Source organism: Lolium perenne, chromosome 1, assembly GCF_019359855.2.
Source record: "Lolium perenne isolate Kyuss_39 chromosome 1, Kyuss_2.0, whole genome shotgun sequence".
NCBI lineage: Eukaryota > Viridiplantae > Streptophyta > Magnoliopsida > Poales > Poaceae > Lolium > Lolium perenne.
The window spans coordinates 104,444,590-104,516,678 of record NC_067244.2 but is presented as its reverse complement, the minus strand read 5'-3'; the positions used below and the strand labels follow the sequence as shown (position 1 = coordinate 104,516,678).

The following is a 72,089-nucleotide window of genomic DNA, read 5'->3' as shown; positions in this document are numbered from 1 at the left end:
GATTGGAGGAAAACGGATGGGAAAAAGTCAGTCAGCCGACCGAATCCAATTCTAGAGGAGAAGAAAAGAAATCAGCGCGCTCGTAAAGTAATCTGCTGAAACCATCAATCGGATGGGTGACACTTGTGTGATGTGTCATGGTTGAGCTAGTTCCTAGCAATGGAAGCAGCTGCGTTGGGCCAAACGAGCAGGCCTGCCGTCTGATCGCACCCCGCGCCGCACTCTCGCAGGCCGCAGCTTCTCCACGTCCTCTCAATCAATCAAAGGATTTAAGAAAGATGTGACTCGTAAGGATCCCGATGATCAATCTCGTACGGCCGGCCGGACGCAGACGTGTTGTTTGGTTCTCCAATCAAAATCATTGAATCAGGCGTCGTCAGCTGTGCCCTCACATGGCTATTGGAGAGATGGTTTGATTTTAGTCCGTGACCTTGGATGTCTGGCCACTGCCGATGTCCAAATTGCCAATCAATTGAGCGCGGTGATGCACACAGGCAAAGCGAACATGGCCGGCCGGCCGCTATTCGCAACGGGAGAATCTAAGATGACGGCTCATCAGTATATCCACAAGTCGTCGGGTTACATGGACAAAGAAAAAATACTTCGGTTTCATCGTGGCCGCTACGGCGGAACAAGTTTTACCTATTTCGTCCCGTCTATTAATCCTGGCCAGGCGCGGGGCGACTACTTCGGATCCACCTCATCGACTGCTACCCTACATGGATCAAGCCATCCGAGCTCATCAGCAACGGGCGTCCGATACAAAAATATCAGGTGCTATCCTTTCAATTAGTTACTACAACAAAATTTAATTTCGCCAAATATTCTTTGGCTCGTACTATTATTTGTCCACAGTTTTTTGCGCTGTAATATGACTGCAGATCGGAACAAGCTTCAACTGCTTCACCGTGCACAGTCGCCACGCTTGGGGCTCGCTCGTTGCATCACGGACCCGATATATTCGGGAGCTCGCCCGTCGACTGCTCTGCTCGGCTGACCGCGCCCGCCATCGCGCACTCTTCTTACTCGGGGGCTCGCCTGCCACGGACCCGATATTACGGACCCGATATATTCGGATGCTCACCCACAGCGGATCGGCTATGTCAACCGCGTCCTCTTCATCGGCCACGTCAGCTAGGCGCCGCGTGGACTATCTCTGTCCGCGGAATTATTTCGGCTGCGCCTGCCGCATGGACTATCTCTGGCTGCGGAATTATTTCGGCTGCGCCTGCCGCGTGGACTATCTCTGTCCGCAGAATTATTTCGGCTGCGCCTGCCGCATGGACTATCTCTGGCTGCGGAATTATTTCGGCTGCGCTTGCCGCATGGACTGTCTCTGTCCGCGGAATTGCTTCGGTTGCGTCTGCCGCATGGACTATCTCTGGCTGCGGAATTATTTCGGCTGCGCGCGCCGCACAGACTATCTTTGGCCGTGCAACTATTTCGACTGCGCCCGCGGAACTAAGTGTTCCTCTTTCTTTCGCCACACCCGATGATTGGGGAGGCGCCATTACATCGTTACCTCCAGTACTCTCGATTACTCGGTGGATTTATTTTCCCCGAATCAGTGGATTTATTTTCTCCATCATCTATGATTACTCGATGGACTTATCTTCTTCGGCTCTGGATATATCTCCTCCTGATGCACTCTCGGGTTGGTGGATTCATCATCTGGAATATTCAATGGATATCATCTTATTTAATGTTGACCCGATGCGATCCCATCGGGAGCACTGAAATTACTCGGGGGCTCCTGGAATATCTTCGAGCTATTGCGGTTACTCCCATCGGGAGCGCCGGTGTGCTGGAATTATTACTCCCATCGGGAGCATCGATGTATTGGAATTCGAGAAGATATGAAGACTATTACTTCCATCGGGAGCGTCGGTTCGCTAGAACCCAAGAAGATTTGAAGACTATTACTCCCATCGGGAGTGCCGGTTCGCTGGAACCCAAGAAGACATGAAGATTCAAGTTTTGAAGAATTGCAGTAATTTGGGACACCCGAACTGCATCCTCGGGAACCTTGTTCGTATATTTCAACGAACATCGGTGCGATGGAAAATACGCCCAGAGATTGCACTCTAAAAAAGCCTCTGAAACTACGAGTGCTATGATGCAAAATCAATGGGGACCTTGCTCTTTTGCTATAGATGCCTCAAAGAGTGCCGCAAATAGCAAGGATCATGAAGCAACGGGGACCTTGCTCTTTTCCTTCGCTATAGATGCCTCAAAGAGTGCCGCAAATAGCAAGGATCATGAAACAAACAAGGACGCCGACCTTTCCCTCTGCTACAGATGCCTCTACGAGCGCCGTAAATAGCAAGAGTCTGGAAATACATATAAAACAACCCACGTTCGATATTTTACTTATGGAAATATCAAAGAACAACGGGCTCATCGGCAGAATCATTGCACCCGAAATATTCGGGAGTGACTGTCGAAACTTACAATCGGTTGAAAGCAAAGTTGCGCATACAACAGGTTTAGCAAAACCTGCAACACGAGCTGATCACTCATAATGATTTGCTGACCAACTAGTATACATACATCTAACGGGCAATTAAGATTTGCTCCTTCAAAATTTGCCAACGGCATTGACACGGTAAAAGTGCATATATATGTACCTACCGAAAAACTTACAAACAATGGCATCAACGATGCTCAAGGTGCGTTTTGCCCCTTGAAATAAACAAACAATGTGTCAACGGCACCTGAAGAAAACTGTAAACATCGGGTTGCTCGACTTGAGTCTACTCATGGTTACAAGCATCAGTGCCCAGACTCGGGGGCTACTTCCATCGGGAGCGCTGGACGCGCACCCAATAAAAATCATCGGCTCCTCCCGGGTATCATCCGAATTATCGGCTCCTCCTGGGCCATCATCCCAATCATCGGCTCCTCTGGGCCATCATCCAAACCATCGATTCCTCTGGGCCATCATCCCAATCATCGGCTCCTATGGGCCATCATCCCAATCATCGGCTCTTATGGGCCATCATCCCGATCATCGGCTCCTCTGGGCTATCATCCAAATCGTCAACTCCTCTATCGATGACATCATCAGACTCATCAGCATCATGTTCTCAGAACTTGAGGACGTGTACGGTATTTGACTTAGCATTTTTTACACCCTATACATAACTATTTCATATTTATCTACAGCCTCGGGGGCTACTCCCATCGGGAGCGCTAGTCGCGCACCCGATAAAAAATATGGCAACCTCGCCAACGAAGAAAAAGACGTCGGCATCAACAATCAAGATCTTCGAGTAGTACAACTTGAGTCTATGCGTGGCTGCAAGCACCCGCCCGTAGACTCGGGGGCTACTCCCATCGGGAGCGCTTCGCGCACCCGACAGAAAGCAACTTCGACTCTACATCAAGCACAAGATTCGACAGATGATCAAGACATTTGACGAAGACAACTTGAGTCCCTGCCCGAAGCTTCACTTCGGCCAGACACTCGGGGGCTACTGACGTGGGCATAACCCTTCGGGTACTCGACATTGCCATACCCGGTGCAAACTATGAAGCTGGACCAACAAGAGGACTCGACAAGCTGGACTTGCACGCGCCTCAACTTGGACTACAAGGAAAGAAGACTCCAATACGAATCCTACTAGGACTCTTGTAAACCCTATCTTGGCTGATATATAAAGCCAGGCAGGGGCACCCCTTAGGACACACAACAAAAAACATAATCATAGAGGCGACACGCCTAGAAACCGCAACCCGCGGATTAGAACTAGACTAGATACAACTACTCCGCCTATGGCGGCCCCCTGTACACATGTTTACATATACTGGATTGCTAGCAGGACGTAGCGATCCTCCACCGCGGGGACGTGAACCTGGGTACGTCGTGTACCGCCTCGCTCCCGGAACTTCCGTCGTCGCCTTTCTCTAAAACCCAAGCCCCTCATGGTGGGCATTGCCGAGGAACCGTCTCGTCATCTGCTATTTTTTCTTACTGGATCTAGACCGGTACCAGGCCGGTACCGGTTCGGTACTGCCGTAACATATACGGTACCAGCCCTGTACCCAGCCGGTAGTACCGGCCCAGCCCAGCTTGTTTTCCTTTTTTTCTGCCTCCACCATCCTCTTTCGCTCTTGGGCCGCACCTACCGCCTGGCCCATCTTGCCTCCCACCGCGGCCCAGCAAGCCACCGCCCAGCTCCCGCGCATGGGCCGCCGCCCATCACCCACGCCTGGGCCCAGCTCGCCCCGCTGGCCACGCTGTCACTCGCTCTCCACGCGAGCGCGGGAGAGCAGCGCTCGATCCCGCGCGACCGCCAGCACGCTCGCCTCGTTGCCACCCTCGTTTCACGCGCTGGCCCCGCACGGTCCAAGGGGCGTTGACCCAGACCCGATCGGGAGAATCTCTAGATCCCGCGCCTCTTCGCTGTTGTGCCCCGCGCGCGTGCTGCACTGCCGCGCCTGCTGCCTGGCCCCACGCGCCCGCCTGCTCCATACCGCATGCGCATGCTGCCGCCTCTGCTGATTCTCTCTCTCTTCTTCTTTTTCTTCAGATCTGTACACAAGCGGTAGTACCGGTTTGGGGCATTTTCTGACCGTTTTCTGCACAGTTCGCGCGCGAGCGGTGGTATCGCTTTGACAAGCGGTAGTACCGCTCGGGTGCGAATATGACCGTTTTTCTGCCCCAACGAACATATTTTGGAGCCCTCTATTTATACCCTTCTTCCACCTCCGGCCCAACCACTTCTTCCCCTCCATTCTCTCTCCTCCATTGTTGACCTTGAAGTGTTTCTTCCTCCTCTTGACCCCCCCCCCCACTATTTCTTCCATATTTTTGGGGGAAAGGAGAGAGGAGATCTAGATATAGAGCTTCACCAATTGAATCCCTCTCCAAGTGAGGGGATCTTGCTAGATCTAGATCTTGGAGTAATTTGGTGTTCCTCCTCTATTTTGTTCTTCCTCCCTTATTCCCCCAATAGCTTTTGTAGCTTTCTTGGAATTTGGGAGAGAAGAACTTGGGCATCTTAGTGGTGTTTTTAGCCATTGCATTAGGTGCATCGGTTTGGGTTCTCTCCGGGGTTTCGGTCTCGTAGAGGGCGTGTTGACCTTAGTGGTGTTCTTGCCTTCGTGGCCTTGTAGACTTTGTTGCCTTGTCGTCTTTGTGGCATTATTGCCTTTGTGGAGTGTGTTAAACTTTGTGGTTTTGGAGCTGGTTGTGGCGCGTTGGTGTCTCAGTGGATTTGTTGCCGGTGTGGCGTGTTGTAGCCACTTGTGGTCTTGTACTTGAGAGCCTCCGTGTTGTGGAGTTGCCTCAAGCTTGATACTTGGGAGTTTTCCCAAGCTTGTATGGGTTCGGTGACCACCCTCAAGGGTCCCTTAGTGGATCGAGGCTTTCCCCCTTGGAGGAAAGGCTCGAGGAGAATACGGTGGCCCTAGTGGCTCATTGGAGTGCCTCGTGTCTCCACACCGCTCCAACGGAGACGTAGCACCCTTGGGTGTGAACTTCGGGATACATTGATGTAGCCCCGGTCACCGACGTCGCTACACCATGGCCAAAGAGTCCCCCAAGTGGACCTTCAACCCTAACCCACGCTACACGCGACAAGGTGAACTCCTTCCTCTCGATACTCGACCTCGTCAATACCTTGGATGGAATGCTACCTCATGTCGGTATGTTATATGTCATTAGGTACGAGAGTCATCGAGGACCGGAGAGGAGGAACATCCATGGTGCAAGGAAGCAAGGGGAGGGAAGAGGAGCCATTCATCATGGTGCAAGGAAGAAGGAAGAAGAAGAAGAAGGAAGGAAGAAGGAAGGAAGAGGAAGAAGAGGTGAGAGGAGGAAGGCCGGCCGGTCCCAGGACCGGTCAACCGGGCCACAGGCCGGCCCACCCGGCCCCAGGGCCGGTCTGACCGGGCCCCTGACCGGCCTGGCCGGTTTCGACCGGAATCTCCGCTTGTGCCATCCGGACGCAGTCCCGGGGCTTCGGAAGCCTCGCCCGGTCACCGGCCGGCCCAGAATCTGGTTTGGACCGGATGGTCCGGTCCCAGACCCGGTCGGACCGGCCCCTGGACCGGATTTCACGGGTTTGAACCACCAACTTGTACCCGTTCGACCCGAGCTGCCTTGTATGCCTATATAAGCACCCCGGTCGTCCCCTTACCTCTTTAGACAAGATTTAGGCTTAGACATGAAGTTGAGCTTTGTCTCCCTAGGGTTTCATCCCCTTTGTATCAAGGCTACCCATGTTGGATGATTGGATTTGGTGTGTGAGATTCTAGTGTTACCCACTCTCTCTCCCACTCCTAGATTCATCTCCCTCACCAATCTCTCCGCTCGGAATTCTACCGCGAGTCTCTTCCAGGTTGATTCTATTGGCGTGGTCCATCGAGCCACGGGGTAAGTATCGATTGTATCGGGTTGGTGTGCGTGCGTGAGCTCATCGTGTTCATCGTGTTCTTCGTGTTCTTCGCGCTCTCCCTCTCTCCCTCCTTTGGATTTCGGGTCAACCGCGAGATCGGGCCACACACGGGGTCTTAGACCTCATCATATGGTATCAGCAGTCTTTGGTTTCCGCGGATTTGACCCTCCACCCACCGGATTTGTCCTCTAATTTTTTTCCAAAAAATCCCCAAAAAATAGCCCTAATTTGCCTTTGGACCGATCTGTGATTTGGTTGCGTTTTGAGTGGTTTTGGTCCATGGATTTGGTGTTGGAGTGCTTGATCTACTATCTCCCCAACTTTTAGCCCCCAATTCCATCGTTTCCCCTCCGTTTTGGTCAATTTGGTCGATTTTCGTGAAGAACAGGAGAGAGAAACTGCGTCCCGGTTGAGAAATCCGGTCAACCGGGCTGCAGACCGGCCGGGCCAGCCCAGAACCCGGTCGACCGGCCGTGTGACCGGCCAGGCCGGCCCCAGGTCCGGCCCAACCGGCCCCTGGACCGGGCGCCACCCATCCACCGCCACCGCCGACCACCGCCACTCCTCTCCTCCGCCGGCAAGCACCGCCATCATCCCCAACCACCGGCAAACAACACCGCGGCCCCAACAAACACCGCCGCATCCGCAAGAGCATCGACACCACCACCACCGGCATACCACCGCCACCACCGCCAAGCTATATTGACCCGACTTCTTCCGCTAACTTGTGTTTGCTTGTGCCGGTTTGAGTGCCTTGTTTGTGAAACTAACCCGCAGCTCCGAAGCAAGCGACGACATCCTCGGCACCCCGGACTTGCAAACGTACTCTTGACACCACCACCATCATCGCAAGTTGTGTGTTCATCACCGCCTAACATCTAGGTATAACTTGCATTCCCCTTGTAACCCTCTTCTTTTGCGATCTATCCTATCGAGCATTGCTTATCAAGTGTTGCGAGACATTGCACGTGGCCCCGATTGTGAGGTGTGTGTGTGTAGTGTGGAGTCAAGCTTCTAAGCAAAACTCGTGTGGCAAGATAGCAAGAGCGAGCTAACGCTAACATAGAGCGTGAAAAAGATAGAAAAGCACAAAAAGAGTGCAAGTGCCATCATACATACAAAAGTGTACAAAGTGCCACCATAGATACAAAAGAGTGTCAAGTGCCACCAAATACAAAAGAGAAAAAGCTTTTAAGCAAAAGAGAGATAAGAGAAGAGAGGCCACGTGTGAATCTTGTTGTCTCTTCCTTTGCAACCAAAGCTTTGATCTCTTCTTGTGTTAGTGTGACACCGAGCACCCTTGCTTAAGGGCTTCTTACACTTTTCCGCTCATTCCTTGGTCGCACTAACCCCGTTCATCTCGTGTGTGCGTTCTACATCTTTTCCGTGTTTATAGTGATCATCGCTTTGACATTTGAATTTTTGGATTTCACCCACTCTTGACAACATACTTGATTTCAGATTTCGTCTTTTGGCTTTCCACCACACTCACCTAACACCATATTTGCTAGCTTTTGCGTGTGTTTTTGCGTGAGTGCCCGATACAATTGACTTTGACCTCGGCTTGTTGGATCGCCCCGATCTTATCATACCACGGTAAGATTGCGAGGTAGTGTTCTTCCACTAACATACACCATATACATACCATCGTGCTAACATGGATAGCGAAGATGAGGATACGGAGGAGTACACGGAGCACTTCGAGGAGGATACCTCTTCAAGCACCGCGGATGTGGAGGAACATGTGGAGCTCGACACCGACTATGGCTCCGCGAGCATCACCGACATGACCGACATCGAGGAGCTCTACATGAACAATGGCTCCTCAAGCATGGACGACATGGTGGAGCACCACCTTGAGGACGACATCGACGAGCTCTACATCGACAATGGCTCGTCAAGCATCGACGACATGGTGGAGCACCACCTTGAGGACGACATCGACGAGCTCTACATCGACAATGGCTCGTCAAGCATCGACGACATGGTGGAGCAATGCCACGCCTACGACATCGACACCATGGCGGAACCTCACCTCGACTCCACCTTGAGCAACGCCTATTTGGCCAATGGAGCTACATATGAGGATAGAGGACCTCCACGATGGCACCATCATATGGATCATCAAGAGCGTCCTCATCATGATCGTCATCGACACTCGTCTACGAGCTCCACAAGGCGCCACCATGAGAGTGCTTATGCACAAGATCGTCGACTTCAAGTACACCATATGGAGCATCAAGAGTGTCCCCATCATGAGCGTCATCGACACTCCTCTCCAAGCTCCACAAGGCGCCACAAGCAACATGCCAAGTCGCATGAGCCATCATCTAGGCATGGCAAGGACCGTCATCGACCAATATCTTCCACGAGTCTTCGATGACACCACTCAAGCCATGATGATGATGCACGAAGACGAGAGCCTCGACATGAAGGCGACAAACACCTTGATAGGGTGCCTACCACTCCAAGGATAGCAAGTGCACATCGAGCATACCTTCCTCATAAGGCGACTTCCACCTCTTGTGCCACCACCACAATGGCCTCTACCTCGTCACGTGCCTATGGACTCCGATGCTACAAGTGCAAGCAACAAGGCCACCCTCCACGGGAATGTCCCAATCTCCTATGTGAGGTGTGCAAGGCCAAGGGTCACGTGGCATGGCAATGCACAACGCCAAGTGCCAAGACGCTCTACTTCGACAAGCTACAAGCACAAGTCCCCAAGATGCCTATTGCGCCCACACTTCAAGACGAAGAACTCCAAGGCCATCGCAAGGATGATGTGGATCCGAGCCTAGCTCTCCTCGTCACTACGGCGCCACCGCTTGAGGATGACTTGGGAGGCGATGGAGTTGAGCATGGTGACCATGGGATTCTCCCTTCACCTATGGAGGCGCATGGAGTTGAGATGGTTGAGCATGGGAATTTCCCTTCAACCAAGGAGGCGCATGGAGATGCGAAAGTCAAGCCTACTCCTATATGCTTGATTGATGAGTTGGTACCAATCCCATGTGAGGATGAGAGCCACTTAGCCCACTTGAGTGAGAGTGATAGTGAGTTGAGTGACTTCCACCCCATATGCGAGTTTGAGTGCTTCCGTTTGGAGGACATGAGTGATACACAAAGTGAGTTGAGAGAGGTAGATGATAGGTCCATGGAGGACATCGCATTAGCTAACACATTAACCTCTCCCTCGTTTGTGTCTTCTTATGTTGCACTAGGTTCCACGGAGGACGAGTTCCCGCTCATGGAGACGATGTACATGGTGCATGAAGATGATGATATCTCACCATGCTTGCTCCAAGATGGACATGTCGACCACATGGATCCTCCTACTTCCACAACACCTACCTCAAATGAGTCGGCCTACAAAGGTAACAACATAGGTGTTGATGATGCCATGATCCCACTAGTGGACATGATGACTTATGAGTGCATGCATGATCTCGATGATCCATTTGCTACTTCACATGCTACTTTCACTTTCCCATGTGATGCTTTGCTTGATAACATTGTTGATCATGTGAAATTGATTGCTTGTGATACCATGACCATGCCATGCTATGAGAGCTTCACATTTTCCCCGCTTGCTTGCAATGATAATGATTATGATCATGCTTGTGTTGTGACACCCTTGATGAACACTTGCTCTCTACATAGGGTTGTCGACAACAAGGATAACATGTTGAACATGCTTTGCCCAAAATGTTTGCACTACTCCATGATCCTTGCATCCAAGATTGTGAACAATTGCTCTTTCTTATGCTTGGTATGCAAGAATGCTTATTTCATTGTCCATGAGATGGCCCCCATAGCCTTCTCTATTTTTGATGATCATGAGTTACCACATGCCATGAATGCACCTTCTTGCCATATGCACCATCGCCATGCATTTCATACTATCTTGATTGACACTAATGGTGATGTGCACAAGACATGGAACATCATGATGGATGATGTGTTCCTCTACCATGCACACACACTTTTTGTTTTCTCTTTTGTGTGTATAGGTACCCGAATGACAACTTCCACCGCTACGGAGCATGAGCTCACGAAACGCGCAATTGAGAGCTACCCGAACACGGACGAGATACATGATCCAACCCATGGGATTCACGCCAAAGGGTATGTTCCCAACCGCCTTCGCCCTCGTGTGTTTCCGGCTTGTCTTGTCGAGCTTCCGGTTTGGACCAATGCCTCGTCACCTCTTTTGCCTCTTATGCAACATATCTTGACACATCTTGTTGGCAGAATGGTTGTTGTATGTCTTGATGTTATCATCATACACTCCGAGAATCTCAAGGACCATGTCATACATGTGAGAGACACCTTATGCATCTTGTGCCACATGTCACTCATAAAGTTGTCTTCTTTGGATTTCTTATTTCACCTTTGGCAATTGAAATGGATTATTCGACACTTGAGGATACCCATACTTGGCTCACGCCAACCATACTTTCCCAAGCTAGAAGTTTCCATCTCTTTGCCATTGCACATAACAATTTTGCCCAAAATTTTGCCACCGATACTTGCCTTTTGATTGTTCCATTTGTGTGGGACAATGCTACACATCACATTTTTGACACATTACAACTCTTACATGCACAAATTTTTTCCCTTCCAAATTTTGGATACATCGACACACTTTTGTTTCCCATTTTTGCCAAATGCCTCTTGGAGAAACGACTTGATGCTTCGTATTTGATTGAGAGCCTCTTGTTCGCCGATCACAAAATTGGCATCCACAAGCTTTCCATTTGCAAGTTGTTTTTCCCCAAGCTCTTCTTCGACCGCGACTTTATCCATCTCCCACAACATGGGACAACCGTCATGGACTACACCGTCGGTGAGGAGGAACAAGAGTCGAGGGCGACTCTTTCCCAAGGGGGGGGAGATGATGTAGCCCCGGTCACCGACGTCGCTACACCATGGCCAAAGAGTCCCCCAAGTGGACCTTCAACCCTAACCCACGCTACACGCGACAAGGTGAACTCCTTCCTCTCGATACTCGACCTCGTCAATACCTTGGATGGAATGCTACCTCATGTCGGTATGTTATATGTCATTAGGTACGAGAGTCATCGAGGACCGGAGAGGAGGAACATCCATGGTGCAAGGAAGCAAGGGGAGGGAAGAGGAGCCATTCATCATGGTGCAAGGAAGAAGGAAGAAGAAGAAGAAGGAAGGAAGAAGGAAGGAAGAGGAAGAAGAGGCGAGAGGAGGAAGGCCGGCCGGTCCCAGGACCGGTCAACCGGGCCACAGGCCGGCCCACCCGGCCCCAGGGCCGGTCTGACCAGGCCCCTGACCGGCCTGGCCGGTTTCGACCGGAATCTCCGCTTGTGCCATCCGGACGCAGTCCCGGGGCTTCGGAAGCCTCGCCCGGTCACCGGCCGGCCCAGAATCCGGTTTGGACCGGATGGTCCGGTCCCAGACCCGGTCGGACCGGCCCCTGGACCGGATTTCACCGGTTTGACCCACCAACTTGTACCCGTTCGACCCGAGCTGCCTTGTATGCCTATATAAGCACCCCGGTCGTCCCCTTACCTCTTTAGACAAGATTTAGGCTTAGACATGAAGTTGAGCTTTGTCTCCCTAGGGTTTCATCCCCTTTGTATCAAGGCTACCCATGTTGGATGATTGGATTTGGTGTGTGAGATTCTAGTGTTACCCACTCTCTCTCCCACTCCTAGATTCATCTCCCTCACCAATCTCTCCGCTCGGAATTCTACCGCGAGTCTCTTCCGGGTTGATTCTATTGGCGTGGTCCATCGAGCCACGGGGTAAGTATCGATTGTATCGGGTTGGTGTGCGTGCGTGAGCTCATCGTGTTCATCGTGTTCTTCGTGTTCTTCGCGCTCTCCCTCTCTCCCTCCTTTGGATTTCGGGTCAACCGCGAGATCGGGCCACACACGGGGTCTTAGACCTCATCATACATCGTCGTCTCCTCGTGCACCAGTTACTTCTCCACCCGAGCTCCTTTACCTATGCACTTTACAATTGTGATATATATCATGCTTGATGTACTATACCTAGCTTGTTATCACCTTGTTGCTGATCATGCTAGCATAGGTTGTTGGTGCACTTAGGCAAACCCCTAGTTGATAGGCTTTGAGCTAAACTAGTAAACACATGTGTAGTTTTATTCCGCCTATTTTAGCTCTCAAGTAGATGTTTTTATACACCGCCTATTCACCCCCCTCTTGGTGACGTCCTAGTACATTCAACTAGCATTAGGAATTCTAGCAAGCTTTTGTAAGAACTTAATTACTTAAAAGATATTGCAAATATCAAAATCAAAGTCATTATTATCAATGGTAAAAGGACTATTGTCTCCCATTCTTAAAAAAAAATTCAGCACTCTTATCAGAAACAGTTTCAGTGGTTCTAGGAAATTTTGTACAAGGAGTGGGGACTTTTCATTCACCAATTATTTTACCATTAATAGTAGGAGGTTTGCTAACATCTGAGACTTCATCACTACTAGTGGTGGTAATGATACAAACTTTAGTCATACTATTATTTCTAGCAATTTCATACTCTCTTTCCCACCTAGCATGCAATTCAGCTAACATCCTAACATTATCATCAATTCTAACTTGAATGGCATTCAAAGTCTTGATTTCTTTAACATCATGAGGCATAACTTTTAGTTTAATAATTTCAACATCAAGAGCAAGGCTATTGTAACGGCCTCGGATAGTACCCCTAATAGAATTGCTTGTTCTTTTCTTTTATGCATCATCTCATCCACAAGATTTTATGAAATAAAAGTTATTTTTAAATGAAAACTATTTCGATTTCCCTCTCATATGGTTTTATATTAAACCGTCCCCTTATCCTTTCTTTACACAAATCCCTAACAATCAAAACTATATAAATAACAAAACTATTTCAAACGTTTTACAGTTTTAAAAAAATGGTTGGCTTTGTTTGCTTTTGTTTTCAAATACCAAAGCAGTTTTAAAAATAAATGAGAAAAAGAAAACCTTATCCTTCTTCCCTGGGCATGTCTCCCTCTCTCTTCCTGGCCTATCTTCCCTCGGCCCGTCTCCCTCCCTCCTCTTCTCTTTTCGGCCTGACCCGACCCAACGCAAGACGGTACGCCACCGTCCCTGTTCGTCGTTTTCCCCTTCACGAGAGAGAGCGTGAGCCCCTCTCATGTCGTTGTCAACCACGACGCCGCACCACCACCCCTCACATGCTCCCTCCCCCTCCTTTATCTTTCGGTGCCAAAACCCTAGCCCCCTCTCATCCTCCTCCCTCGCGCCGCCGCCACCCTCTTCTCATCCCCTATTTTTTTCTTCCCTGCAAACCATCGGAGCAACCTCACAGAACCGCCATGGCGCCGCCGATTCTAACCACCCCGCTTCAGGTCGAGGGCACCACGAGCTCCACCGCGTCGTCCTCGTCAACCGTCTGCAAGGAATCGTCAAGGGACGCTACGAATCATCGACGACGACCACCGTGGACCTCCTCCGCCCCTTCTGAGCACACCACCGCGGTCCTGGTGAGCTCGCACACACCCCAGACATCCTCTACCGTTTATGCGCGTCCTGGTTCCCTTTTTCACCGTGGTGCCCGAAACTTTCCCCGCAGGTCTCCGCTCCAGCAAGCATTCGTGGACCCCCTGTGCCCGACACCGCCTCCTCTTGGTCCGCACCGATGAGGCGCTCTGCACGCGCCAAGCCACGCCTCCTGGAACGCCCCTCACCGCCCGCGCTCATTCGTGCCGGCCCGCAGTGGTCACCGCCGCTCCTCACACACGTCCTCCATCGAACACCATGCCCGCGTGCGTGGATGCTTTGCCACTCTAGGGCCACGCTAGCGTCGCGGGCCCCTTCTGTCAGCCTCTTTGGCTCCAGATCCTCTCGGTGAGAAACGCCCCAGATCCAGATCTGGATCTGGCGGTTGCATCTAGCCCCCTGCCATGTTTCAACTCCTAACTGCGGTCCTTCCCTCTGACGCGTTTAAGGATAACCCCTGCACGTTTTGAAAACAAACCCGGGGTCCTTTCCCCCTTTCTGTATTTTGTTTTCGGGTCTTTTCCTAATTAAAAGAAATCCTGTTTTTCAATTTTAACTAATAAAAACTAATCTGTTAATAAATTTTAATTGGTAATTCGAAATAAAAAGTGTTATATATGAAAATTTATCAGAAAAATATGAGGATCATGAATATGCCATCTATATGCCTGTTTGCATCTCGCATCATGTCACACGTTGATAGTTATGCATGTTCACCTAACATATATGCGGAGTATTTCGGATATCCAACTAGGGTTTTCCCCGCTCCGTTTAATATTGAAGTAGAGCACCCCTGACATGTTATGTCGTGCTAATCAACACTTAACTTTTCCGGTAGAAAATGCAACTCCAACTTAATTTGCTTGTCCGAGGTTCCGACTCCGCTTAAATTGGATAAGTGCATCGCATCATATTGCCATGTCATGCATATCATCTTGATCATGGTGGCTCTTCTTTATCCGTAGTAGTAAGACTTGCATACGTTGTGTGTGTTCCAGCATTTGTGATGAGGTCTAAGACCCCGTGTGTGGCCCGATCTCGCGGATTGACTTCGAAACCAAGGGGGAAGATGGGAAAACGCGAGGAACACGAAGAACACGGCGATGAACACGAGGAACTCCGAGACTCACGCACACACACACCCCGATACACCCGATGCTTACCTCCGTGGCTCGATGGACCACGCCAATAGAATCTCCGAGGAAGAGACACGCGGTAGAATTCCCCGGGGAGAGATTGGGATTGGAGAAGAAGAGCTTGGTGAGGGAGAGAGTATCTTGTACTAGAATCTCACTCAACAAGTTCCAAATCAACAACCAAGGTGCCTTGATTACAGAGGGATGATACCCAAGGGAGACTAAGCTCAAATATAGGTTTGAGTTCAAAACAAGTCTGAAGAGCTAAAGGGGCGTCCTGGGGGTATTTATAGTCTTACAAGGCGTCATGGGCCGAAAAGGTAAGTTCGGGCCGAAAATATAACTTAAGTCGTGCAGGCCGGTCAGGAGGCCGGTCAGACCGGGCCTGTGACCGGGCGGGCCGGTCAGGGGGCCGGTCGACCGGGCCTGTGACCGGGCAGTCCGGTTTCAGACCGGGCCTGGGACCGGGCGGCGACCGGACGAGGCTCCAAGTCCCCTGGATGGCGCCCGTATGTCACGAGCGCAAATCCCGGTTGCTGACCGGCGGTCCGGTCAGAGGCCGGTCAGACCGGCTGTGGACCGGGTGGTCCGGTCAGGAGCCGGCCGACCGGGTTCTGGGCCGGCCGTCCGTCTTCTCTTCCTTGCGCTCTTCGGGCGACTTCCTGTCCAGCTCCATGTCCATCTTCATGTCCATCTTCTTGTCCAGCTGCTCCTCTCCTCCCTTTGACCATGGCGTATCCTCCTCTTGGTGACCTTGATGCTCCTTGTACCTAATGACACATAACACGTCGGCATGAGGTAGCAATCCATCCAAAGGTGTACCAAGATCAAGGGTGGTGAGGAGCGAGTTCACCTCATCATGTAGTGCTTTGACTCGGGCTCGTGTCATCGGTCCACTTGGGGGACTTGTTGGTCTTGGTGTAGCGACGTCGGTGACCGGGGCTACATCATCTCCCCCCCCTTGGGAAAGAGTCGTCCTCGACTCTTGCACCTCCTCATCTCCATGATAGGGTGACAAGTCCGAGACGTTGAACGTGTTGCTCACCAAGTACTTGGATGTTGGTATGTCGATGACGTAAGCGTTGTCATTGATGCGCTTGAGGACCTTGAAGGGGCCATCTCCTCTTGGCTTGAGCTTGGAGTTGCGCTCATGAGGGAACCTTTCCTTTCGGAGGTGGATCCAAACGAGGTCTCCTTCTTCGAATATCCTTGCCTTCTTCTTGGCGTTGAGGCGGTTGGCTTGACGAAGAACATGTTCTTGTATGGTTGCCCTTGTCTCTTCATGTAGTTTCTTGACGGCGGCGGCGCGCTTGTCGAAGTCCATGTTGATGCGCTCGTGGAGAGGAAGCGGAAGTATGTCGAGTGCCGTGTAAGGTTCGAAGCCATAGACGACCATGAAGGGGCTCCTTGATGTAGTCTTGTGCTTGGCGCGGTTGTAGGCGAACTCGGCGTGGGGAAGGCACTCCTCCCATGACCTCAAGTTTTTCTTCACGAGGACCCGTAGGAGGGTGGAGAGGCTTCGATTGACCACTTCCGTTTGGCCGTCCGTTTGCGGGTGCGATGATGATGAGAACAAGAGCTTGACTCCAAACTTCGCCATGATCGACTTCCAAAGATAACTCATGAACTTGACGTCTCGATCCGACACAATGCTTTGTGGTACTCCATGTAGGCGAACTATTTCCCTGAAAAACAATGAAGCAATGTGTGAAGCATCGTCGCTCTTATGGCAAGGTATGAAATGAGCCATCTTAGAGAATCTATCCACTACAACAAATATGGAATCATGACCATGCTTAGTGCGAGGCAAGCCTAGAACGAAATCCATGCTAATATCGGTCCATGGTGCATAAGGAATAGGCAATGGCATGTAAAGACCATAAGGGTTGGAGGTAGACTTAGCTTGTAAGCATGTTGTGCACCGACGGCAAAGGCGCTCCACATCTCGCTTCATCTTTGGCCAATAGTAGTGGGTTGAGAGCATGGCATATGTCTTGTCACGGCCAAAGTGGCCCATAAGACCTCCTCCATGAGACTCTTGCAAAAGCAATTTTCGAAGCGAAGACGCGGGAATGCAAATCTTGTTGGCTTTGAACAAATAGCCATCATGCAAATAGAAATCATCCACTCCTCGCTCAACGGAGCACTTCTCAAAAATGGGAGCAAAGAAAGAATCGGAAGGATAGAGTTCTTTGATCTCTTCAAGTCCCAAAACATGAAAATCCAAACGAGTTAGCAAAAGGGTGTTTTTGCGGGAAAGAGCATCCGCCACAACATTGTCCTTGCCCTTCTTGTATTTGATCACATATGGGAAGGACTCAATGAACTCGACCCATTTTGCATGTCGTTTGTTCAAGTTGTGTTGGCTTTTCAAATATTTCAAGGACTCGTGGTCGGAATGAATGATAAACTCTTTTGGCCAAAGATAGTGTTGCCAAACTTCAAGAACACGAACCAAAGCGTAGAGCTCCTTGTCATATATAGGATAGTTGAGGCGTGCGCCATCTAACTTCTCACTATAGTATGCCACGGGTTTGCCCTCTTGCATAAGAACACCACCAATACCAAGCCCACTTGCGTCACACTCAATCTCAAAAGTTTTTGCAAAATTTGGAAGAACAAGAAGTGGAGCTTCGGTAAGGCGTTTCTTCAACTCATCAAAAGCATTTTGTTGGGCCTTGTCCCAAACAAACGGAACATTCTTCTTGGTAAGCTCATTCAAAGGGCAAGCAATGGTGCTAAAGTCTTTGACAAAGCGGCGGTAAAACCCGGCAAGTCCATGGAAGCTTCGGACTTGGCCAACATTTGTAGGGGTAGGCCAATTATGGATGGCCTCCACCTTGGAAGAATCAACTTCAATCCCATTAGCGGAAACCACAAAACCAAGAAAAACCAATTTGTTTTGAGCAAATGTGCACTTGGGGAGGTTAGCATAAAGCTTTTCATGGCGCAAGATGCACAAGACTTCTCTCACATGTTGCACATGGTCCTCGAGGTTTTTGCTATAAATAAGAATATCATCGAAGTAAACAACCACGCTCTTGCCAATGAGAGGACGCAAGATGTGATTCATGAGGCGCATGAAAGTAGATGGTGCATTGGAAAGACCGAAAGGCATAACGAGCCATTCATAGAGACCAAGTTTGGTCTTGAATGCCGTTTTCCATTCATCACCAATAGCCATGCGGATTTGATGGTAACCACTACGCAAATCGACTTTAGAGAAAATCGTGGCACCACTAAGTTCATCTAGCATGTCATCTAAACGCGGAATGGGATGGCGGTAACGGACGGTAATGGCATTGATGGGGCGACAATCCATACACATCCGTTGCGTCTCATCCGGTTTAGGCACAAGGATCACGGGAACCGCACAAGGGCTAAGGCTTTCACGGACATACCCTTTGGCGAGGAGATCTTGAATTTGACGGTTGATCTCCTTGGTCTCTTCGGGGTTGGTGCGGTAGGCGGCACGGTTTGGGAGCGGAGCGCCGGGTATGAGGTCGATGCGGTGTTCTATGCCGCGGAGTGGTGGTAGTCCATGAGGGAGCTCGTCGGGGAAGACGTCTTGAAATTCCTGCAAAAGAGACAACAAAGACGGAGGAATGTTGATTAAGTCGTTAGTCTCCGACGCGGGTCCCTTGCATATGAGCACATAGTGCAATATGGTGGATGGGTTTTCTTGGAGCTCTCTCCACTCACTCTTGGTGGCTAGAAGGACACTCTTGGACTCACTCATATATGGCTTGTGGCGCTCACTCTCTTTGTGGTGGGTCGCTCCCTCTCCTCTCATCTCACTATGGTGGGTGTGGAGTTGTGCCCTCGCTAAAGCCTTCGCATTGTCCGCGATGATTTGGCTAGGAGTCATCGGGCGCAACTCGAACTTCTTGTCGTTGACCTTGAAGGTGTATGTGTTGGAGAGTCCATCATGTATAGCCTTCTTGTCATATTGCCAAGGGCGGCCAAGCAACATGTGGCACACCGTCATGGGTGCCACGTCACACTCGATGGTGTCCTCATAAGGGCCGATCTTGAAGTTGACGGTGACGGTATGTTGTATCTTGACGTTGCCCTTGTCACTCAACCATTGGATATGGTAGGGGTGAGGATGCTTGCGGAGAGTAAGGTGGAGCTTCTCACACAACTCGGTGCTTGCAAGGTTATGGCAACTTCCACCATCTATGATGACCTTGATCGACTTGCCACCAATTCCGGCACGGGTTTGGAAGATGTTGCACCGTTGGTCTTCCATAGCATGAGGTTGTGTGGTTAGCACCCTTGTGACCACAAGTGAGGGACTTGGGTCATGCTCACATAAGAGAGGATCTTCTCCACTATCTTGTTCATAAGCTTCTTCACTTGCCACGGCGGCTTGCACAAGGGCTTCATATTCATCCTCATCAAGAGTCTCGATGTCACCATTCTCCATAGTGATCATGACCTTGGTGTTCTTGCACTCAAACGATTTGTGACCTTGGGTGCCACACTTGAAGCAAGTGACACTAGAGGGTCCCGTGGATGCCTTAGAGGAGGCGGTGGAGGAGACCGTTTGCTTCATGCGACTTTGGATAGTCGGTTTCTTGGAAGGTGTAGAGGATGCGTCGGCCTTGGCACTTGTAGCATAAGGAGTTGATGTAGTAGGAGGAGTCGATGTAGCGAGCTTGGAGGAGAAATAGGACTTGGCCTTGGAGTACTTGATGTCCTCAATCACTTGGCGCTCGGCCTTCGATGCTTGGTGGACTAGCTCAACCATGTTGGAGTAAGGTTGGAACTCGACAATCCTCTTGATGGGATAAGTAAGGCCATTGAAGAAGCGAGCAATGGTTTGCTCCTCGGATTCTTGGATGTTGGCTCGCATCATAGTGAGCTCCATCTCCTTGTAGAACTCCTCAACGGTTTGGGTGCCTTGCTTCAACTTTTGGAGCTTGTTGAAGAGGTCTTTCATGTAGTGCTTTGGGACAAAGCGAGCATGCATCTCCTTCTTCATATCTTCCCAAGTGTCAATTGGAGGTTCACCCTTTTCTTCGCGAAGAGTGAGGACTTGCTCCCACCAAGTGTTGGCGTAGTCTTCAAACTCGAGTGATGCCATAGCCACTTTCTTGGCACCGGAGTAGTTGTGGATGCGGAAGATCTTGTCCACCTTGAGTGCCCATGAGAGGTAAGCTTCAAGCGTCGTCTTCACCTTTGAACTTGGGCATGTTGAACTTGAGCTTGCCATACATGTTCTCTTCATCCTCCAAGTTTCTTCTACGAGGAGGGGCACCGTCAACTCGTGCGGCTAGAGGTGGAATAGGAGGTCTTCTATGGCCAACCATAGCATTGGGTTGGCGTTGGAGTTGAACACTTGCTTCACTTGGTTCACGGTGAGGATGTGGTTGAAGATCTTGTCGCGGTTGAGGACGATGCTCAATGTTGGGTCTCTCATCTTGATCATGGTGTAGTTCTCCTCGTCCACGTTGATCATGGTGAGGGTGGCGACGAAGATCTCGCCGAGGTGGATCTTGAGGATCTTGGTCTTGGGGATGGCCATCACGCCCATGGTGGGCATGGCGATCCGCTTGGTGACGATCTTGGTGAAGGCCTTGAGCTTGTGGAGGACGCTCATGTGGACGAGCATGGCGATGTATTTCTCCACGCCTAGAGTTGGAGTGAGAGTCTTCATGACGAGCATGTTGGCGATGAGGTCGATGATGGTCTTCACGCCTTGAGGAAGAGCTTGGGGATGAAATGCCACCATGAGAGTAATGGTCTTCATGCCTTGAGGAAGAGCTTGATGAAGAGGAAGTAGAACGGTGTCGACGATGGCGACCCAAGTTGGTGATGGCGCGCTCGAGGCTATCCATGCGCCGCTCCATGTTGGCATCATTGGCCGCCATTTGGCCATTCAAGTTATCCGTAGCTTCACGAAGAAGGGCCAAGTCTTGGTTGACGGTGGAGAAGTTGTGAGCCACCTCATTGTATTGCTCATCGATGCGCGTCTCGAAGAGAGAGAGTTGCTCCTTGAACTCTTGTCGTTGCGTCCATAGGTTGTGTTGAGTAGCCAACCTCTCGGTGTTGCGGAGGATCTCTTCATCCCTATTGGTATCTCCGTTCCTATCCATGATGGAAAGACAAGAACTATGTTGTGTATGTTAGTGGAAGGAGACTACCTCGCACTCTTACCACGGTAAGATAGTATTGAGGCAATCCACCAAACCGAAAGCAAGATCAAGTGTATCGGGAACACACGCAAAACCACACGCAAAAGCTAGCAAATATGGTGTTAGGCGAGTGTTGTGGAAAGCCAAAAGACAAATCCAAGATCAAGTATGTTGTTAAAAGTGGGTGAGGTCCAAAAATCCAAATGTCAATGTGAAGATCACTATAAACACGGAAAAAGATGTGGAACACACACACGAGATAAATGGGGTTAGTGCAACCAAAAGTGAGCGGAAAAGTGTATGTATAAGTGCTCGGTGTCACACTAACACAAGGAGAGCCAAAGCTTTGGTTGCAAAGGAAGAGACAACAAGATTCACACGTGGCCTCTCTTCTCCTATCTCTCTTTGCTTAAAAGCTTTTTCTCTTTTGTATATGGCGGCACTTGCACTCGTTTGTATCTTTGGTGGCACGTGGACACTTTTGTGTATATGGGCGTATGGATGTATGGATGTATGGATGTATGGTGCTACTCGCACTCTTTTTGTGTTTTTGGGGCTTTTTGACGCACTATGTTAGCGTTAGCCTCGCTTTTGCTATCTTGCCACACGAGTGTTTGCTTGGGTGCCTTACTCAACGCGACACACACACCTCACAATGCGGGGCCACGTGCAATGTCTCGCAACACTAAACAAGCAATGCTCGATGGGATAGATCGCAAAAGGAAGAGGGGTTACAAGGTGACCTGCAAGTTATACCTGCGATGGTGGTGGTGGTGGTGGTGGTGGTGGTGGAGATCGCCGGATGTCGAGGTCGAAGGGGGCGTTGCGTCGCCCGGTCGGAGGCCCGGTTGGACCGGGTTCTGGACCGGCTTGCCCGGTTTGCCGCCCGGTTGACCGGGTGTTGGGCCGGCTCGGCCGGTCGTGGGCCCGGTTGACCGGCTGCTCAACCGGATTTCGCGGGATGAACTTTCTCTCTCCTGTTCTTCACGAAAACCAAGCCAAATCGACCAAATCGAGGGGAAACGATGGAATTGGAGGCTAAAAGTTGGGGAAATAGTAGATCAAGCACAACAACACCAGATCCACGGACCAAAACCACTCAAAACGCAACCAAATCACAGATCGGTCAAGAGGCAATTTAGGGCTATTTTTGGGGATTTTTTGGAAAATTTTCTAGGAACGAAATCGGGTGGGTGGGAGGTCAAATCCGCGGTAACCAAGAGCTGCTGATACCATATGATGAGGTCTAAGACCCCGTGTGTGGCCCGATCTCGCGGATTGACTTCGAAACCAAGGGGGAAGATGGGAAAACGCGAGGAACACGAAGAACACGGCGATGAACACGAGGAACTCCGAGACTCACGCACACACACACCCCGATACACCCGATGCTTACCTCCGTGGCTCGATGGACCACGCCAATAGAATCTCCGAGGAAGAGACACGCGGTAGAATTCCCCGGGGAGAGATTGGGATTGGAGAAGAAGAGCTTGGTGAGGGAGAGAGAGTATCTTGTACTAGAATCTCACTCAACAAGTTCCAAATCAACAACCAAGGTGCCTTGATTACAGAGGGATGATACCCAAGGGAGACTAAGCTCAAATATAGGTTTGAGTTCAAAACAAGTCTGAAGAGCTAAAGGGGCGTCCTGGGGGTATTTATAGTCTTACAAGGCGTCATGGGCCGAAAAGGTAAGTTCGGGCCGAAAATATAACTTAAGTCGTGCAGGCCGGTCAGGAGGCCGGTCAGACCGGGCCTGTGACCGGGCGGGCCGGTCAGGGGGCCGGTCGACCGGGCCTGTGACCGGGCGGTCCGGTTTCAGACCGGGCCTGGGACCGGGCGGCGACCGGACGAGGCTCCAAGTCCCCTGGATGGCGCCCGGATGTCACGAGCGCAAATCCCGGTTGCTGACCGGGCGGTCCGGTCAGGAGGCCGGTCAGACCGGGCTGTGGACCGGGTGGTCCGGTCAGGGAGCCGGTCGACCGGGTTCTGGGCCGGCCGTCCGTCTTCTCTTCCTTGCGCTCTTCGGGCGACTTCCTGTCCAGCTCCATGTCCATCTTCATGTCCATCTTCTTGTCCAGCTGCTCCTCTCCTCCCTTTGACCATGGCGTATCCTCCTCTTGGTGACCTTGATGCTCCTTGTACCTAATGACACATAACACGTCGGCATGAGGTAGCAATCCATCCAAAGGTGTACCAAGATCAAGGGTGGTGAGGAGCGAGTTCACCTCATCATGTAGTGCTTTGACTCGGGCTCGTGTCATCGGTCCACTTGGGGGACTTGTTGGTCTTGGTGTAGCGACGTCGGTGACCGGGGCTACATCAATTTGCTTCTTCCCGGATAGGATCACGGAGTGGTGATGTGAGATACGACGAGTTCTCCGACATGTTCTTCTGCAGCTTTCCAAAGGCGAGCCCTCCCTCTTCACCTATTTTATATTTTGCTCTCTGATGAGGTCTAAGACCCCGTGTGTGGCCCGATCTCGCGGATTGACTTCGAAACCAAGGGGGAAGATGGGAAAAACGCGAGGAACACGAAGAACACGGCGATGAACACGAGGAACTCCGAGACTCACGCACACACACAACCCGATACACCCGATGCTTACCTCCGTGGCTCGATGGACCACGCCAATAGAATCTCCGAGGAAGAGACACGCGGTAGAATTCCCCGGGGAGAGATTGGGATTGGAGAAGAAGAGCTTGGTGAGGGAGAGAGAGTATCTTGTACTAGAATCTCACTCAACAAGTTCCAAATCAACAACCAAGGTGCCTTGATTACAGAGGGATGATACCCAAGGGAGACTAAGCTCAAAGTTAGGTTTGAGTTCAAAACAAGTCTAAAGAGCTAAAGGGGCGTCCTGGGGGTATTTATAGTCTTACAAGGCGTCACAGGCCGAAAAGGTAAGTTCGGGCCGAAAAGATAACTTAAGTCGTGCAGGCCGGTCAGGAGGCCGGTCAGACCGGGCCTGTGACCGGGCGGGCCGGTCAGGGGGCCGGTCAACCGGGCCTGTGACCGGGCCGGCCGGTTTCAGACCGGGCCTGTGACCGGGCGGCGACCGGACGAGGCTCCAAGTCCCCTGGATGGCGCCCGGATGTCACGAGCGCGAATCTCGGTTGCTGACCGGGCGGCCCGGTCAGGAGGCCGGTCAGACCGGGCTGTGGACCGGGTGATCCGGTCAGGGAGCCGGTCGACCGGGTTCTGGACCGGCCGTCCGTCTTCTCTTCCTTGCGCTCTTCGGGCGACTTCCTGTCCAGCTCCATGTCCATCTTCGTGTCCATCTTCTTGTCCAGCTGCTCCTCTCGTCCCTTTGACCATGGCGTATCCTCCTCTTGGTGACCTTGATGCTCCTTATACCTAATGACACATAACACGTCGGCATGAGGTAGCAATCCATCCAAAGGTGTACCAAGATCAAGGGTGGTGAGGAGCGAGTTCACCTCATCATGGAGAGCCTTGACTCGGGCTCGTGTCATCGGTCCACTTGGGGGACTTGTTGGTCTTGGTGTGGAGGTGACCGAAGGCCACCCCGCATCATCTCCCCCCCCTTGGGAAAGAGTCGTCCTCGACTCTTGTTCCTCTCCATCTTCATGATATGGCGACAAGTCCGCAACGTTGAAGGTGTTGCTCACCAAGTACTTGGAGGTGGGAATGTCGATGACGTAAGCGTTGTTGTTGATGCGTTTGAGAACCTTGAAGGGGCCATCTCCTCTTGGCTTGAGCTTGGAGTTGCGCTCGCGAGGGAACCGTTCCTTCCGGAGGTGGATCCAAACGAGGTCTCCTTCTTGAAAAATCCTTTCCTTCTTCTTGGCGTTGAGGCGGGTAGCTTGACGAAGCACATGTTCTTGTATGGTTGCCCTTGTCTCTTCATGTAGTTTCTTCACGTCGGCGGCGCGCTTGGCGAAGTCCATGTTCGTCCGCTCATGAAGGGGAAGTGGTAGTATGTCGAGTGGCGTGAGCGGCTCGAACCCGTAGACGACCATGAATGGGCTCCTTGATGTAGTCGAGTGCTTGGCGCGGTTGTAGGCGAACTCCGCGTGTGGGATGCATTCCTCCCATGACTTCAAGTTTTTCTTCACGAGGATGCGTAGGAGGGTGGAGAGGCTTCGATTGACCACTTCCGTTTGGCCGTCCGTTTGCGGGTGCGATGATGATGAGAATAAGAGCTTCACTCCAAACTTTGCCATGAGCGTCTTCCAAAGATAACTCATGAACTTGACGTCTCGATCCGACACAATGCTTTGTGGTACTCCATGTAGGCGAACGATTTCCCTGAAAAACAATGAAGCAATGTGTGAAGCATCGTCGCTCTTATGGCAAGGTATGAAATGAGCCATCTTAGAGAATCTATCCACTACCACAAATATAGAGTCATGACCATGCTTAGTGCGAGGCAAGCCTAAAACGAAATCCATGCTAATATCGGTCCATGGTGCATATGGAATAGGCAATGGGGTATAAAGACCATAGGGGTTGGAGGTAGACTTAGCTTGTAAGCATGTGGTGCACCGGCGGCAAAGGCGTTCGACGTCGCGGTACATTCTTGGCCAATAGTAGTGGGTTGAGAGCATGGCATATGTCTTCTCTCGACCAAAGTGACCCATAAGACCTCCTCCATGTGACTCTTGCAAAAGCAATTTTCGAAGCGAAGACTCGGGAATGCAAATCTTGTTAGCTTTGAACAAATAGCCATCATGCAAATAGAAATCATCCACTCCTCGCTCAACGGAGCACTTCTCAAAAATGGGAGCAAAGAAAGAATCGGAAGGATAGAGTTCTTTGATCTCTTCAAGTCCCAAAACATGAAAATCCAAACGAGTTAGCAAAAGGGTGTTTTTGCGGGAAAGAGCATCCGCCACAACATTGTCCTTGCCCTTCTTGTATTTGATCACATATGGGAAGGACTCAATGAACTCGACCCATTTTGCATGTCGTTTGTTCAAGTTGTGTTGGCTTTTCAAATATTTCAAGGACTCATGGTCGGAATGAATGATAAACTCTTTTGGCCAAAGATAGTGTTGCCAAACTTCAAGAACACGAACCAAAGCGTAGAGCTCCTTGTCATATATAGGATAGTTGAGGCGTGCGCCATCTAACTTCTCACTATAGTATGCCACGGGTTTGCCCTCTTGCATAAGCACACCACCAATACCAAACCCACTTGCGTCACACTCAACCTCAAAAGTTTTTGCAAAATTTGGAAGAACAAGAAGTGGAGCTTCGGTAAGGCGTTTCTTCAACTCATCAAAAGCATTTTGTTGGGCCTTGCCCCAAACAAACGGAACATTCTTCTTGGTAAGCTCATTCAAAGGGCAAGCAATGGTGCTAAAGTCTTTGACAAAGCGGCGGTAAAACCCGGCAAGTCCATGGAAGCTTCGGACTTGGCCAACATTTGTAGGGGTAGGCCAATTATGGATGGCCTCCACCTTGGAAGAATCAACTTCAATCCCATTAGCGGAAACCACGAAACCAAGAAAAACCAACTTGTTTTGAGCAAATGTGCATTTAGGGAGGTTAGCATAAAGCTTTTCATTTCGCAAGATGCACAAGACCTCTCTCACATGTTGCACATGGTCCTCGAGGTTTTTGCTATAAATAAGAATATCATCGAAGTAGACAACCACGCTCTTGCCAATGAGAGGACGCAAGATGTGATTCATGAGGCGCATGAAAGTTGATGGAGCATTGGAAAGACCGAAAGGCATAACGAGCCATTCATAGAGACCAAGTTTGGTCTTGAATGCCGTTTTCCATTCATCACCAATAGCCATGCGGATTTGATGGTAACCACTACGCAAATCGACTTTGGAGAAAATCGTGGCACCACTAAGTTCATCAAGCATATCATCTAAACGCGGAATGGGATGGCGGTAACGGACGGTAATGGCATTGATGGGGCGACAATCCATACACATCCGTTGCGTCTCATCCGGTTTAGGCACAAGGATCACGGGAACCGCACAAGGGCTAAGGCTTTCTCGGACGTACCCTTTGGCGAGGAGATCTTGAATTTGGCGGTTGATCTCCTTGGTCTCTTCGGGGTTGGTGCGGTAGGCGGCACGGTTTGGGAGTGGAGCGCCGGGTATGAGGTCGATGCGGTGTTCTATGCCGCGGAGTGGTGGTAGTCCATGAGGGAGCTCGTCGGGGAAGACGTCTTGAAATTCCTGCAAAAAAGACAACAAAGACGGAGGAATGTTGGTTAAGTCGTTAGTCTCCGACGAGGGTCCCTTGCATATGAGCACATAGTGCAATATGGTGGATGGGTTCTCTTGGAGCTCTCTCCACTCACTCTTGGTGGCTAGAAGGACACTCGTGGGCTCACTCATGTATGGCTTGTGGCGCTCACTCTCTTTATGGTGGGTCGCTCCCTCTCCTCTCATCTCACTATGGTGGGTGCGGAGTTGTGCCCTCGCTAAAGCCTTCGCATTATCCGCGATGATTTGGCTAGGAGTCATCGGGCGCAACTCGAACTTCTTGTCATTGACCTTGAAGGTGTATGTGTTGGAGAGTCCATCATGTATAGCCTTCTTGTCATATTGCCAAGGGCGGCCAAGCAACATGTGGCACACCGTCATGGGTACCACGTCACACTCGATGGTGTCCTCATAAGGGCCGATCTTGAAGTTGACGGTGACGGTATGTTGTATCTTGACGTTGCCCTTGTCACTCAACCATTGGATATGGTAGGGGTGAGGATGCTTGCGGAGAGTGAGGTGGAGCTTCTCACATAACTCGGTGCTCGCAAGGTTATGGCAACTTCCACCATCGATGATGACCTTGATAGACTTGCCACCAATTCCGGCACGGGTTTGGAAGATGTTGCACCGTTGTTCTTCCATATCATGAGGTTGTGTGGTTAGCACCCTTGTGACCACAAGTGAGGGACTTGGGTCATGCTCACATAAGAGAGGATCTTCTCCACTTTCTTGCTCATAAGCTTCTTCACTTTCCACGGCGGCTTGCACAAGGGCTTCATATTCATCTTCATCAAGAGTCTCGATGTCACCATTCTCCATAGTGATCATGACCTTGGTGTTCTTGCACTCAAACGATTTGTGACCTTGGGTGCCACACTTGAAGCAAGTGACACTAGAGGGTCCCGTGGATGCCTTAGAGGAGGCGGTGGAGGAGACCGTTTGCTTCATGCGACTTTGGATAGTCGGCTTCTTGGAAGGTGTAGAGGATGCGTCGGCCTTGGCACTTGTAGCATAAGGAGTTGATGTAGTAGGAGGAGTCGATGTAGCGAGCTTGGAGGAGAAATAGGACTTGGCCTTGGAGTACTTGATGTCCTCAATCACTTGGCGCTCGGCCTTCGATGCTTGGTGGACTAACTCAACCATGTTGGAGTAGGGTTGGAACTCGACAATCCTCTTGATAGGATAAGTAAGGCCATTGAAGAAGCGAGCAATGGTTTGCTCCTCGGATTCTTGGATGTTGGCTCGCATCATAGTGAGCTCCATCTCCTTGTAGAACTCCTCAACGGTCTTGGTGCCTTGCTTCAACTTTTGGAGCTTGTTGAAGAGGTCTTTCATGTAGTGCTTTGGGACAAAGCGAGCATGCATCTCCTTCTTCATATCTTCCCAAGTGTCAATAGAAGGTTCACCCTTTTCTTCTCGAAGAGTGAGGACTTGCTCCCACCAAGTGTTGGCGTAGTCCTCAAACTCGAGTGATGCCATAGCCACTTTCTTGGCACCGGAGTAGTTGTGGATGCGGAAGATCTTGTCCACCTTGAGTGCCCATGAGAGGTATGCTTCGGCGTCGTCTTCACCTTTGAACTTGGGCATGTTGAACTTGAGCTTGCCATACATGTTCTCTTCATCCTCCAAGTTTCTTCTACGAGGAGGGGCGCCGTCAACTCTTGCGGCGAGAGGTGGAATAGGAGGTCTTCTACGGCCAACCATAGCATTGGGTTGGCGTTGGAGTTGAACACTTGCTTCACTTGGTTCACGGTGAGGATGTGGTTGAAGATCTTGTCGCGGTTGAGGACGATGCTCAATGTTGGGTCTCTCATCTTGATCATGGTGTAGCTCTCCTCGGCCACGTTGGTCATGGTGAGGGTGGCGACGAAGATCTCGCCGAGGTGGATCTTGAGGATCTTGATCTTGGGGATGGCCATCACGCCCATGGTGAGCATGGCGATCCGCTTGGTGGCGATCTTGTTGAAGGTCTTGAGCTTGTGGAGGACGCTCATGTGGACGAGCATGGCGATGTATTTCTCCACGCCTAGAGTTGGAGCGGGAGTCTTCATGACGAGCATGTGAGCGATGAGGTCGATGATGGTCTTCACGCCTTGAAGAAGAGCTTGGGGACGAAAGGCCACCATGAGAGTAATGGTCTTCATGCCTTGAGGAAGAGCTTGATGAAGAGGAAGTAGAGCGGTGTCGACGATGGCGACCCAAGTTGGTGATGGCGCGCTCGAGGCTATCCATGCGCCGCTCCATGTTGGCATCATTGGCCGCTATTTGGCCATTCAAGTTGTCCGTAGCTTCACGAAGAAGGGCCAAGTCATGGTTCACGGTGGAGAAGTTGTGAGCCACTTCATCGTATTGCTCATCGATGCGCGTCTCGAAGAGGGAGAGTTGCTCCTTGAACTCTTGTCGTTGCGTCCATAGGTTGTGTTGAGTAGCCAACCTTTCGGTGTTGCGAAGGATCTCTTCATCCCTATTGGTATCTCCGTTCCTATCCATGATGGAAAGACAAGAACTATGTTGTGTATGTTAGTGGAAGGAGACTACCTCGCACTCTTACCAAGGTAAGATAGTATTGAGGCAATCCACCAAACCGAAAGCAAGATCAAGTGTATCGGGAACACACGCAAAACCACACGCAAAAGCTAGCAAATATGGTGTTAGGCGAGTGTTGTGGAAAGCCAAAAGACAAATCCAAGATCGAGTATGTTGTCAAAAGTGGGTGAGGTCCAAAAATCCAAATGTCAATGTGAAGATCACTATAAACACGGAAAAAGTTGTGGAACACACACACGAGATAAGCGGGGTTAGTGCAACCAAAAGTGAGCGGAAAAGTGTATGTATAAGTGCTCGGTGTCACACTAACACAAGGAGAGCCAAAGCTTTGGTTGCAAAGGAAGAGACAACAAGATTCACACGCGGCCTCTCTTCTCCTATCTCTCTTTGCTTACAAGCTTTTTCTCTTTTGTATATGGCGGCACTTGCACTCGTTTGTATCTTTGGTGGCACGTGGACACTTTGTATGTATGGGCGTATGGATGTATGGATGTATGGATGTATGGTGCTACTCGCACTCTTTTTGTGTTTTTGGGTTTTTGACGCACTATGTTAGCATTAGCCTCGCTTTTGCTATCTTGCCACACGAGTGTTTGCTTGGGTGCCTTACTCAACGCGACACACACACCTCACAATGCGGGGCCACGTGCAATGTCTCGCAACACTAGACAAGCAATGCTCGATGGGATAGATCGCAAAAGGAAGAGGGGTTACAAGGTGACCTGCAAGTTATACCTGCGATGATGGTGGTGGTGGTGGTGGTGGTGGTGTAGATCGCCGGAAGACGAGGTCGAAGGAGGACGCGAGGAGGCGTCCGGTCTGGGGTCCGGTTGGACCGGCTCCTGGACCGGCCTGTCCGGTTGCCGCCCGGTCGACCGGGTTTTGTGCTGGCCCGTCCGGTCTGTGGCCCGGTTGACCGGGGCCGAAACCGGGTTTCGCGGGATGAAGCTTTCTCTCTCCTGTTCTTCACGAAAACCAAGCCAAATCGACCAAATCGAAGGGAAACGATGGAATTGGAGGCTAAAAGTTGGGGAAATAGTAGATCAAGCACAACAACACCAGATCCACGGACCAAAACCACTCAAAACGCAACCAAATCACAGATCGGTCAAGAGGCAATTTAGGGCTATTTTTGGGGATTTTTTGGAAAATTTTCTAGGGACGAAATCGGGTGGGTGGGAGGTCAAATCCGCGGTAACCAAGAGCTGCTGATACCATATGATGAGGTCTAAGACCCCGTGTGTGGCCCGATCTCGCGGATTGACTTCGAAACCAAGGGGGAAGATGGGAAAAACGCGAGGAACACGAAGAACACGGCGATGAACACGAGGAACTCCGAGACTCACGCACACACACAACCCGATACACCCGATGCTTACCTCCGTGGCTCGATGGACCACGCCAATAGAATCTCCGAGGAAGAGACACGCGGTAGAATTCCCCGGGGAGAGATTGGGATTGGAGAAGAAGAGCTTGGTGAGGGAGAGAGAGTATCTTGTACTAGAATCTCACTCAACAAGTTCCAAATCAACAACCAAGGTGCCTTGATTACAGAAGGATGATACCCAAGGGAGACTAAGCTCAAAGTTAGGTTTGAGTTCAAAACAAGTCTAAAGAGCTAAAGGGGCGTCCTGGGGGTATTTATAGTCTTACAAGGCGTCACAGGCCGAAAAGGTAAGTTCGGGCCGAAAAGATAACTTAAGTCGTGCAGGCCGGTCAGGAGGCCGGTCAGACCGGGCCTGTGACCGGGCGGGCCGGTCAGGGGGCCGGTCAACCGGGCCTGTGACCGGGCCGGCCGGTTTCAGACCGGGCCTGTGACCGGGCGGCGACCGGACGAGGCTCCAAGTCCCCTGGATGGCGCCCGGATGTCACGAGCGCGAATCTCGGTTGCTGACCGGGCGGCCCGGTCAGGAGGCCGGTCAGACCGGGCTGTGGACCGGGTGATCCGGTCAGGGAGCCGGTCGACCGGGTTCTGGACCGGCCGTCCGTCTTCTCTTCCTTGCGCTCTTCGGGCGACTTCCTGTCCAGCTCCATGTCCATCTTCGTGTCCATCTTCTTGTCCAGCTGCTCCTCTCCTCCCTTTGACCATGGCGTATCCTCCTCTTGGTGACCTTGATGCTCCTTATACCTAATGACACATAACACGTCGGCATGAGGTAGCAATCCATCCAAAGGTGTACCAAGATCAAGGGTGGTGAGGAGCGAGTTCACCTCATCATGGAGAGCCTTGACTCGGGCTCGTGTCATCGGTCCACTTGGGGGACTTGTTGGTCTTGGTGTGGAGGTGACCGAAGGCCACCCCGCATCACTCTCCCTCTCACTGCTATCCTTATGTTGCGATTCTTTATCGAGTCACGTGTCCTATTCCACTTTTTACCATAATAATCCTATATGTATCATTCCTTACCCATAGTCGTTGATTGATGTTTGAGCCTTGCGAGTCGTAGGCGTGTTTAGGATCTGTTGTTTATCTCGATCTGTTATCGGGATATGGTGGATTGTTGGGAGGTTATCACATGCTATATCAGTTGTTGGAGATACACATGCTTTACTTATTTGTTAATAACTAAAATTGTAAGCAGAGGCATCTGTGAGCCCCTTTGCGAAAGCATCGGAACTTTGACTCGCTAATGTCCCCTAGGACTCGAGTTCTTGTTATCTGTTTCGAGATTAAGCGCTCTACCCGTACGTGGGGACGATTATCGGGACCCCCCTCACCCATTACCTTTTCTCAAGTCAGTTGAAAAGGGGGCATAACCTTGGTTTTATTTGCCTATGCCATGTATGTCATACTTTACTTCGTGTTGCCTTCGAGTGTTTACTTCCTGTTGCCTTCGGGTGTTTATATTCTGTAATGTACCCCGCGCGACGTTTTGCGAAGCGTGTGGTTTGCACGCCTAGCCGCCGACGCAAACCCTGAGTTCTTCTCGGAGTACGGCCGAACTTCGTCACGGGTAGCTTAGTCGGTGCCCCCCTAGACTTTCTTGTTGAACTGGGAACGGTCTTGTTGTGAGACATCCACCTGTCGTAAGTGGGTCGAGCATGCGTATGGTTATATTTGGGCAACCCCTGCAGGGTGTACATCTTATCGATAAGCCGTGTCCGCGGTTATGGACGACTTGGAGCTGTTTAACTCGATCATAGAACAACTTACACCTTTATGTTGATGCTAATAATTTTCTAATAACTTACGTAGTAATATAGCATTACTACAACCAATATCAAATAAAACTTGTCCACCGTTGAGTGCCTTTTACATTGCTTCTTCGCTTTGTTGAAGGGGATATGTTGATAAGGGCTAAGCCCCGGGATGTGCCCGATCTTCACGGATTTGGGTGGATCTCGTGGGGGAGGTGGATGAACACGATGAACACGACGAACGCGGAGGGGAATCGTGGGGATACAACACACACACGCACACAAACCGGTTTTCCCTCGTAGGCCCGATACACCTACTCGATAGAGGTTGCGAGAAAAGACCTTCCGGTAGAAGTCCCGCAAAGAGATCGACAAATCGAAACACGCGAGATCTAGAAGGGTGAAAAGACCGGAAGGTTGATAGAAGTGCAAGCAAAAGACCAAAAGGTAGAAGTGCAAGCAAAAGATCAACAAACGGTAGAAGTCACCAAAGAGATCATCACGCGTCGATAAGGAGCCCGGGTGGATACAAGATCATAGATCTAGGGTTTCCCATATGGGTAAGAGCAAAGCTCAAGTTTCTTCTTAGTTTATCTCTAACCCTAATTCGTGGCTGGGGGTGCCCTATATATAGAGCCCAGATGATGAGGTCTAAGACCCCGTGTGTGGCCCGATCTCGCGGATTGACTTCGAGACCAAGGGGGAAGATGGGAAAACGCGAGGAACACGAAGAACACGGCGATGAACACGAGGAACTCCGAGACTCACGCACACACACACCCCGATACACCCGATGCTTACCTCCGTGGCTCGATGGACCACGCCAATAGAATCTCCGAGGAAGAGACACGCGGTAGAATTCCCCGGGGAGAGATTGGGATTGGAGAAGAAGAGCTTGGTGAGGGAGAGAGAGTATCTTGTACTAGAATCTCACTCAACAAGTTCCAAATCAACAACCAAGGTGCCTTGATTACAGAGGGATGATACCCAAGGGAGACTAAGCTCAAATTTAGGTTTGAGTTCAAAACAAGTCTAAAGAGGTAAGGGGGGTGTCTTGGGTCTATATATAGGCCTACAAGACAACACATGGCGAAAAGGTACATAAGTGGGTAACTTAGGCAGTTTGGTGGGTAGTTTCCGTCGGATCCGGTCTGGGGCCGGTCAGACCGGGCCTGGGACCGGGCGGTCCGGTTGTGGAGCCGGTCGACCGGTCGCCAATCGGGCAGGTCGGTCTGGGGCCCGGTCGGACCGGACTCTGGGCCGGCTGGGCCTCCTCCTCCCTCTTCCTTCTTCTCTTCTTCTTCTTCCTTCTTCCTTCTTCCTTGCACCATGATGAATGGCTCCTCTTCCCTTCCCTCGCTTCCTTGCACCATGGGTGTTCCTCCTCTCCGGTTCCTCGATGATTCTTGTACCTAATGATATGTAGCACACCGATATGAGGTAGCATTCCATTCAAGGTATTGACGAGGTCGAGTATCGAGAGGAAGGAGTTCACCTTGTCGCGTGTAGCGTGGTTTAGGGTTGAAGGTCCACTTGGGGGACTCTTTGGCCATGGTGTAGCGTCGACAATAGGCGGGGCTGTACTTGATGGTCTTGGTGTAGCGACGTCGGTGACCGGGGCTACATCATCTCCCCCCCCTTGGGGAAGAGTCGTCCTCGACTCTTGTTCCTCCTCATCGAAGAGGTAGTCTATGACGGGTGTCCCATGTTGTGGTAGAGGGATAAAGTCGCGGTCGAAGAAGAACTTGGAGAGAAACCACGTGCGAAGGGAAAGCTCCAAGAGGCATTTGGCAAAAATGGGAACCAAAATAGTGTCGATGTATCCAAAATTTGGTGGGGCAAAAATTTGTGCATGTAAGAGTTGTAAGGTGTCAAAAATGTGTGGTGTAGCATTGTCCCAAACAAGTGGAACAAACCAAAGGCAAGTGTCGGCGGCAAAATTTGGGGCAAAATTGTTATGTGCAATGGCAAAGCGATGGAGACTTCGAACTTGGGAGAGTATGGTTGGCTTGAGCCGAGTATGAGTGTCCTCAAGTGTGAAAGAATCCATTGCAAATGCCAAAGATGAAATGAAAAATCCAAAGAAGAGCAACTTTTTGTGTGACATGTGGCACAAGATGCATAAGGTGTCTCTCACATGTATGACATGGTCCTTGAGATTCTCGAAGTGTATGATGAAAGCATCAAGACATACAACAATCATTGTGCCAACAAGAGGTGTCAAGATATGTTGCAAAAGAGGCAAAAGGGGCGACGAGGAGTTGGACCAAACCGGAAACTCGACAAGGCAAGTCGGAAACACATGAGGGCGAAGGCTTGTGGGAACATACCCTTTGGTGTGATTCCCGCGGGTTAGGTCCTTGTTGGGGTAGCTCTCAATTGCGCGTTTCGTGAGCTCATGCTCCGTAGCGGTGGAGGTAGACATTCGGGTACCTATACACACAAAAGAGAAAACAAAAAGCGTGTGTGCATGGTAAAGGAACACATCATCCATCATGATGTTCCATGTCTCGTGCACATCACCATTAGTGTCAATCAAGATAGTATGAAATGCATGGCGATGGTGCATATGGCAAGAAGGTGCATTCATGGCATGTGGCAACTCATGATCATCAAAAATAGAGAAGGCTATGGGGGCCATCTCATGGACAATGAAATAAGCATGTTTGCATACCAAGCATAAGAAAGGGGAATTATTCACTATCTTGGATGCAACGATCATGGAGTAGTGCAAACATTTTGGGCAAAGCATGCGGAAGCTAATATCATCATTGTCATTGCAAGCAATACATGTGAAAGAGCAAGTAGGTAACATATTGCAAGCAATGGTAGGAAAATTGAAGCTCTCATAGCATGGCATGGTCATTGTATCACAAACACTCAATTCCACATGATCAACAATGTTATCAAGCAAAGCATCACATGGGAAAGTGAAAGTAGCATGTGACGTAGCAAATGGGTCATCAAGATCATGCATGCATTCATGAGTCATCATGTCCACTAGTGGGATCATGGCATCACCAACACCTATGTTGTTACCTTTGTAGGCCGACTCATGTGAAGTAGGTGTGGTGGAAGTAGGAGGATCCATGTGGTCGACTTGTCCATCTTGGAGCAAGCATGGTGAGATATCATCATCTTCATGCACCATGTACATCGTCTCCATGAGCGGAAACTTGTCCTCCGTGGAACCTAGTGCAACATAAGAAGACACAAACGAGGGAGAGGTTAATGTGTTAGCAAATGCGATGTCCTCCATGGACCTATCATCTACCTCTCTCAACTCACTTAGTGTATCACTCATGTCCTCCAAACGGAAGCACTCAAACTCACATATGGGGTGGAAGTCACTCATGTCACTATCACTCTCACTCAAGTGGGCTAAGTGGCTCTCATCCTCACATGGGATTGGTACCAACTCATCAATCAAGCATATAGGAGTAGGCTCGACTTTCTCATCTCCATGCGCCTCCTTGGTTGAAGGGAAATTCCCATGCTCAACCATCTCAACTCCATGCGCCTCCGTAGGTGAAGGGAGAATCCCATGCTCACCATGCTCAACTCCATCGCCTCCCAAGTCATCCTCAAGCGGTGGCATCGTGGTGTAGTAGAGAGCTAGGCTCGGATCCACATCAACCTTGAGTTGACCTTGGCGATCTTCATCTTGAAGTGTGGGCGCGATAGGCATCTTGGAGACTTGTGCATTGAGCTCGTCGAAGTAGAGCTTCTTGGCGCTTGGCGTTGTGCATTGCCATGCCACGTGACCCTTGGCCTTGCACACCTCACATAGGAGATTGGGACATTCCCGTGGAGGGTGGCTTTGTTGCTTGCACTTGTAGCATCGGAGTCCATAGGCATGTGACGAGGTAGGGGCCATTGTGGTGGTGGCGCAAGAGGTAGAAGTCGCCTCATGAGGAAGGTATGCGCGATGTGCACGTGCCGTCCTTGTAGTGGTGGACACCCTATCATGGTGTTCGTCGCCTTCATGTCGAGGCTCTCGTCTTCGGGCATCATCACCATGGCTTGAGTGGTGTCGTCGAAGACTCGTGGAAGATGTTGGTCGATGGCGATCATGAAGTGGCTTGTGGCGGCGAAGCTCATGTGGTGACGTATGTCGATGACGGTCCTTGCCATGCCTAGATGATGGCTCATGCGACTTGGCATGTTGCTTGTGGCGCCTTGTGGAGCTTGGAGAAGAGTGTCGATGACGCTCATGATGGGGACGCTCTTGATGCTCCATATGGTGTACTTGAAGTCGACGATCTTGTGCATAAGCACTCTCATGGTGGCGCCTTGTGGAGCTCGTAGGCGAGTGTCGATGACGATCATGATGAGGATGCTCTTGACGATCCATATGATGGTGCCCTCGTGGAGGTCCTCCATCTTCATATGTAGCTCCAATGGCCAAGTGGTGGTACTTGGGAGCATCGTCGTTGCTCCTTGTGGAGACTAGGTGAGGTTCCGCCATGGTGTCGATGTCGTAGGCGTGGCGTTGCTCCACCAAGTCGTCGATGTCGTAGTCGTGGCGTTGCTCCACCATGTCGTCCATGCTTGAGGAGCCATTGTCGATGTAGAGCTCCTCGATGTCGGTCATGTCGGTGATGCTCGCGGAGCCAAAGTCGGTGTAGAGCTCCTCGATGTCGGTCATGTTGGCGATGCTCGCGGAGCCATAGTCGGTGTCGAGCTCCACATGTTCCTCCACATCCGCGGTGCTTGAAGAGGTATCCTCCTCGAAGTGCTCCGTGTACTCCTCCGTATCTTCTTCGTCGCTATACATGTTAGCATGACAAGATCTATATGGTGTATGTTAGTGGAAGGAGACTACCTCGCACTCTTACCAAGGTAAGATAGTATTGAGGCAATCCACCAAACCGAAAGCAAGATCAAGTGTATCGGGAACACACGCAAAACCACACGCAAAAGCTAGCAAATATGGTGTTAGGCGAGTGTTGTGGAAAGCCAAAAGACGAAATCCGAAATCAAGTTTGTTGTTAAGAGTGGGTGAAGTCCAACGAAATCAAATGTCAAAGCGATGATCACTAGAAACACGGAAAAGATATGGAACACACACACGAGATGAACGGGGTTAGTGCGACCAAGGAATGAGCGGAAAAGTGTATGAAGCCCTTAATCAAGGGTGCTCGGTGTCACACTAACACAAGAAGAGATCAAAGCTTGGTTGCAAACGAAGAGACAACAAGATTTACACGCGGCCTCTCTTCTCTTTTCTCTCTTGTTGCTTAAAAGCTTTTCCTCTTTTGTATTTGGTGGCACTTGCACTCTTTTGTATCTATGGTGGCGCTTTATACACTTTGGTATGTATGATGGCACTATGCACACTTGTGCTATTTTTGTATTTTGGCGGCTTTTTCTCGCACTATGTTAGCGTTAGCTCGCTTTTGCTATCTTGCCACACGAGTTTTGCTTAGAAGCTTTACTCTACACGACACACACACCTCACAATCGGGGCCACGTGCAATGTCTCGCAACACTCGATAAGCAATGCTCGTAGGATAGATCGCAAAAGGAAGAGGGGCTACACGGTGGGGAGCAAGTTATACCTAGATGAAAAGTTAGGCGGTGTCGTAACACACAACTTGCGAGGATGGCGACGATGGTGTCGTAGTTGCGCCGGAGTCCGGGGTGCCGAAGGTGTCGCCGCGGTGTTGATGTAGGCGCGGAAGCTCGAAAGACAAACCTTGCACTCCAAAACGGAAACCGGGCAAAATAAGTCAATGCCCGAAAATTTGGGTCACGACGAGCGATCGAAGGTGTCAAAATTTTGGAGTCGGAAAATTTCGGAAACGGTGTCAAAATTAGAGTTAAGATGAAAGGGGGTAACTGTGAAAGTTTGGGGTCAAACGGGCGCCGGAAAGTTGTCACAATTTGGAGCAAAAAGTGGAGTCAAAATGGGCGAAAACTGGGTCAAACCCGGTCCAGAACCCGGTCAAACCGGATCTGGGACCGGCCGGCCCGGTCCAGAACCGGATCTGGAACCGGATGGGCCCCTGGACTTGGTCCGGATGGCACCGGTCTGAGACCCGGTTGCAGACCGGACGGCCCGGTTCGTACTCCGGTCTGACCGGAAATTGCGCTGTCGTGCGAGCAGATGTGGAGAGACGAGCGCGGAATTGGTTCTGCTGCAAGCGGAAACGTGCGCGTGAGGTGAGCAGGACCTGCGGGTAGCCTGAGGCCGAAAGGAGCGCGAGCGTGGGCTTGGCGGCGGGCGACGTGCGGTGGTGTGGGCCAGATGGCGGCGGCGGCTGGGCTTGCTGCGGGTGGTGCGGGGCGCTGCGTGCGGGGGCGGGCGTGAGCGCGAGCTGCAGGCCGAGGAGCGGCGGCGGGCGGCCTGCTTGGCGGGCGCGCGGCGGTGGTGGCCTGGTCGAGGAAGAGCACGGGCGGGTGGCGGTGCCACGGCGGAAGCGGGGCCGAGCTGCTGCTGCGCGTTCTTGGGCGCGGGCCTGCGGCGGGAGTTGGTGCGGGCGCGCACGGCTGCGGCCGTGGATGGGCCAAGGTGGGGCGGGCGCGCGAGCGAGAGGCGTGCGGCGAGGCCCTGGCGTGCGTGCTGCGCGGCTTGGGCCGGCGGTTGCGGTGGGCGCGCGTGGAGCTCGGGCGGCGCGGTTGGGCGAGACCTGCGTGGTCGAGCGGCCAAGGCGAGCAGCGAAGCGGAGCTGGGGCCAGGCGGAGGCGCGCGTTGCGTGGAGAGAGCAGCGCGTGATGGATGGAGGTGTGGGCGTTGACCCACTCGGGTTCCTCAAGAACACGCGATGAACAGCTCGAAAAATGGAGGTCAAAAATGCTCAGATCCAAGTAGAAATTGGAGGAATTAGAGAGCGAAAATTGGAGAAGTTGTAGATCACCACAAATAACACCAGATCTGTGGACCAAAACCACTCAAAACGCAACGAAATCGCAGATCGGTCAAGAGGCAAATTAGGGCTATTTTTTTTTTGGGGATTTTTTTGGAAATTTTTCAGAGATGAAATTGGGTGGGTGGGAGGTCAAATCCGCGGTAACCAAGAGCTGCTGATACCATATGATGAGGTCTAAGACCCCGTGTGTGGCCCGATCTCGCGGATTGACTTCGAGACCAAGGGGGAAGATGGGAAAACGCGAGGAACACGAAGAACACGGCGATGAACACGAGGAACTCCGAGACTCACGCACACACACACCCCGATACACCCGATGCTTACCTCCGTGGCTCGATGGACCACGCCAATAGAATCTCCGAGGAAGAGACACGCGGTAGAATTCCCCGGGGAGAGATTGGGATTGGAGAAGAAGAGCTTGGTGAGGGAGAGAGAGTATCTTGTACTAGAATCTCACTCAACAAGTTCCAAATCAACAACCAAGGTGCCTTGATTACAGATGGATGATACCCAAGGGAGACTAAGCTCAAATTTAGGTTTGAGTTCAAAACAAGTCTAAAGAGGTAAGGGGGGTGTCTTGGGTCTATATATAGGCCTACAAGACAACACATGGCGAAAAGGTACATAAGTGGGTAACTTAGGCAGTTTGGTGGGTAGTTTCCGTCGGATCCGGTCTGGGGCCGGTCAGACCGGGCCTGGGACCGGGCGGTCCGGTTGTGGAGCCGGTCGACCGGTCGCCAATCGGGCAGGTCGGTCTGGGGCCCGGTCGGACCGGACTCTGGGCCGGCTGGGCCTCCTCCTCCCTCTTCCTTCTTCTCTTCTTCTTCTTCCTTCTTCCTTCTTCCTTGCACCATGATGAATGGCTCCTCTTCCCTTCCCTCGCTTCCTTGCACCATGGGTGTTCCTCCTCTCCGGTTCCTCGATGATTCTTGTACCTAATGATATGTAGCACACCGATATGAGGTAGCATTCCATTCAAGGTATTGACGAGGTCGAGTATCGAGAGGAAGGAGTTCACCTTGTCGCGTGTAGCGTGGTTTAGGGTTGAAGGTCCACTTGGGGGACTCTTTGGCCATGGTGTAGCGTCGACAGTAGGCGGGGCTGTACTTGATGGTCTTGGTGTAGCGACGTCGGTGACCGGGGCTACATCACCAGATCTGAGGAGGGGTAACTTAGTCATTTATGAAAAGTACACAGCCACAGGATTTAAATGGGTGGTCCAGATGTAATGGGCGTCGGGGAGGCCGGCACAGCCGGCTGCCGGCGCAGCGTTTGCTCCAGGCGGCAGCCGGGTGCTTCGCCGCGGCAGTGCCGGGCTGATCCGGTCGGCAGTGCCGGGGTGCTTTGGGCGGCAGTGCCGGCCTTATGGTGGCGGCAGTGCCGGCCCTGGGCGACCTTCTCCATTTGATGGCGATCCTTCTTCTCCTTCTTCAGTTTCTTGGGGCGTTAGCGGCGTTCCTTCTTCTCCTTCAGTTCCTTGGTGAGCTTGGTACCTGATGACACATAGAGCACTTGCATGAAGTAGCAAGCCATCCAATGGGGTATCGAGATCAAGGGTAGTGAGGATTGAGTTCACCTTATCATGTAGCGCTTTGACTCGAGCCCGTGTCATCGGTCCACTTGGGGGACTTGTTGGTCTAGGTGTAGCGTCGTCGGTGAGCGGGGCTACATCATCTCCCCCCCCTTAGGAAAGAGTCGTCCTCGACTCTAACGTCTCTTCATCTTCATGGTATGGCGAGAGGTCGGACACATTGAATGTGTTGCTCACCAAGTACTTGGATGTTGGGATGTCGATGATGTAGGCGTTGTCGTTGATGCGTTTGAGGACCTTGAAGGGACCATCTCCTCTTGGCTTGAGCTTGGAGTTGCGCTCATGAGGGAACCTTTCCTTCCGGAGGTGGATCCAAACGAGGTCTCCTTCTTGGAATATTCTTGCCTTCTTCTTGGCGTTGATGCGGTTTGCTTGACGATGCACATGTTCTTGTATGGTCGCTCTTGTGTCTTCATGTAGTTTCTTGACGGCGGTGGTGCGCTTGTCGAAGTCCATGTTGATCCGCTCGTGAAGGGGTAGCGGAAGTAAGTCGAGTGCCGTGTAAGGTTCGAAGCCATAGACGACCATGAAGGGGCTCCTTGATGTAGTCTTGTGCTTGGCGCGATTGTAGGCGAACTCCGCGTGAGGAAGGCACTCCTCCCATGACTTCAAGTTCTTCTTCACGAGGATGCGTAGGAGGGTGGAGAGGCTTCGATTGACTACTTCCGTTTGGCCGTCCGTTTGTGGGTGCGATGATGATGAAAACAAGAGCTTCACTCCAAACTTTGCCATGAGTGACTTCCAAAGATAACTCATGAACTTGACGTCTCGATCCGACACAATGCTTTGCGGTACTCCATGTAGGCGGACAATTTCCCTGAAAAACAATGAAGCAATGTGTGAAGCATCGTCGCTCTTGTGGCAAGGAATGAAATGAGCCATCTTAGAGAATCTATCCACTACCACAAATATGGAATCATGACCATGCTTAGTGCGAGGCAAGCCTAGAACGAAATCCATGCTAATATCGGTCCATGGTGCATAAGGAATAGGCAATGGGGTGTAAAGACCATAAGGGTTGGAAGTGGACTTAGCTTGTAAGCATGTTGTGCACCGGCGGCAAAGGCGGTCCACATCGCGCTTCATTCTTGGCCAATAATAGTGAGTGGAGAGCATGGCATATGTCTTGTCTCTTCCAAAGTGTCCCATAAGACCACCACCATGTGATTCTTGTAAGAGCAAAAGGCGAAGCGAAGACATGGGAATACAAAGTTTGTTGCCCTTGAACAAGAATCCTTGGTGCAAATAGAAATCACCGATGCCCTTCTCACTAGAACACTTTGCAAAGATTGGGCCAAAGAAAGCATCGGAAGCATATAAATCTTTGATTTCATCAAGACCCAAAACACTAATATCCAAGCGAGTGAGTAAGAGGGTGAGTTTGCGGGAAAGAACATCCGCCACAACATTGTCCTTGCCCTTCTTGTATTTGATTACATATGGAAAGGACTCAATGAACTCAACCCACTTTGCATGTCTTTTGTTCAAATTGTGTTGACTTTTCAAATATTTCAAAGACTCATGGTCGGAGTGGATAATAAACTCTTTTGGCCAAAGATAGTGTTGCCAAACTTCAAGAACACGAACCAAAGCGTAAAGTTCCTTGTCATATATAGGATAGTTGAGGCGTGCGCCATCCAACTTCTCGCTATAGTATGCCACGGGTTTTCCATCTTGCATAAGCACTCCACCAATACCGAGTCCACTCGCATCACATTCAATCTCAAAAGTTTTGGAAAAGTTTGGAAGAACAAGAAGTGGTGCCTCGGTAAGTCTCTTCTTCAACTCATCAAAAGCTTTTTGTTGTGCCTTGCCCCACACAAATGGGACATTCTTTTTCGTAAGCTCATTCAAAGGGCAAGCAATGGTGCTAAAATCTTTCACAAAGCGGCGGTAGAAACCGGCGAGTCCATGAAAACTTCGAACTTGACCAACATTGGTAGGAGTAGGCCAATTGTGGATGGCCTCAACCTTGGAAGAATCAACTTCAATCCCATTAGCGGAAACCACAAAGCCAAGAAAAACCAACTTGTTTTGAGCAAAGGTGCACTTGGGGAGGTTAGCATAAAGCTTTTCATGACGCAAGATGCACAAGACCTCTCTCACATGTTGCATATGGTCCTCGAGGTTTTTGCTATAAATGAGAATGATGAGGTCTAAGACCCCGTGTGTGGCCCGATCTCGCGGATTGACTTCGAAACCAAGGGGAAGATGGAGAAACGCGAGGAACGCGAAGAACACGACGAACACGAGGAACTCCGAGACTCACGCACGCACACCAACCCGATACACCCGATGCTTACCTCCGTGGCTCGATGGACCACGCCAATAGAATCTCCGAGGAAGAGGCCGTGGCAGAATCGTGACACTTGTGCAATGCTTCGCAACGCTCGGAAAGCCACTCTCAATGGGATAGGTACGCAAAGGAAGAAAGGGGCTACAAGGGGTTGGGGAGGCAAGTTATACCTATTGACGTTAGGCGGTGTCAAGCACACGAACTTGCGAAGGTGTCGACGATGGCGGTGTCGAAGTTGCGCCGGAATCCGGGGTGCCGAAGGTGTCGCCGCGGTGTTGATGTAGACGCGGAAGCTTGGTAGACAATCCTTGCACTCCAAAACGGAAACCGGGCAAATTAAGTCAATGCCCGAAAAGTTGGGTCGAAACGAGCGGTCAAAAAAATATGTTCCAAAAATCACGGAAAATTAGGGATGGGCTATGTGGAGTATTTGGGGGATGCTGTTAAAATTTGAAATCAAACGGGCTCCGGAAAGTTGTCAAAATTTGGGGCAAAAAATGGAGTCAAAATTGTGAAATCCGGTCACGGGGCCGGTTGGACCGGATCCTGGGCCGGACCATCCGGTGTGCCGCCCGGTTTGGGTCCGGTCCGGTTGCCGCCCGGTTTGGATCCGGTTTCAACCGAGCTGAGCGATGCGCAGTGTGCGTGGAGTTGCTAATGCGTGCGAGGGTGAGCTGCTGTGCTGCGCGCGGGAATGGAAATTGGCTCTTGCTCGCACGAGGGAAGAGAGCGGGCGGATTGGGTGTTGGATTGGCCGGCGGCGTGGAGTTCTGCAGGGACGCGCGGCCAGCGAGGGGAGCGAGCGGCGCGTGCTTGGTCCTGGCGGATGCTGCAGGGCGCGTTGGTGAGCTTGAGCGCGATCGTGTGGGAGTGAAGGGCCAGGGGCGGGCCGCCGCTGCTTGGCTCGACGTGGAGTGGTGCTGCGCGCGGCAGTTGCTGGTTGGTGGTGCGGGGCGAGCGGCGGCGTGGTCCGGCGGGAGCGGGGCCAGGGACGAGCGGCGGCTGGCGGGTAAGGGCGAGGCTCGCAGGAGGGTCAAGGCGACGTGGGACGGCGATGCTGCTTGCTGCGCGAGGTGGGGCGCGGTGGGCCAGCGGAGGTGCGCGGTGGTTGGAGCTTGGTTGGGCCTGCGCGTGGTGACGCGATGCTGGGTGTGGCGCAAGGGGGCGAGCGGGGTCGAGCTGGTGGTGTAGCGGATTTGGAAGAAGCTGTTCTTCCTCGGGACGAAGAACACCACGAAAACAGGCTCAAAAATTGCGAAGTCGCGCAGAAATTGATGGAATTAGGAGCTAAAAATTGGAGAAGTTGTAGATCACCACAAACAACATCAGATCTGTGGACCAAAACCACAAAAAACGCAACAAATCCGCAGATCAAATTTCGAGCTATTTTGGGGCAATTTTTGGGGAAAATTTTTGGGCGAAAATTGGAGAGATTTGTGGTCAAATTCGTGGCAACCTTTGCTCTGATACCATATGATGCGGCCTAAGGCCACGTGGGTTGCCCGATCTCACGAATTGACCGAGGGAAAGACGGGAGAGAGGAAGAACACGAAAAACACGGCGATGAACACGATGAACACACGCAAACACACACCAACCCGATACAATTCCGGTTTACTCCCGATAGCCCGAACCACTATCCCGATAGAATCTCTCAAGGGAGAGACACGCGGTAGAATCCCCGAGAGGAAGATCGGTATACGATCGGTGAAATCACACGAGTGAGAGACCGGTGGTAGAATCACAAGTGTGAGAGACTAATCATATAAGGAGTGCCTTGTACAATAGATTTGGATAATCTAAGGAGGGGGTTTCCCTAATCCCAAAGGGATGGTGGAGGCATGAGCCTAGGTTCTCTCAAGTTCAACTCTAACCTAATGAAGGGGGAGGTGGGAGCCTATATATAGGGAGCCACTAAGGAGGGGTAGTTTAGGGAAACAAAGGGGTAGATGGGCCTTGGCCCGAATTGAATTGTGGCAGGCATCTTCTCTTCTAGGCGACCTCCGACGCTCTTCTTCCTTCTTCTCTTCCATGCCTCCGTGACCTAGGCCTTGAGTGTGGTTCTTGACGTTGACGCGCATGATGAAGCGTACGGGCTACATCATCTAAGACCCCGTGTGTGGCCCGATCTCGCGGATTGACTTCGAAACCAAGGGGAAGATGGAGAAACGCGAGGAACGCGAAGAACACGACGAACACGAGGAACTCCGAGACTCACGCACGCACACCAACCCGATACACCCGATGCTTACCTCCGTGGCTCGATGGACCACGCCAATAGAATCTCCGAGGAAGAGGCCGTGGCAGAATTCCCGGAGAGAGATTGGGGTTGGAGAGGAAGAGCTTGGTGAGGGAGAGAGAGTAACTTGTACTAGAATCTCACTCAACAAGATCAAAGTCAACAACCAAGGTGCCTTGATTACAGAGGGATGATACCCAAGGGAGACTAAGCTCAAAGGTAGGTTTGAGTTCAAAACAAGTCTAAAGAGGTCAAGGGGCGTCCTGGGGGCTTATATAGTCTTACAAGGCGTCATGGGCCGAAAAGGTACAAGTGAAACAGATTCGGGCCGATTTGGGTGACTTAAGTCGTGCGGGCTGGTCAGGAGGCCGGTCAGACCGGGCCTGGGACCGGGCAGGCCAGTCAGGAGGCCGGTCAGACCGGGCCTGGGACCGGGCAGGCCGGTCCAGACCGGGCCCTGGACTGGGCGGCAACCGGACGGGGTTCCGGGGCCCCGGGATAGCGCCCGGATGGCACAAGCGGGAAATCCGGTTTGGACCGGGTGACCCGGTCAGGAGGCCGGTCAGACCGGGTTCTGGACCGGCCGGCCAACTTCTCTTCGTTGTGCTCTTCGGGCGACTTCCGGTCTAGCTCCATGTCCATCTTCACGTCCAGCTGCTCCTCTCCTCCCTTTGACCATGGTGTGTCCTCCTCTCCGTGATCTTGATGCTCCTTGTACCTAATGACACATAGCACGTCGGCATGAGGTAGTAATCCATCCAAAGGGGTACCGAGATCAAGGGTGGTAAGGAGCGAGTTCACCTCATCATGAAGAGCTTTAACTCGGGCTCGTGTCATCGGTCCACTTGGGGGACTTGTTGGTCTTGGTGTAGCGACGTCGGTGACCGGGGCTACATCATCTCCCCCCCCCCTTGGGAAAGAGTCGTCCTCGACTCTTGCACCTCCTCATCTCCATGATAGGGTGACAAGTCCGAGACGTTGAACGTGTTGCTCACCAAGTACTTGGATGTCGGTATGTCGATGACGTAAGCGTTGTTGTTGATGCGTTTGAGGACCTTGAAGGGGCCATCCTCTTGGCTTGAGCTTGGAGTTGCGCTCACGAGGGAACCGTTCCTTCCGTAGGTGGATCCAAACGAGGTCTCCTTCTTCGAATATTCTTGCCTTCTTCTTGGCGTTGATGCGGTTGGCTTGACGAAGAACATGTTCTTGTATGGTTGCCCTTGTCTCTTCATGTAGTTTCTTGACGGCGGCGGTGCGCTTGTCGAAGTCCATGTTGATGCGCTCATGGAGGGGAAGCGGAAGTATGTCGAGTGCCGTGTAAGGTTCGAAGCCATAGACGACCATGAAGGGGCTCCTTGACGTAGTCTTGTGCTTGGCGCGGTTGTAGGCGAACTCGGCGTGAGGAAGGCACTCCTCCCATGACTTCAAGTTCTTCTTCACGAGGATGCGTAGGAGGGTGGAGAGGCTTCGATTGACCACTTCCGTTTGGCCATCCGTTTGCGGGTGCGATGATGATGAGAACAAGAGCTTGACTCCAAACTTCGCCATGAGCGACTTCCAAAGATAACTCATGAACTTGACGTCTCGATCCAACACAATGCTTTGTGGTACTCCATGTAGGCGGACAATTTCCCTGAAAAACAATGAAGCAATGTGTGAAGCATCGTCGCTCTTATGGCAAGGTATGAAATGAGCCATCTTAGAGAATCTATCTACTACAACAAAGATGGAATCATGACCATGCTTAGTGCGAGGCAAGCCTAGAACGAAATCCATGCTAATATCGGTCCATGGTGCATAAGGAATAGGCAATGGGGTGTAAAGACCATAAGGGTTGGAGGTAGACTTAGCTTGTAAGCATGTTGTACACCGTCGGCAAATGCGCTCCACATCGCGCTTCATTCTTGGCCAATAATAGTGAGTGGAGAGCATGGCATATGTCTTGTCTCTTCCAAAGTGTCCCATAAGACCACCACCATGCGATTCTTGTAAGAGCAAAAGGCGAAGCGAAGACATAGTGATGTAGCCCCGGTCACCGACGTCGCTACATCAAGACCAACAAGTGCAACCCCGCCTATCGGCGACGCTACACCATGGCCAAAGAGTCCCCCAAGTGGACCTTCAACCCTAAACCACGCTACACACGACAAGGTGAACTCATTCCTCTCGATACTCGACCTCGTCAATACCTTGAATGGAATGCTACCTCATATCGGTGTGCTACATATCATTAGGTACAAGAATCATCGAGGAACCGGAGAGGAGGAACACCCATGGTGCAAGGAAGCGAGGGAAGAGAAGAGGAGCCATTCATCATGGTGCAAGGGAGAAGGAAGAAGAAGAAGGAAGGAAGAAGGAAGAAGAAGAAGGAAAGAAGAGAAGAAGGAAGAGGGAGGAGGAGGCCCAGCCGGCCCAGAGTCCGGTCCGACCGGGCCCCAGACCGACCTGCCCGGTTGGCGACCGGTCAACCGGCTCCACAACCGGACCGCCTGCCCTGTGCCCGGCCCGACCGGCCCTGCACCGGATCCGACGGAAACTACCCACCAAACTGCCTAAGTTACCCACTTATGTACCTTTTCGCCATGTGTTGTCTTGTAGGCCTATATATAGACCCTAGACACCCCCTTACCTCTTTAGACAAGATGATAGCTTAAACATGAACTTGAGCTTTGTCTCCCTAGGGTTTCATCCCTCTGTAATCAAGGCAACCCTTGTTGTTGATCTAGATCTGTGAGTGAGATTCTAGTGCGAGCACTCTCTCTCCCTCTCCGATCTCCTTCTCCAACACCGGTCTCTCTCCTCGGAATTCTACCGCGGTCTCTTCCGTAGGAGATTCTATCGGCGTGGTCCATCGAGCCACGGGGCTAAGTAATCGGTTGTATCGGGTAGGTGTGCGTGCGTGAGTCCTCGTGTTCTTCGTGTTCATCGTGTTCTTCGCGCTCTCCCACCTTTTCCCCTTTGGATTTTGGGTCAACCGCAAGATCGGGCCACACACGGGGTCTTAGACCTCATCATATGGTATCAGCAGCCTTTGGTTTCCGCGGATTTGACCCCCCACCCATCCAATTTCGTCTCTGAAAATTTTCCCCAAAAATCCCCAAAAATAGCCCTAATTTGCCTTTGGACGGATCTGCGATTTCGTTGCGTTTTGAGTGGTTTTAGTCCATGGATTTGGTGTTGGAGTGATTGATCTACTACTTCCCCATCTTTTCCCCATCAAATTCATCCGATTTCGTCCAAATCTGAGCAATTTTTGCTTCCGTTTTCCTCAAGTTCTTGGTGCTGTTCTTGAGGAAAACAGCTTCTCCCGATCCGGTCAACCACCGCGCGCCGCCCGGGCCCCACCTCGCCACGACGCGCCCCACGCGGCCGCGCCACCTTCCTCGCCCAAAGACTGCTGCCTCTCGCTGCCGCTCGTCGCTCACGCAGCGCCCAGACCGCCGGCCCACCAACCACGCCGCCGCTCCAACCGCTCCCGCCAGGCCACAACTCCACCACGCGCCCGCGCGCAGGCCCACGCCCATCAGCACATCGCCCGCACCAAACCGCGCGCGCCCAGCCGCCAAAACCACCAGCTCCGCGCCTCGCGAGAAATCAACACGAAATCGCCCGGCGCAAAATCCGGTCGAGACCGGATTTCGGCAGGCGTCCGGTCGCAATCGGGGCCCAGACCGGTGCCATCCGGACCAAGTCCAGGGCCCATCCGGTTCCGTATCCGGTTCTGGATCGGGCCGGCCGGTCCCAGTCCGGTTTGACCGGTTCGGACCGGGTTTGACCCAGTTTTCGCCCATTTTGACTCCACTTTTTGCTCCAAATTTTGACAACTTTCCGGCGCCCGTTTGACCCCAAACTTTCACAGTTACCCCCTTTCATCTTAACTCTAATTTTGACACCGTTTCCGAAATTTTTCGACTCCAAATTTTTGACACCTTCGATCGCTCGTCGTGACCCAAATTTTCGGGCATTGACTTATTTTGCCCGGTTTCCGTTTTGGAGTGCAAGGTTTGTCTTTCGAGCTTCCGCGCCTACATCAACACCGCGGCGACACCTTCGGCACCCCGGACTCCGGCGCAACTACGACACCATCGTCGCCATCCTCGCAAGTTGTGTGTTACGACACCGCCTAACTTTTCATCTAGGTATAACTTGCTCCCCACCTTGTAGCCCCTCTTCCTTTTGCGATCTATCCTACGAGCATTGCTTATCGAGTGTTGCGAGACATTGCACGTGGCCCCGATTGTGAGGTGTGTGTGTCGTGTGGAGTAAAGCTTCTAAGCAAAACTCGTGTGGCAAGATAGCAAAAGCGAGCTAACGCTAACATAGTGCGAGAAAAAGCCGCCAAAATACAAAAAGAGCACAAGTGTGCATAGTGCCATCATACATACCAAAGTGTACAAAGCGCCACCATAGACACAAAAGAGTGCAAGTGCCACCAAATACAAAAGAGGGAAAAGCTTTTAAGCAAAAGAGAGAAAAAGAGAAGAGAGGCCGCGTGTAAATCTTGTTGTCTCTTCGTTTGCAACCAAGCTTTGATCTCTTCTTGTGTTAGTGTGACACCGAGCACCCTTGATTAAGGGCTTCATACACTTTTCCGCTCACTTTTTGGTCGCACTAACCCCGTTCATCTCGTGTGTGTGTTCCATATCTTTTCCGTGTTTCTAGTGATCATCGCTTTGACATTTGATTTTTGGACTTCACCCACTCTTAACAACAAACTTGATTTCGGATTTCGTCTTTTGGCTTTCCACCACACTCACCTACCACCATATTTGCTAGCTTTTGCGTGTGTTTTTGTGTGAGTGCCCGATACAATTGATTTTGACCTCGGCTTTTTGGATCGCCCCGATCTTATCATACCACGGTAAGATATCGAGGTAGTCTTCTTCCACTAACATACACCATATAGATACCATCGTGCTAACATGTATAGCGACGGAGACGACACGGAGGAGTACATGGAGCACTTCGAGGAGGACACCTCCTCAAGCACCGCGGATGTGGAGGAACATGTGGAGCTCGACACCGACTCTAGCTCCACAAGCATCATCGGCATATCCGACATCGAGGAGCTCGACAACGACCATGGCTCCCCAAGCATCACCGACATGACCGACATCGAGGAGCTCTACATCGACAATGGCTCCTCATGCATGGACGACATGGTGGAGCACCACCTCGAGGACGACATGGACGACATGGTGGAGCACCACCCCGAGGACGACATCGACGAGCTCTACATCGACACTAGCTCACCACTCATGGACGACATGGTGGAGCAACGCCACGACTTCGACATCGACACCATGGCGGAGCCTCGCCTAGTCTCCACACGGAGCAAAGACGATGCGCCCTCGCATCCATACTTGGCCAAGGGAGCTACATATGAAGATGGAGGACCTCCACGATGGCACCATCATATGGTTCACCAAGAGCGTCCTCAACATGAGCGTCATCGACACACTACTCCGAGCTCCACAAGGCACCACCATGAGCGTGCTTATGCACAAGATAGTCGACCTCAACTACACCATATGGAGCATCAAGAGCGTCCCCAACATGATCGTCATCGACACTCTTCTCCAAGCTCCACAAGAAGCCGCAAGCAACATGCCAAGTCGCATGAGCCATCATCTAGGCATGGCGAGGACCGTCATCGACTCACACCATCACATGATCGCCGTCGACCATCACCACCTCATGGACCCCATCGACATACGTCGCCACATGATCACCGCCGACACAAGCTACTCCATGAGCGCCATCGACACACATCTTCCACGGATCTTCGACGACACCACTCAAGCCATGGTGAGGATGCCCGAAGACGAGAGCCTCGACATGGAGACGAGAACCACCATCATATGGTGACTACCACTCCAAGGATGGCAAGTACACATCGCGCATACCGTCCTTCCACGGCGACTTCCACCTCTTGTGCCACCACCACAATGGCCTCAAGCTCGTCACGTGCCTATGGACTCCGATGCTACAAGTGCAAGCAACAAGGCCACCCTCCACGGGAATGTCCCAATCTCCTATGTGAGGTGTGCAAGGCCAAGGGTCATGAGGCATGGCAATGCACAAAGCCAAGCGCCAAGACACTCTTCTTCGACAAGCTCCAAGCTCAAGCCACCAAGAAGCCTTCGACGCCCACACTTCAAGATGAAGATCGACAAGGCCAACACAAGGATGATGTGGATCCGAGCATAGCTCTCCACGACACTACGGCGCCACCGATGGAGGATAACTTGGGAGGAGATGGAGTTGAGATGGTTGAGCATGGGAACTTCCCTTCAACCAAGGAGGCGCATGGAGATGAGAAAGTCGAGCCTACTCCCATATGCTTGATTGATGAGTTGGTACCAAGCCCATGTGAGCATGAGAGCCACCTAGCCCACTTGAGCGAGAGTGATAGTGAGTTGAGTGACTACTACTCCATATGTGAGTTTGAGTGCTTCCAATTGGAGGACATGAGTGATACACCGAGTGAGTTGCGAGAGGTAGATGATAGGTCCATGGAGGACATCGATTTTGCTAACACATTAACCTCTCCCTCTTTGGTGTCTTCTTATGTTGCATTAGGTTCCGAGGAGGACGAGTTCCCGATCATGGAGACGATGTACATGGTGCATGACGATGAAGATATCTCACCATGCTTGCTCCAAGATGCACATGTCGACCACATGGATCCTCCTACTTCCACCACACCTACTTCAAATGAGTCGGCCTACAAAGGTAACAACATAGGTGTTGGTGATGCCATGATCCCACTAGTGGACATGATGACTTATGAATGCATGCATGATCTTGATAACACATTTGCTACATCATATGCTACTTTCATGTTCCCATGTGATACTTTGCTTGATAACATTGTTGACCATGTGGAATTGAGTGCTTGTGATACCATGACCATGCCATGCTATGAAAGCTTTAATTTTTCCACCATTGCTTGCAATATAACGACAACTTGCTCTTTACCATGTATTGCTTGCAATGATAATGACAAGGATGACATTAGCTTCCGCATGCTTTGCCCCAAATGTTTGCACTACTCCATGATCCTTGCATCCAAGATTGTGAACAATTGCTCTTTCCTATGCTTGGTATGCAAGAATGCTTATTTCATTGTCCATGAGATGGCCCCCATAGCCTTCTCACCTTTTTATGATCATGAGTTGCCACATGCCATGAATGCACCTTCTTACCATATGCACTATCGCCATGCATCTCATACTATCTTGCTTGACACTAATGGTGATGTGCACAAGTCTTGGAACATCATGATGGATGATGTGTTCCTCTACCATGCACATACGCTCTTTGTTTTGCTCATTCCATGTGTAGGTACCCGACCATCAACTTCCACCGCCACGGAGCATGAGTTGACGAAACGCGCAATTGAGAGCTACCCCAACAAGGACGAGATACATGATCCAACCCACGGGATTCACACCAAAGGGTATGTTCCCAAACGCCTTCGCCCTCGTGTGTTTCCGGCTTGTCTTGTCGAGCTTCCGGTTTGGTCCATTTCCTCGTCACCCCTTTTGCCTCTTTTGCAACATATCTTGACACATCTTGTTGGCACAATGATTGTTGTATGTTTTGATGCTTTCATCATACACTTCGAGAATCTCAAGGACCATGTCATATATGTGAGAGATACCTTATGCATCTTGTGCCACATGTCACACAAAAAGTTGCCCTTCTTCGGATTTTTCATTTCATCTTTGGCATTTGCAATGGATTCTTTCACACTTGAGGAGGCTCATACCCGGCTCACGCCAACCATACACTCCCAAGCTCGAAGTCTCCATCGTTTTGCCATTGCACATAACAATTTTGCCCCAAATTTTGCCGCTCATACTAGCCTTTTGTTTGTTCCATTTGCTTGGGACAAGGCCATACCACACATTCTTCACACCATACAACTCTTACATGCACAAACTTTTGACCTTCCACATTTTGGATACAAACACACTCTTTTGGTTCCCATTTTTGCCTATTGCCTCTTGGAGAAACGACTTGATGCTTCGTATTTGATTGAGAGCCTCTTGTTCGCCTCTTGGAGAACCATTTGCAACTCGTTTTTCTCCAAGTTCTTCTTCGACCGCGACTTTATCCCTCTACCACAACATGGGAGAATCGTCATGGACTACACCATCGATGAGATGGAACAAGAGTCGAGGACGACTCTTCCCCAAGGGGGGGGAGATGATGTAGCCCCGGTCACCGACGTCGCTACATCAAGACCAACAAGTGCAACCCCGCCTATCGGCGACGCTACACCATGGCCAAAGAGTCCCCCAAGTGGACCTTCAACCCTAAACCACGCTACACACGACAAGGTGAACTCATTCCTCTCGATACTCGACCTCGTCAATACCTTGAATGGAATGCTACCTCATATCGGTGTGCTACATATCATTAGGTACAAGAATCATCGAGGAACCGGAGAGGAGGAACACCCATGGTGCAAGGAAGCGAGGGAAGAGAAGAGGAGCCATTCATCATGGTGCAAGGGAGAAGGAAGAAGAAGAAGGAAGGAAGAAGGAAGAAGAAGAAGGAAAGAAGAGAAGAAGGAAGAGGGAGGAGGAGGCCCAGCCGGCCCAGAGTCCGGTCCGACCGGGCCCCAGACCGACCTGCCCGGTTGGCGACCGGTCAACCGGCTCCACAACCGGACCGCCCGGTCCCAGGCCCGGTCTGACCGGCCCCAGACCGGATCCGACGGAAACTACCCACCAAACTGCCTAAGTTACCCACTTATGTACCTTTTCGCCATGTGTTGTCTTGTAGGCCTATATATAGACCCTAGACACCCCCTTACCTCTTTAGACAAGATGATAGCTTAAACATGAACTTGAGCTTTGTCTCCCTAGGGTTTCATCCCTCTGTAATCAAGGCAACCCTTGTTGTTGATCTAGATCTGTGAGTGAGATTCTAGTGCGAGCACTCTCTCTCCCTCTCCGATCTCCTTCTCCAACACCGGTCTCTCTCCTCGGAATTCTACCGCGGTCTCTTCCGTAGGAGATTCTATCGGCGTGGTCCATCGAGCCACGGGGGTAAGTAATCGGTTGTATCGGGTAGGTGTGCGTGCGTGAGTCCTCGTGTTCTTCGTGTTCATCGTGTTCTTCGCGCTCTCCCACCTTTTCCCCTTTGGATTTTGGGTCAACCGCAAGATCGGGCCACACACGGGGTCTTAGACCTCATCACATAGGAATACAAAGTTTGTTGCTCTTGAATAAGAATCCTTGGTGCAAATAGAAATCATCGATGCCCTTCTCACTAGAACACTTTGCAAAGATTGGGCCAAAGAAAGCATCGGAAGCATATAAATCTTTGATTTCATCAAGACCCAAAACACTAATATCCAAGCGAGTGAGTAAGAGGGTGAGTTTGCGGGAAAGAGCATCCGCCACAACATTGTCCTTGCCCTTCTTGTATTTGATCACATATGGAAAGGACTCAATGAACTCAACCCACTTTGCATGTCTTTTGTTCAAATTGTGTTGACTTTTCAAATATTTCAAAGACTCATGGTCGGAGTGGATAATAAACTCTTTTGGCCAAAGATAGTGTTGCCAAACTTCAAGAACACGAACCAAAGCATAAAGTTCCTTGTCATATATAGGATAGTTGAGGCGTGCGCCATCTAACTTCTCGCTATAGTATGCCACGGGTTTTCCATCTTGCATAAGCACTCCACCAATACCGAGTCCACTTGCATCGCACTCAATCTCAAAGGTTTTGGAAAAGTTTGGAAGAACAAGGAGTGGTGCCTCGGTAAGGCGTTTCTTCAACTCATCAAAAGCATTTTGTTGGGCCTTGCCCCAAACAAACGGAACATTCTTTTTGGTAAGCTCATTCAAAGGGCAAGCAATGGTGCTAAAGTCTTTCACAAAGCGGCGGTAAAAACCGGCGAGTCCATGGAAACTTCGGACTTGAGCAACATTGGTAGGAGTGGGCCAATTGTGGATGGCCTCAACCTTAGAAGAATCAACTTCAATACCATTAGCGGAAACCACAAAGCCAAGAAAAACCAATTTGTTTTGAGCAAATGTGCATTTAGGGAGGTTAGCATAAAGCTTTTCATGTCGCAAGATGCACAAGACTTCTCTCACATGTTGCACGTGGTCCTCGAGGTTTTTGCTATAAATAAGAATATCATCGAAGTAGACAACCACGCTCTTGCCAATGAGAGGACGCAAGATGTGATTCATGAGGCGCATGAAAGTAGATGGAGCATTGGAAAGACCGAAAGGCATAACGAGCCATTCATAGAGACCGAGTTTGGTCTTGAATGCCGTTTTCCATTCATCACCAATAGCCATGCGGATTTGATGGTAACCACTACGCAAATCAATCTTAGAGAAAATCGTGGCACCACTAAGTTCATCAAGCATGTCATCTAAACGCGGAATGGGATGGCGGTAACGGACGGTAATGGCATTGATGGGGCGACAATCCATACACATCCGTTGCGTCTCATCCGGTTTAGGCACAAGGATCACGGGAACCGCACAAGGGCTTAAGCTTTCACGAACATACCCTTTTTCGAGGAGGTCTTGTATTTGTCGTTGGATCTCCTTTGTGTCTTCGGGGTTGGTGCGGTAGGTGGCGCGGTTTGGTAGAGGAGCGCCGGGTATGAGGTCGATGCGGTGCTCAATCCCTCGAAGCGGTGGTAGTCCATGAGGAAGCTCGTCGGGGAAGACATCTTGGAACTCCTTCAAAAGAGACAACAAAGACGAAGGAAGAGTTGTTAAGTTGTTAGTCTCCGAGGATGGCCCCTTGCAAATGAGCACATAGTGCAATATGGTGGATGGGTTGTGGTGCAATTCTCTCATCTCACTCTTGGTAGCTATGAGGACACTCTTCATCTCACTCATATATGGCTTGTGGCGCGCACTTTCCTTTTGGTGGGTCACTCTCTCACCACTCATCTCACTAGTGATGGTAGCTTCCTTAGCCCTCGCTAAAGCCTTTGCATTGTCCGCAATTACTTGGCTAGGAGTCATTGGGCGTAGGATGAACGTCTTGTCGCCGACCTTGAAGCTATAGGCATTTGTGTAGCCATCATGGCTTGCTCTTTTGTCATATTGCCAAGGGCGACCAAGTAGCATGTGGCACACCGTCATGGGTACTACATCACAATCAACGGTGTCTTCATAGGCGCCAATCTTGAAGGAAACGGAGACGGTGTGTTGTATCTTGACATTTCCATTGTCACTTAGCCATTGCACATGGTAAGGATGGGGGTGTTTCCGGAGTGTGAGGTTGAGCTTGGAGCATAGTTCGGTGCTTGCAAGATTGTGGCAACTCCCTCCATCGATGATAACCTTTATTGACTTGCCATTGATTCCGGCTCTTGTTTGGAAGATGTTACACCTTTGATCTTCATTGGGAAGTGCATGGGTTGTCAACACTTTGGTCACCACAAGGGACGGGCTTGCATCATGCACACATAGGACTTTCTCTTGGTCTTCCAAGTCATCATCTTCATGATTGGTTGCGGCTTGTACCAAGGCTTCATATTCGCCTTCACTCAAGTACTCCACATCTCCATCATCTCGAGTTATCATAACTCTTGTGTTCTTGCATTCAAAGGATTTATGTCCTTGAGCTCCACACTTGAAGCAAGTGATCTTACTAGATCCCGTGGAAGCTTTGGAGGACATAGTTGATTGATCCGGCTTGAAGCTTGTTGTCTTGAAGGCACTCTTCATTTGCTTAGGAGGATCCTTGGGAGCAATAGCACTTGTGTTCTTGATGCTGGAGGAGGTATTTGTTGCATTTCTTGCGGCGAAGAAGGACTTTGTTTTTGCACTTGCTATGTCTTCTCGCACTTGGCGCTCGGCCCTTGTAGCTTGATGAAGCAATTCAACCATGTTGGTGTAAGGCAAGAATTCCACTATCCTCTTGACGGGAATGTTCAATCCATTCAAGAATCTTGCCATTGTTTGCTCTTCTCGCTCGTCCACATTTGCACTCATCATTGTCATGTGCATCTCCTTGTAGTATTCCTCAACGGACTTGTAGCTTTGCTTGAGTTGGGTAAGCTTGTTGAAGAGGTCGCGTTTGTGATGGTTGGGCACAAAGCGTTTGTGCATGACTTCTTGCATCTCTTCCCATGTAGCAATGGGGTCTAGCTCTTCCTTGTCACGCTTCTTGTTCACTTCTTCCCACCACACATTTGCATACCCTTCAAACTCTAGTGATGCCATGGCCACTTTCTTTGGTTCGGAGAAGTTGTGTATGCGGAATATCTTGTCAACCTTGAGAACCCAAGAGAGGTATGCATCGGGGTCTTCTTCTCCGTGGAATTTGGGCATGGTGAACTTGAGCTTCCCAAAGATTTCCTCTTCATTGCGGTCATTGCGCCTAGGAGGTGGTCTTTCTTCACCAATATCTTGACGTTGTTGAGGTGGATGTTGTGGATCTTGAGCATCTCTATTGTTGTTGCTATGTTGTTGACGAGGAGGTGGCCTTCCATGACCTTCATCTTGATCATCATTGTTGTGGCGGCGTCGAGGCATCACACTTTCTTCACTTGATGCTTGGTGATGACTTGATTCTTCATCTCTTGCCCTTGGAGGAGGTCTTCTAGCATGAGGGCGATCATCATGATGGCGGCGATTATCTTGACCTTGAGGGCGTTGAGGACGAACAACATTGATGATTTGGCGCTCTTGGTGCGCTTGCCTTTGTTCCTCTTCAATAAGGCGTTGTCTTCTAGCTTGAGCTTCTTGTGCTTGTTGTTGTCGCTCTTGTTCTTCAAGTGCTTGTTGTTCATTGTGGAGGCGCTCTTGTTCCCTTGCTCGAACTAGCTCTTGATCATGGCGAAGGCGTTCTTGCTCTTGTTGGAATTGAGCATTGAGGTCCTCTTGGTGAAGGCGCTCTTCTTCAAGGCGTTGACGCTCTTGGACAAGTCGAAGTCGAGCTTGCTCCGCTTCTTGAGCTTGTTGGTGAAGCACTTGGACATCCACATTATGGTGGCGTGGGTCTTCATTAGAATCATGGCGAGACGGTGTCGGAGCTCTTGACCTTGAGCTATGAGAGCGCGAAGACCTTGAGTGGTGTCTTCTTTCCTCTTGACGATTGAGTGTGTGGAGGATATTGTCCAACGCCGTCTTCATTTCCCTTGTCTCTTGACCTTGTATCGCAAGTGTGGCCTTCAACTCATTGCCTTGAGTTTCAATCTTCTCATTGAGGTCTTGAACTTGATTGTTGAGGTCATTCCTTTGCACTTGAGCTCTTTCTTCATAGCGGACATTGGTATCCTTGAGCATTGCTTCAAATTGATTTAGCTTGGCGTGGACGGCTTGAGTAGCTATCCAATGTTGGTGCCGCGTCATCGGTAGTTGGTTCCCTTCTCCACTAGACATGGTTACAACTAAAACAAGAACTATGTGGTGGGTGGTTAGGAAAGACTACCAAGAATGTCAAAACTTGCAAACCAAAATCGAAAAGGTGTATCAAAGTGAGGAACAACCGGTTACACACACAAAAACAAAAACTCTATATGGTGTTAGGTATGGATGTGGAAAGCCAAATGGAAGAACCAAACGAAAAGTCTATTGTCAAAAGTGGGTAAGATCCAAAAGTCACAAGTCAAAGGCGGTGATCACAAAAGGCATACACAATGAGGAACACACGCGTGGGACAAAATAGGGTTAGCGCGACTTGGAAAATGAGCAAGAACAAAATGGTCCTAACGAAGACTACTAGCTCGGTGTCACGCCAACACAAGAGAGACCGTGGCTTGGTTGCAAAATTGAGAAGCAACAAGATTTGCGCAAGACGCCTCTCTTCTCTTTTCTCTCTTTTGCTTATAAGCTTTGGACTCTTTTGTGTAAAGGTGTCACTCACACACTTTTTCTTTTTGTATTTTTCTTTTTCTTTTTCTCACTATGTAAGGATACTACTATCTATGTAAGTATGTCACACTTCTTTTGCTTATCTTTTCACACGAGCTTGCTTCAAAGCTTTGCTCAACACACGCACACCCTCACGGTCGGGACGCTTGCGCAATGCTTCGCAACACTAGAAAGCCACTCTCGATAGGAAAGGTACGCAAAAGAGGCTAGGGCTACAAGTTAGGAGCAAGTTATACCACTTGATGATGGTGGCCGACGATCTTGAACTTGCTATGGTGGAGGTGTCAAGTGAACCGCTTGGATCCTCGGGGTGCCGTCGTCGTTGTCGATGTTGCGGAAGCTTTGTGGTATCTGAAATGGCACTCAAACCGAAGTCCAAACACAAGGGGGTTAGTACCAAAACGAAAAACGAAGGTTGCTGTCAAAATTTCGGCCAGGCGGAACTTCCGGTCCTGAGGGGCGGAACTTCCGGTCCGGGGGCGGAACTTCCGGTAATTCCGGGCGGAAGTTCCGGTCGCAATCAGATCTGCGGGCTGTTCGTCGATTTGGGCGGAAATCCGGGCCGAAATCCTTCGAATTCGAGGAAAATTTGGCACTAGAAGCTGTGGGAAGGTGGGGGAATTGCAGATCAACACCAAAGGCAAGTTTCTATTGGAGCAAAACCACAAATAACTCAACAAATCGAGAGATCGATCCAAGGCCAATTTGGGGCTATTTTTTGGGGAAATTTTTTGTAAAATTTTTGGGCGAAATTGGTGGAATTGGGGTATGTGGGGGTCAAATCCGTGGCAACCAAAGAGCTGCTGATACCATATGATGTGGACTAAGTCCAAGGATGTGCCCGATCTTCACGGATTTGGGTGGAACTCGTGGGGGTAGGTGGATGAACGCGATGAACACGAAGAACGCGAGGGGAATCATGGGGATACAACACACACACGCACACAAACCGGTTTTCCCTCGTAGGCCCGATACACCTACTCGATAGAGGTTGCGAGAAAAGACCTTCCGGTAGAAGTCCCGCAAAGAGATCGACAAATCGAAGCTCGCAAGATCTAGAAGGGTGAAAAGACCGGAAGGTTGATAGAAGTGCAAGCAAAAGACCAAATAGGTAGAAGTGCAAGCAAAAGATCAAACAAACGGTAGAAGTCACCAAAGAGATCTTGACAAGTCGATAAGGAGCCCGGGTGGGTACAAGATCATAGATCTAGGTAGGGTTCCCACAAGGGTGAGCTAAGCTCAGGTTTAATTTCACATCAAGTCTAATCTCAGATCTGAGGCAACCAGCCTATTTATAGGTGGGGGCGAAGGGGTAAGTTACAAGCTGAAAAGTGCTGTCGTGCTGAAGTTCGATGGGGCGGAAGTTCCGGTCAACTTGGGCGGAAGTTCCGGCCAGGGGCGAAAGTTCCGGTCTGGACAGGCGGAAGTTCCGGTCGGGGCGGAAGTTCCGGCCAAGTTCCGGCCTTGTTCCGGAATTGCGCCATTGTCCCGCAGTAACATCCAGGGGGGTTTTCGCCGACTTTCGGAACTTGGGCGGAACTTGGGCGGAAGTTCCGGTGGGCGGAAGTTCCGGTCCCTCGGGGCGGAAGTTCCGGCCTGATCCTGTCTTCTGGGCGCTGGAAGGCATCTGGAGGGAATCTTGAGGGCATCTGGGCGGAAGTTCCGGTCCTGGAGGGCGGAAGTTCCGGCCTGGCAGCTGTAGCTCCATCTTCGTCATTTCCAGCTCTCTCTCCATTGGCTTGGTCTTCATGGCTCGCTTCTTGGTCGATGTACCTGATTGAACATAGGGTATTGGCATGAAGTAGCAAGCCATCCAAAGGGGTGTCAAAAGCATACATGGAGAGGAGCGAATTCACCTCTTGGTGTAGGGCTTGAGCTCGAGCTCGTGTCATTGGACCACGAGGAGGGCTTGTCGGTCTTGATGTAGTATCGACCTTGGGTAGGGCTACATCAATCAAGGTGAGGAACAACCGGTTACACACACAAAAACAAAACTCTATATGGTGTTAGGTATGGATGTGAAAAGCCAAATGGAAGAACCAAACGAAAAGTCTATTGTCAAAAGTGGGTAAGATCCAAAAGTCACAAGTCAAAGGCGGTGATCACAAAAGGCATACACAAGGAGGAACACACGCGTGGGACAAAATGGGGTTAGCGCGACTTGGAAAATGAGCAAGAACAAAATGGTCCTAACGAAGACTACTAGCTCGGTGTCACGCCAACGCAAGAGAGACCGTGGCTTGGTTGCAAAATTGAGAAGCAACAACATTTGCGCAAGACGCCTCTCTTCTCTTTTCTCTCTTTTGCTTAAAAGCTTTGGACTCTTTTGTGTATAGGTGTCACTCACACACTTTTTCTTTTTCTCTTTTTGTATTTTTCTTTTTCTTTTTCTCACTATGTAAGGATACTACTATCTATGTAAGTATGTCACACTTCTTTTGCTTATCTTTTCACACGAGCTTGCTTCGAAGCTTTGCTCAACACATGCACACCCTCACGGTCGGGACGCTTGCGCAATGCTTCGCAACACTAGAAAGCCACTCTCGATAGGAAAGATATGCAAAAGAGGCTAGGGCTACAAGTTAGGAGCAAGTTATACCACTTGATGATGGTGGCCGACGATCTTGAACTTGCTATGGTGGTGAAGGTGTCAAATGAACCGCTTGAATCCTCGGGGTGCCGTCGTCGTTGTCGATGTTGCGGAAGCTTGTGGTAGCTGAAATGGCACTCAAAACCGAAGACCAAACATAAATGGGAAGTGCCAAAATGAAAACGAAGAAAGTGTGCAAAATTTCGGGGCCAGCGGCAGTGCCGGTGTTTGGGCGGTGGCAGTGCCGGCCTGACCGGCAGTGCCGGCGATTTTGGGGTGGCAGTGCCGGCCTCAGCTGCTGTTCGTCGATTTGGCGGAAAACTGACCCGAAAATCATCGATTTCGTGGGAAAATTGGCACAAACTGGTGGGAAAAGTTGGGGGAAAAGTAGATCAACACCAAAGACAAGTTTCTATTGGAAGAAAACCACAAATAACTCAACAAATCGAGAGATCGATCCAAGGCCAATTTGGGGCTATTTTTTGGGAAAATTTTTTGGAAATTTTTTTGGGCGAAATTGGTGGAATTGGGGGATGTGGGGGTCAAATCCGTGGCAACCAAAGAGCTTCTGATACCATATGATAAGGGCTAAGCCCCGGGATGTGCCCGATCTTCACGGATTTGGGTGGATCTCGTGGGGGAGGTGGATGAACACGATGAACACGACGAACGCGGAGGGGAATCGTGGGGATACAACACACACACGCACACAAACCGGTTTTCCCTCGTAGGCCCGATACACCTACTCGATAGAGGTTGCGAGAAAAGACCTTCCGGTAGAAGTCCCGCAAAGAGATCGACAAATCGAAACACGCGAGATCTAGAAGGGTGAAAAGACCGGAAGGTTGATAGAAGTGCAAGCAAAAGACCAAAAGGTAGAAGTGCAAGCAAAAGATCAACAAACGGTAGAAGTCACCAAAGAGATCATCACGCGTCGATAAGGAGCCCGGGTGGATACAAGATCATAGATCTAGGGTTTCCCATATGGGTAAGAGCAAAGCTCAAGTTTCTTCTTAGTTTATCTCTAACCCTAATTCGTGGCTGGGGGTGCCCTATATATAGAGCCCAGATCTAAGGAGGGGTAACTTAGTCATTCATGAAAAGTACACAGCCACAGGATTTAAATGGGTGGTCCAGATGTAATGGGCGTCGGGGAGGCCGGCAGTGCCGGTGCTTCAGGGCGGCAGCAGCCGGCGTCGCCGGGCAGCTGCCTGCCCAGGCGGCGGCAGCTTGGGGTGCTTCACGGCCGCAGGTCGGTTGATCCGGCCGGCAGTGCCGGGTGCTCTGGGCGGCAGTGCCGGCTTTGATGGTGGCGGCAGTGCCGCCCCGGGCGACCTTCTCCATTTGATGGCGATCCTTCTTCTCCTTCTTCAGTTTCTTGGGGCGTTAGCGGCGTTCCTTCTTCTCCTTCAGTTCCTTGGTGAGCTTGGTACCTGATGACACATAGAGCACTTGCATGAAGTAGCAAGCCATCCAATGGGGTATCGAGATCAAGGGTAGTGAGGATTGAGTTCACCTTATCATGTAGCGCTTTGACTCGAGCCCGTGTCATCGGTCCACTTGGGGGACTTGTTGGTCTAGGTGTAGCGTCGTCGGTGAGCGGGGCTACATCATATGTGTAATCGGCTGGGTTATGATTGTGTAGTCTTTAGTTGTTACCTTATGCGCTCTCTTATATTCTCTGATTAGACAAATGTTGTAGCGTGTCTCTATTGGTTATAGTTTTGCTGCCGCTAAACCTACCATATAGCCCCCGGTGATATATTCGCCTGGCGAGCATAACCATTTCTAGTCCCGCTAAGTACGTGCCGGAGTTCGTTCCTTGGTACTTACCCTCGCCTTTTCTCTTTCTCTTTTGTTTCCTTCCTTTTGTCGGCAACCGATGGCCCGACTTCGACAGGTACAAGATGACGACGTTAGCAAGGTTACCCTTCCGGCTTGGCCTGGGCAGGGTTATGGACGCCATCGTTTATCTTCAGGACTCTTAGTCCAATTTGTATCTTGTCCGTACTCGGACGTATTCGATCTTCTGTATGATTTGGATCTTTGTATTGTATATTTGTATCTTGACTCGTTGGAGCCTTTGTTGTAATATATGCTTCTTGTGGGCTCTATTGTAATCTTGTTGTAATGTTACCGCTCGTGTTAATTCCTCTGGCATCACGTGTGTGATTCGTCGCACACGTCGTTGATATGTCTCCGACGTATCGATAATTTCTTATGTTCCATGCCACATTATTGATGATATCTACATGTTTTATACATACTTTATGTCATATTTATGCATTTTCTGGCACTAACCTATTAACGAGATGCCGAAGAGCCAGTTGATGTTTTCTGCTGTTTTTGGTTTCAAAAATCCTAGTAAGGAAATATTCTCGGAATTGGACGAAATCAACGCCCAGGGGCCTATTTTGCCACGAAGCTTCCAGAAGACCGAAGGAGAGACGAAGTGGGGCCACGGGGCGCCGCCACGCTAGGGCGGCGCGGCCTAGGGGGGGCCGCGTGGCCCTAGCGTGTGGGGCCCCCGTGACGCCTCTTGACCTGCCCTTCCGCCTACAAATAGTCTTCCTCGCGAAACCCCCAGTACCGAGAGCCACGATACGGAAAACCTTCCAGAGACGCCGCCGCCGCCAATCCCATCTCGGGGGGATTCAGGAGATCGCCTCCGGCACCCTGCCGGAGAGGAGAATCATCTCCCGGAGGACTCTTCACTACCATGGTCGCCTCCGGAGTGATGAGTGAGTAGTTCACCCTTGGACTATGGGTCCATAGCAGTAGCTAGATGGTCGTCTTCTCCTAATTGTGCTTCATTGTTGGATCTTGTGAGCTGCCTAACATGATCAAGATCATCTATCTGTAATGCTATATGTTGTGTTTGTTGGGATCCGATGGATAGAGAATACTATGTTATGTTGATTATCAATTTATACCTATGTGTTGTTTATGATCTTGCATGCTCTCCGTTATTAGTAGAGTCTCTGGCCAAGTTTTTACTCTTAACTCCAAGAGGGAGTATTTATGCTCGATAGTGGGTTCATGCCTCCATTAAATCTGGGACAGTGACAGAAAGTTCTAAGGTTGTGGATGTGCTGTTGCCACTAGGGATAAAACATCGATGCTATGTCTGAGGATGTACTTATTGATTACATTACGCACCATACTTAATGCAATTGTCTGTTGTTTGCAACTTAATACTGGAAGGGGTTCGGATGATAACCTGAAGGTGGACTTTTTAGGCATAGATGCATGCTGGATAGCGGTCTATGTACTTTGTCGTAATGCCCAATTAAATCTCACTATACTCATCATATCATGTATGTGCATTGTCATGCCCTCTCTATTTGTCAATTCCCCAACTGTAATTTGTTCACCCAACATGCTATTTATCTTATGGGAGAGACACCACTAGTGAACTGTGGACCCCGGTCCATTCTTTTACATCGAATACAATCTACTGCAATATTTGTTCTACTGTTTTCTGCAAACAATCATCATCCACACTATACATCTAATCCTTTGTTACAGCAAGCCGGTGAGATTGACAACCTGATATGGATATCCAGGCCTGGTACACTAGGACAACCATTGATACGAGGATTAAGTCTAAGGTTGTACCATTATTATTGTATCGTAGCATTGTTATTAGGAACTAATGTAGCCAGGTCATGTGGTGGGCCAAATTAGGGTTTTAATAGAGTCTATTTGACTTGGGCCTGTCCAAGTCGAATTAGGTTAGGCCCAATAAGGGCTGGCCGGCCACCCCACCCCTCATATAAGGTGGAGGTGCGGCTAGGGTTTGAAGTATATTAGATTGAATCCAGAATATGTAGAACTTTGAGTTCATACTATCACCGTCCCTATGGGATCGGCGTGCGTGACAGCGTCTTGGACGTTTGTTCGGTTATCCAATAAAGGTGTGAGAGTTCTTGAGTCTGTCAAGAGTAATCATATGTGCTTGAGTATCCTTGAATCTGTCAAGGGTTGTCCCGATCTTTCACGATGCACCTTGATGATCCATAGGACCGATAGATCTTGAACTCCCTTGACAGATTCAAGGATACTCAAGCACATATGATTACTCTTGACAGACTCAAGAACTCTCACACCTTTATTGGATAACCAGACAAACGTCCAAGACGCCGTCACGCACGCCGATCCCATAGGGACGGTGATAGTATGAACTCAAAGTTCTACATATTCTGGATTCAATCTAATCTACTTGAAACCCTAGCCGCACCTCCACCTTATATGAGGGGTGGGGTGGCCGGCCAGCCCTTATTGGGCCTAACCTAATTCGACTTGGACAGGCCCAAGTCAAATAGACTCTATTAAAACCCTAATTTGGCCCACCACATGACCTGGCTACATTATTTCCTAATAACAATGCTACGATACAATAATAATGGTACAACCTTAGACTTAATCCTCGTATCAATGGCTGTCCTAGTGTACCAGGCCTGGATATCCATATCATTCTCCCCTTCTTCAAGAAGCGTTGTCCCCAACGCGTGAGGGTCTGCTAGAAAAAGGGTAATCAGATAAGAACATCGCCGATCTTCATCCTCAAGCCTCGCCAGTCTTCCACACCTCATCCTCCCTCTCGACTAGCTTGACTTGTCCTTGGCGCCCTTTGGTCTTCGACGCCATCAACCTGATTGAGACATAGGCATCCTCCAAATACAAACTGAAAATGCACCATGCATATCACCCAAAACACACAGAACAAAATCTTGCACGCCATGGATCCAAATAAGCTGAAAACACCTCCTAGTGCACCAAGCATATCATCCAAAACACACAGAACAAACTTCTGTCCGCCTTAGATCTAAATAAGCTGAATACATCTCCGTATGCACTCTTCTGAAAACCAGTATCTTCCGCTTTGAAAAATAATTTTTTTCTTTAGCAATTCTATATTTGGCAACGCGTCGGCAGTGCCGCCAAAACAATGCCGGGAGTGCCGCTACACATGGATCTCCTCACATAGCTGTACCACGTCGATCGTCTGGCCGCCTGCCCTGTATACCACACTCGTGAACGAAGCATACGCCCGAACCTACTGCAAGTCACGAGAAACAGATCGGCCCAGGTGCAGCTGCTCCCTGAACAATCTCCTCGTTGGTGTGCCTTGCTTGTTTCTCCTAGTCTTGGGCGTGCTGCTCTTGGTTGCTCACGATCAACACGGCCACATGCAACTGCTCTCTTCCTGCGTGGCTATTTCTGGCAAAAACAAATCGATCCACACTTTCCTTTCATGTGCGTTGCTCCTGTCCTTTGCTTTGCCTGATCAAAGATCTCACGTAACAACCAAGCAATCGCGCCTTTTGTTCAGATTCAGATGTGATCCCGTCGTGGGACAACAGGACTCTTCACTCCCGGACGTACGCGTCGCGCGAGCGGCCGAGCGGCGCACGCGCCCTCGATAGAATTCCAGCTCTCGATCGCTCCTTCTTCCTGCCTGGTCGCCGCGGTCAAAAAAATAAATCTGGCCACGTCGTAGTCAGCAGTAGCACCAAAAATTCGCAGTGATCAACCTGGTTGCTCTGATACCACATGATGAGGAAGGGTTGTCCCGATCTTTCACGATGCACCTTGATGATCCATAGGACCGATAGATCTTGAACTCCCTTGACAGATTCAAGGATACTCAAGCACATATGATTACTCTTGACAGACTCAAGAACTCTCACACCTTTATTGGATAACCGGATAAACGTCCAAGACGCCGTCACGCACGCCGATCCCATAGGGACGGTGATAATATAAACTCAAAGTTCTACATATTCTGGATTCAATCTAATCTACTTGAAACCCTAGCCGCACCTCCACCTTATATGGGGGGTGGGGTGGCCGGCCAGCCCTTATTGGGCCTAACCTAATTTGACTTGGACAGGCTCAAGTCAAATAGACTCTATTAAAACCCTAATTTGGCCCACCACATGACCTGGCTACATTATTTCCTAATAACAATGCTACGATACAATAATAATGGTACAACCTTAGACTTAATCCTCATATCAATGGCTGTCCTAGTGTACCAGGCCTGGATATCCATATCACAACCTCACTGTTTCGTTGGGGCAAAGTACTTTGGTTGTGTTGTGCAGGTTCCACGTTGGCGCCGGAATCCCTGGTGTTGCGCCGCACTACATCTCGCCGCCATCAACCTTCAACGTGCTTCTTGGCTCCTACTGGTTCGATAAACCTTGGTTTCTTACTGAGGGAAAACTTGCCGCTGTACGCATCACACCTTCCTCTTGGGGTTCCCAACGGACGCGTGCTGTACGCGTATCAAGCAGATTTTCTGGCGCCGTTGCCGGGGAGATCAAGACACACTGCAATGGGAGTCTCCACTTCCAATCTCTTTACTTTGTTTTTGTCTTGCTTTATTTTATTTACTACTTTGTTTGCTGCACTAAATCAAAATACAAAAAAATTAGTTGCTAGTTTTACTTTATTTGCTATCTTGTTTGCTATATCAAAAACACAAAAAAATATTAGTTATTTGCATTTTACTTTTGTTACCATGTCTAGTTCTGCACCTTTTACTTCTTCACCGGAGGAATTAGTCTTCACTTTTAAACAAGGGGATGAGGAGATTTTTAAAGATGCTTGGTCCAGAATTTTTGATTCTTATCATAAAGCTGAACCTCAAATGACTCTAAGTTTGCTTCTTAGTAACTTTTATTTTGGTCTTATGATTCTCTATAGATATGCCTTGGATGCTTTAGTGGGAGGAGATTTCCTTCATTGCAATGGGGATCAAGCTTTTAATGCCATAAAGAAGTTGGTTGCATCACATGATTCAGCTAATAACTTTGATTCAGCCCTTATTAGCATTTATAATAGATTAAACACTCTTGAGACAAGTGCATCTCGCTTGAACGAAAATTATAGATATGTTCGTAACCGTCTTGATCAAGTTTTAGTGAACTCTGAACCTTCATTATGGGATCCTACTATTAAAGTTGTTATCGGTGATCAAACTCTTCATGCCAATTGTGATATTATGTCTGAATTTTGCCTTATGCCTAAGAGTATTCATGAATGTTTGGCACTTTGGGGATTCGTTGAAGAGGGAGAAGGAATAACTCTTATTGATAACTCTGTTATAATTCCTAAGGGAATAGCTGCGGGTGTGCATACAACCATTCTTGGAAGAACAATATCCATTGATTATCTTGTTATTGAATGTGTAGGAACAGGACAAATCACACTCGGAAGATCCCTGCTGAAACTATTGGGAGCAGTCATAGATATGGGAGAAGGCACCCTAAAATTCACCTCTACACCGGGGGGTAGACATGTATTCCCTAAATCAAAGAGTAAGAAAAAGAACAAGAAAGGTAGGTGCAAAACCCAAGGTAGTGTTGGTGCATCATCTCTTGATAATACTTGATACACACTTTCTGTGCCTAGCTGAAAGGCGTTAAAGAAAAGCGCTTATGGGAGACAACCCATGTTTTTACTACTGCACTTTTATTTTGTATTTGAGTCTTGGAAGTTGTTACTACTGTAGCAACCTCTCCTTATCTTAGTTTTGCGCATTGTTGTGTGATACGTCTCCGATGTATCGATAATTTCTTATGTTCCATGCCACATTATTGATGATATCTACATGTTTTATGCACACTTTATGTCATATTTGTGCATTTTCTGGAACTAACCTATTAACAAGATGCCAAAGTGCCAGTTGCTGTTTTCTCATTGTTTTTGGTTTCGTAAATCCTAGTAAGGAACTATTCTCGGAATTGGACGAAATCAACGCCCAGGGTCCTATTTTGCCACGAAGCTTCCAGAAGACCGAAGAGTCAACGAAGTGGGGCCACGAGGTGGCCAGGAGGGTAGGCGGCGCGGCCCCACCCTTGGCCGCGCCGACCTGTCTCCTGGGCCCCTCGCGACGCCCCCTGACCTACCCTTCCGCCTACAAATAGCCTTCGTCGCGAAACCCCCAGTACCGAGAGCCACGATACGGAAAACCTTCAAGAGACGCCGCCGCCGCCAATCCCATCTCGAGGGATTCAGGAGATCGCCTCCGGCACCCTGCCGGAGAGGGGAATCATCTCCCGGAGGACTCTACGCCGCCATGGTCGCCTCCGGAGTGATGTGTGAGTAGTCTACCCCTGGACTATGGGTCCATAGCAGTAGCTAGATGGTTGTCTTCTCCTCATTGTGCTTAATTGTCGGGTCTTGTGAGCTGCCGAACATGATCAAGATCATCTATCTGTAATTCTATATGTTGTGTTTGTTGGGATCCGATGAATAGAGAATACCATGTTATGTTGATTATCAATTTATATCTATGTGTTGTTTATGATCTTGCATGCTCTCCATTATTAGTAGATGCTCTGGCCAAGTTGATGCTAGTAACTCCAAGAGGGAGTATTTATGCTCGATAGTGGGTTCATGTCTCCGTGAATCTGGCGGAGTGAGAGAAACCTCTAAGATTATGGATGTGCTGTTGCCACTAGGGATAAAACATTGATGCTATGTCCGAGGATGTAGTTATTGATTACATTACGCGCAATACTTAATGCAATTGTCTGTTGTTAGCAACTTAATACTGGAGGGGGTTCGGATGATAACCTGAAGGTGGACTTTTTAGGCATAGATGCATGCTGGATAGCGGTCTATGTACTTTGTCGTAATGCCCAATTAAATCTCACTATACTCATCATAATATGTATGTGCATGGTCATGCCCTCTCTATTTGTCAATTGCCCAACTGTTTGTTCACCCAACATGCTGTTTATCTTATGGGAGAGACACCTCTAGTGAACTGTGGACCCCGGTCCAATTCTCTATACTGAAATACAATCTACTGCAATACTTGTTCTACTGTTTTTTTCAAACAATCATCATCCACACTATACATCTAATCCTTTGTTACAGCAAGCCGGTGAGATTGACAACCTCACTGTTTCGTTGGGGCAAAGTACTTGGTTTGTGTTGTGCAGGTTCCACGTTGGCGCCGGAATCCCTGGTGTTGCGCCGCACTACATCTCGCCGCCATCAACCTTCAACGTGCTTCTTGACTCCTACTGGTTCGATTAAACCTTGGTTTCATACTGAGGGAAAACTTGCCGCTGTACGCATCACACCTTCCTCTTGGGGTTCCCAACGGACGCGTGCTGTACGTGTATCAAGCTCTTTTTCTGGCGCCGTTGCCGGGGAAATCAAGACACGCTGCAAGGGGAGTCTCCACATCCCAATCTCTTTACTTTGTTTTTGTCTTGCTTAGTTTTATTTACTACTTTGTTTGCTGCACTAAATCAAAACACAAAAAAAATTAGTTGCTAGTTTTACTTTATTTGCTATCTTGTTTGCTATATCAAAAACACAAAAAAATTAGTTACTTGCATTTACTTTATCTAGTTTGCTTTATTTACTATTGCTAAAATGGGTACTCCTGAAAATACTAAGTTGTGTGACTTCACAACCACAAATAATAATGATTTCTTATGCACACCTATTGCTCCACTTGCTACTACAGCAGAATTCTTTGAAATTAAACCTGCTTTACTAAATCTTGTTATGC

At 50.1% G+C, this 72,089-nt stretch overlaps 1 protein-coding gene across 1 annotated transcript; it reads right to left on the bottom strand.

Moving 5' to 3' along the window:
• Positions 1-13,939: 13,939 nt before the first annotated feature.
• LOC139832835 (uncharacterized) lies at positions 13,940-28,349 on the bottom strand. Its single transcript, XM_071822795.1, has 11 exons — positions 28,164-28,349; positions 27,729-28,100; positions 27,122-27,368; positions 26,041-26,674; positions 25,135-25,902; positions 24,837-24,981; positions 18,968-19,615; positions 18,461-18,646; positions 16,832-18,400; positions 16,109-16,486; positions 13,940-14,362 (listed from the first exon to the last, which is right to left on the bottom strand). The coding sequence occupies exons 1-11, from the start codon at positions 28,347-28,349 to the stop codon at positions 13,940-13,942; spliced, it is 5,556 nt and encodes a 1,851-aa protein (XP_071678896.1).
• Between the last annotated feature and the right edge of the window lie 43,740 nt (positions 28,350-72,089).

Excerpts from the sequence above, each read along its gene's own strand:
- LOC139832835 (XM_071822795.1), bottom strand. The coding sequence starts at position 28,349 with ATGAAGCAAACGGTCTCCTCCACCGCCTCCTCTAAGGCATCCACGGGA. Across the intron at positions 26,675-27,121 it reads TAAACCGGATGAGACGCAAC|GTTTCGTGGTTTCCGCTAAT; the intron begins GGATGTGTATGG and ends TGGTTTTTCTTG. Across the intron at positions 16,487-16,831 it reads ATGATTCCATATTTGTTGTA|CACAAGACTACATCAAGGAG; the intron begins GTGGATAGATTC and ends AACCGCGCCAAG.